Below are 72,089 nucleotides of genomic sequence, written 5' to 3'. Positions count from 1 at the left end.
AAAATAATTCATACTCTTTGATCCAAAAATAGCACTACTAAGTATATATCCCAAAGAGATTTTTAAAATAGTAAAGGATATGATTGTACAAAAATATTTATTTTTTGTGGTGACAAAAAATATACTTTTTTGTGGTGACAAAAAAAATTGTAAACTAAAGGGATGTCCCTCAATTGGGAAATGGCTGAAGAAATTTTGGTATATGATGGTGATGCAATATTATTGTGCTATATGGAATGATGAATGGGATGATTTCAGAAAGGGCAGGAAAGACATACATGAACTTATGCTGAGTGAAATAAATAGAACCAGGAAAACATTGTACCCAGCAATTGCAATATTGTAGAATGATCAAATGTGATAGATTTAGCTACTATCAGCAATACAATGATACAGAACAATACTGAGGGACTTAAAAAAAGAAAGCTATTCACCTCGAGAAAAAGAAGTGTTGGAGTAGAAATGCAGAAAAAAGCATATAATTTATCACTTGTTTATTTGGGTATATATATATATATATATATATATATATATATATATATATGTTTCATGAGGTTTTTCACTTACAAAAAATAAATAATATGGAAATATGTTTTGTGTGATCAGACATATATAACCCAGCTTTGGGAAGAGAAGGGGATATAGGAGTGAGGCAATTTTGATCACATAAATTCAGAAAACTCATTAAAATTTTTGAAAAGTCTTTTCCCAGGGAAAAAAATGGTTTGGATAGCATAATAGTATCTAGAGCCTTGTTAAATTGTTTTAGTTGTATCTGACTTCATAATCCCATTTGGGTTATTTTGGACAAAGATATTTGAGTTGGTTTACCATTTCCTTCACCAGCTTCACCAGGAAATGAGGCAACTAGAGTTAAGTAACTTGAACAGGATCACACATTTAGTAAATGTCTCAGACCAGATTTGAATTCAGGAAAAAAAGTCTTCCTGACCTCAGGCCCTGTATTTTTTTCAATTACATAACATAGTTGCCCTATCAAGAGCTCTCGGGTGTCAACTAATAAAACCTACTCCTTTTAAATACAGCCATATACTATATCTTTACTCTCCTAAATCTCCTAAACCTCACTTACTAAAAGGTCAGGGTGTCAGAACTAGTTTAGATAGATGTACTCCTTAAATTTCCAGGTTACCTCTCAGGTTTCAGGGCAATATTTCTTAAATTATATAAAGTTAAATTTCCGTTCCATTTTCTTTGCCCCGCTACTAATTGTTGATGATTAGTGCAATATGTCTATTTAATAAATGAGTATCAATTAAGTGTTGTAAAGTCATATTGATATTTTCTATGAAAATATAACAAGAACTGAAGTACAAACTTTTTCCCACATGGAAAAAAATATGGCACACTCTTCTGTATACCAGCTTAATCCCTGGGGAGAGTGACTTTAGACTAAACAGTTTCTACATTTTATTCATTCCACTTCCAGTGAAATATAGTTGAAAGTGGGATGAGTCTACATTTCTACTCATGCTAGAATTGGTCAAGTAGATAATTCTTAATGCCTTCCTTTCCTGATTTGCAAAATCTTATGAGGTAGGGATAAAACATCTATAATCTCCTTTAACAAAAGCAATAAAGAACAGACACAACAGAGACAGAAATAACAAAAGTTCAGTGACTCTCACATTAATGCTGGCTACCATTGAGGAAAATCCTAAGGTCCCTCCCTGACACAGAATAATAGTAACTAATCATCTTTTTCATTGGACAGCAAGATGAAGAGATTCTTTTCGGATTCAAAGTTATTGCTTTTTGAGTGCCCCAGAGTTTTGTTTCCACAGCCAATTAAAATATTTCTCTTCACTATGAGATTAATGGAATCATTTACACAATTTCTGGGCATCCTCCAAAGTCCAACTGAGTACTTTATCAGCCATGCATGCTGGACATGTTCATAATGCATTGGCTTGCTCACTTGCAAATAAATGAATCTTAAAGATAAACTGAGCATATTGCCAAAGTTAATATGTGTGTGTGTTTGTGTGTGTGTGTCCATATGTAAATGACAGAACTGAGAATTACACCCATAACTTTGGCTAAGAATCTATTCAGCATCTTTTGAATTATTTAGTTTGACTTTTTAAAAGAATATTGAGCAAGTTCATTGAGATTTTAATTAGATGGGTTTTTTTTGCATAGGACCACTTATTTTACTATGATTTCTGAAAGTAGCATAAAAGAGAAGAAAAATGAGTAGAATTCCTTCTTTTATCAGAATATCAGAGCTTTCTGGCTAGTGATCATATATATCATAGGGTGCTTTTTCAACAGCTATCACTTATGAGTTCACAACCAAGGAAACTGAATGAATTTAACAAGGCTTGAAAACCATAGGACTTAATGATATTGTGGAAATCTTCCAAGTCAATGAATTTCAATCAATCCCCTTACATGCCTACTCTCTACAAAGCACTTTCTCTGAACAAAAGGTTATGAAAAAAAAAATTAAAAGTGATGTCTTTGCAGATAAAGAAATTGAGTTTCAGAAAGACAAAGCCAGTTGTCCAATATCATGCAGCTAGTTAAGGATAAAGGAGAGACTCAAGATTACTGGCTTCCTCATATGTCTACTAACAAAACCTGGTGTTTCTGAGCTCTTTTTTTCTCTATGAGAAATTATTTTAGAATAAGAACTTGCATTCTATTCTTCTTTTATTCATATGATAGTTTAAATAAGGTAAATAGAAAATAAAATCTTCCTCAAATAATATTTTCATTACCTAAGGTAGGGAGATAGGGTTAGAAAAATATGTAAAATCATCACAGAACAATTGCTAAGCAAACAGAAATTTATGTTGCTAGTAGCTATGCAATCTCTTAAATTTCTCTGGGACTGATGCTATTTTTAGAAATCTCCAATGACTAATATGAGTCAGTAATAGCTGTAGGAAGTTCTCCAGGAAGATATTCATATTTTAAAATCTAAGTTACTAAGATATACTCTTAGAATATTATTACATAGAACTTCCTTGAGGAATCTGAGTAAACCACTTCATCTCTAAGCCTTACTGTCTTCTCTATAATAAGAATAAAATTTAGGGAAAATCACATTATAGTGAATGCTATTACAAAGAAATCTTCTATGAGGGAAAGTTTCCTAAGTTTCAGTGGATAGAAAACAGGAAGTTATTTGTAAATGCACTCCAAAGGAGAACCAGTCAAAATGATGGAGGAGAAAGCAATATATTATTGCTTTACCCGGACAATGGGGGACAATTGGTAGACACATAAAGAAAAATAAAGTGTCCTGATATCTAAGGAAAAACTTCTGTAAAACATTTCCCATATCATTTTTTCATAACAAGAGATAGGAGTATGCTAACACAGAGGACAAGTTCTAGTAATGATGGAATGCACATAGATATTCTGGAGTATTGAGGACTCCTCTAGCACCTGTGAATATTTACAATTCCAGTAAGAAATTCCATTAACAGAGTCTGGCATAATGCCAGAATGAGTAGGAGCAGAAAAAAAAAAAAACAACTCAATCACTTATAATTTAGATTTGAGTTGCAAAATAGTGCAAACTAAAGATCAGGCAGGTACCACTGAGTGCTAAATCAAGGAAAGAGAGATCAGAAACTTGATGCTCTGTTCTGAAAAAGGAACACAAACAGAAGCAAATATTAATCTGTGATCCTCAAGTGGTTTTTGAATACATTTCCTAAACAGGTGTATTTTTTATTTGTATTCCTAGACATTAGTATAATGCCTCACTTATAGTAATCACTTGGTAAATGTTGATTGTTTTTACCCTAAATGAGTACATACATACACAAATAAATTAATATATAAATTTCTTCAAGATAATTTAAACATCCACTGAGTGCCAGACCTCTGTTAAGTTCTGGATTTACAAAGAAAGTCAAAAGACCATCCCTGCCCTCAGCTATTTACAATCTTTTGGGAAAGAAAATGTGCAAAAAAATATGTAAAAACAAGCCTTGTAAAAAGTAAAGAGAAAAAAAGAGAAAAGAGCTTAGAAATAAATGGTGCTGGGAAAAGTTTCCTTTAGAAAATAGTATTTTAGCAGGAATTTGAAGGAAGCCAGGAAAACCAGGCATCATAGATGAAGAAACAGTTCATTCTACACATGGTTGATCACCAGAAGACACTGATTCAAATAAGAGTATTGTGTTCATGGAACAGCAAGGGGGCCTGTGTCACTGAATTGAAGGATACATGTATGGTGATGGAATAAAGCACAAGTAAATGGAAAAGGTAAAAGAAGGTTAAAGAATGAAGGGTTTTCAATGTCAAAGAGGATTTCATATTTGATCCTGTAAGGGTTAAAGGGGGTTAATTATAAAAATGTTGGACTAGATTATTCAAAATTAGGGTCACCAGGAATTTAATTAATTCCAAAGATATTTATTTACAATTTGTTTACAAAAATATATAAAAAGTGAAGTTAGAAAATCAGAGAGAGGATAGAGTAAGATATCTATCCTAAGCACTAAGTATTTTGCTCTGACCCCTGGCTCAGAAACAGGCAGGGGAGTTTAGTTCTTAACCAGAGAAGCCTCAGGCCTTGTAGCCAAGGACCTGGGGATGTAGGGAACCTCTCTTAAGAGGACAGGTCTCTCCTGAGGCTAGTCTTAGAAAAATCCAGGAAAGGAGTCAGCCTTTTTCACTCAGCATGTGTCAGTCCAAAGGGGAGAGATTCAAGGACAGTCTCACCATGTACAGGATCTCAGGTACAGTCAGCAGATACTTCACCAGCCTCCAACTCAAACTCAGAACTCCAAAGAAGTCAAAGTCCTTTCTCAAGATCTCAGATGATTTTCCTACCAATCTCCACCACAGGATGTTGTAATTCTCTTTGAAAGACATATTCTTTTGTGTCACACTCTGTGCCTTCCTCCAGTTTTCACATGGACAGATCATAGACTAAAGCTTTATTTAGTACTGCCCAGGGAGCAGTCAGTCTATTCTGATTTGTCACCTACTATTGTACATGTGGTCATAGACCTCCCCAACTCAAGTGTGAATGGGGTGTTTACACTTTTGGTGATTAAATCTAAAAATGAGCAAGGGTTACAATTTAATCTTCCCAATCAGGGGAGAGTTAATTTTTACAATCAGGGGAGAGTTAAATTTAATCTTTGCAATCCCCAAAGTGATAGGAAATAACTGTAGTTTACTGAGTATGAGTGACATGGTTGGACCCATGCTTTAGGAATTTCACTTTGCCAGCTGAATATAGGAATCACTGGAGTCAAGACATACTTCTGGTAAGCATATCAGTCCACAGACTATTATATTTATTTAAGCATGAGAGTCTATGATAAGGTAGTGGCAATATCAGAGGAGATGAGGGGGGATATTTAAGGGGTGTGACAACTATAAAAAAGGGAAGAGATATTTTGGGATGTGTAGGGATGAATTATGCTGGGCCCATGTCAGAAGATTATCTATGGTTTGGGAAGTCCAATAAACCCCAGCTAGACAAAGTCTAGACTGAGACTATACACACAGATCATTCAGTGAAATGTAAGAAAATAGGTTTAATAAAAAAAGAATAAGGTAGAAGGACATGGGATAACCTAAGCTAATTTCCTAACTAATACCCCAACAACTAATATCTACACAGAAATTTCTTCAGAGTGATTTTTTCCAAACTAATCCTCTCCTCACTGCAGAAATTCCCAGTCCCAGTTCTTGACTAAGCTAAACTAACTCACTTCCCACCCCACCTTAGCTGGTTTTAAGAAAAGGGTCTGTGTAAACCTGATAGGGCAAATGGAAGGTCCTAGATCCAAAAGGACCCAGGCCTGTTCTCACAATCAGATGCCAGATGGTCCAGGAATTGCAGTAGATAAAACAGATCAGCAAAGTACCAGAGCAGCAGAGTAGCAGAAGAACAGGGCAACCAAACAGCAAGACAGGATAGAAAATTCAGGGTAGTATAGGGTAGTATCAGTCACTAAGGAAAAGCAGCCTATCTCTCCAGTTCAAAACCAGAGAAAGACCCCTAATCCTCAGTTAACTGTCACTCCCTTACATTCCAATTCTAGAACTCTTTCCCTGTTAGTCTCATGACTGCAAACCTTCTCTAACCCTCTCTTCCTTATAACAAAAGAGTGAAATTGACTAGTCTTGGCAATAGTTTGGATATTGATAGGGTAAGGGGAAGAAATAATTACTAGTTAAACATGACATGGGTTGAAAATGTGAAGGAGTAGGAGGACTGTGGTATCATTGACAATAATAAGGAAATTAGAAAGAGAAGTTTAAGGGGAAAAGTGGTGAATTTAGTTTTGGATATGTCAATCTGAATTAAAAACATTTACTGAACATTCATTTTGAGATATCTGAAAGGCAATTGGACATACAAGATTGGAGATCAGCAGAGAGTTCAGGTTCAATAAGATAATTTGAGAATCTATCTCAGAAAGAAGATATTTAAATTAAGGCATTCTTAAATTATTAAATAACAAAAAATAAATATAAAAATCACAAGTAACAAATGAAGTAAAAAAGGAACAAAAGAAGGAGGAAGGAAGTAAGGAAGCAAGGAGGAAACAATAATTTAGTAATTCCTAATTTTTACTTATTATTGATAACTAGGGGTGAAAACATTCTATTGTTTTCATGCATCTGAGTACTTCAAGTTATTTCAGTTTTTAAAATTTTAATACTCTGAGTTCAAGCCTTGCCATAGTCACAATTCTGCTTTACAAAATTCCAATGAGAGGATTTAAATTGAAAGGAATCTTCAGAGGCCATTTAGTTAAACTTTCTAATTTACTGATATGAAAATTGAAGGTGAGAGAAAATTACTTTCCCAGTATCAAACTAATTTTTGAGTCAGAATTTGAACCAATTTTTTTCTGACGCCAATCAAGGCAATTTCATAACTATAACCTACTCTGTTTTGCAGTGCAGCACACTGTAGAAAATTCCTAAAAATCCTCATTGTTACATTTTCTGAGAACTCTCTAAATCTACAGTCCTTAAAGATCTAGTCTCCTTATCTCTTAACTCCATCTAGTATTATTATGTTGATTATTTATAGAAGAAGAAGCATAGAGCATTGATAGTATAAGTAAATTCAATCTTCAAAAAAATCCTTAAATATTCATAGAAAAATCATAATCATTTTGTAATGATCCTAGATAGATAAACCTAGATAAACACTGACAAATGTAAGAGCACAATACATGCCACTGAGTCTTCTGGGTTCCAGTTGGAAAGGAGGAATTACCAAGTAAACTCAGTTGAGTTTAGGAAAAAATACGTATCCTTTCTTTGCATAAGGAGACAGAATGAGAAAAGAACAAATTATTCCTTATATCCTCTAAGCTGGGTCTCTATAGTCAACATAGTGGTCCTTGGAATCCATCTCAATGACACCAAGGTCATCATGTCCTCTTTGAACTTCTGGATTTAAGGGCAAGATTATGCATAGAACCACACAGCATTATTTTCCCCCTGGGTAAAGAATACCTTATAAATTATTATTGAATATTTCACAGCAACCCTTGCTAATACTTCTTTACTACAGATGAAGTATGACTATTGTTACCTTTCTGTGTTGTTTCTCTACTCTCAGGTCTGTACTACATCCACCTAGGGGGAAAAAAAAAACAGTTCACAAGAGCTGAGCTGATCGTTCAATTTAGAGTAGAGACATTTACATCTTGATAATTTACAACTATTAAAAACAAAGGTGTGATCAATTATTTTGTTGGTGTCTACACATAAGAAATTAAAGAAGAAAATGTCAATAATTCAGATTAAAATGTGTCTTGTATTCAGAGAATTAATTATTAAATAATTACAAGCAGACCTCTGCCTAAAACCACCTACTCTGTACTATATAAAATAGAGATTTGAACTGATTTGCTTTCTTTCCATGGACATAGCAGTACTATGAATAAATATGTCATATATCTTTAAATTTCATAAGGTAAAAGAATATTGTCATTATTGTGGATTGGTATGGAGAACCAGGTTCTCTCTGGCTCTCCCACAATGACATGGATATACTTTGTAATTAATAATTATTTGTGATGTATATCTGATTCATTATAGGGGACAAAGGTAGGTAGTGTTTGGTTTGGAGAACAGAAGATTTATAGCTTTATGGGGGACAGAGAGGAAGGGAGAAGAGGGTGAATAGGTGCTAATAAAGAAACTATATTTCTTTGGAAAGTTGTAGTAACATAAAATAATTTACTTTATGTAATTCCTTTTAATAATACCTGAGAATATTGTGTAGAAATATATGTAAGTATATTTGTTTTCAATATAAGGAAAGCATTACTAATAGAGATTTTTTGAAAATGTAATGGGGGTGGAGTCAAGATGGCAGAGTAATTCAGAGCAGCTCTATGCCACAATGAGAGTCTCTCCAACTAAGTTTGAAGTATCACCACAAAATGAATACAGGAGTGAAAGAACCAAGAAGGAGACAGAGTAAACCAACTTTCAAGAAAAGAAAAACTCAAGAGGCAGGCAAAGAATATCTGGGGTACTGGGGTGTGAGGAGAGCAGAGCCGGGAAGCCAGGAAGAAGATATAGCAAGCCAAGAGCAAGTCACACAATCCCCACCCAACATCTGCTGTTCAAGATTTGGGAACCTATGTCCAAGCCAACATCCATACCCTGATATCCCATTTGTGTAAATAGTGGTACAAACCAAACCATACCCCTTGAAATTTCAAACCTTTGGAGATGTCTGGAGTCCTAGCACTGGGAATTCTAATCTGGGATTGGGATAAGGACTTAGTTAACACTTTAGGGTGACTAATACTATTAAGTACTAATTACTAATTACTGATAATTTTGCCTAAAGCTCAAGTCAGAGTTTTAAGACAGGATAATAAAGGGTGTGCCTGATTGGATCAAGTGCACAGTGAGACCAAAAACTTGAGCCTAAGTCTAGGTCTAGAATTTGATCAGTCCTTGACCTGATTATGATTAGAGTAAGATCAAAAACTTACATCTAATCCTGAGCAAGGTTTTGAAGCTATCAGCATCTCAAGGGTCAATTTAAACAGCAGGGGGGAGGAGGCTCTTAGAGCACTCAGTCCTCAGACAATCACATCATTCTCCCCATCCCCATGCCTACTTATAAGATCAGAAAAATGAGCAAACAACAAAAAATCACCTAATACCAAATAATTTTTTGGTGAAAGATAGCAAGGTACAGACACAAAAGAGGAAGCAAAGGAACACACCCAAGTTCCCAAAGAAAAATATGGATTGGACACAAATTCTGGAATAACTCAAAAAAAAAACTTCAAAAACTAATTAAGAGAAGCAGAGGAAAAGTCAGAAAGAGAAATGAAAATGATGAAAGAAGAAAAAGGCCAATTCAAAAAGGGGGGAAAAACTGACAGAAGGACACAGGTCTTAAAAATTAGAATTGGCCATCTAGAAACTAATGATTTCTTGAGAAATCAAGAAACAATAAAGCAGAATCAAAAGTATGAAAAAACAGAGGAAAACATGAAGTATCTTATTGAGAAAACAACTGACCTAAAAATGGATCAAAGAGAGACAATTTGAGAATTATTGGACTACCTGAAATTCATGATCAAGAAAAAACCTTAGATATCACATTATTAAAAAGTATCATAGATAACTGCCCACAGTATCTTGAAGAAGAAAATAAATTTGAAATTTAAAGAATTAAATGTCACCTATAAAAAGGAATACTCAAATGACAACTTCCAGGAATATAATAGCTAAATTCAAGAGGCATTGAGCTAAGGAGGAAATTCTTCAAACAGCCAGAAATAAACAATACAAATACCATGGAGCTATAATACATATCACACCGGACCTAGGGGCTTCCACATTAAAGGATCTAAAGGCATGGAATATGTTATTCAGGAAGGCAAACGATCTGGGTTTACAACCTAGAGTCACCTATCCAGCAAATCTGAGCATATTCTTTCAGGGGGGGAAATGGTCATTCAATGAGATAAAAGATAACCTAGCTTTCTTGAACAATAAGCCAAACCTAAACAAAAAATCTGAAGTACAAGCACAAGAAACAAAAGAAATCCAAAAAGTTAAATAAAAGAGAAAATTTAAGGGACTCATTAAGGTCAAAGTGTCTACATGTCTACATGGAAAGAGGTTTTACATAATTTTCAAAATTTACTCTAAATAGTAGAGAAGATAGAAGAAATTTGCTCAAAAAGAGGGTTGAGAAGTAAGATGATTATGATGATATGATATACATGATACTATATAATTATATGATGCATATGTTAATGTGATGATATGGGACATTATATATGTATGATATTGTATGTATGAATATAAATGATATGTAAAAATCAATCAAAGGCTGAAAGAGAGAATTGTACTGAAAGAAATGGGAAGGGAGGAATAGAAAGGAGTAAATTATGTAACACAGAGAGAAGTAAAATATCATTATAGAGGGGAGGATAAGATAGATGACAGGCAATGCTTAAACTTACTCTCATCTTAACTGGTTCATAGAGGGTAAAACAAGTATACTCAGTGGGGTATAGAATTCTATCTTACCCTACTCAGTGGGTATAGAATTCTAACTAACCCTAAAGGGAATTAGAAGGGAAGTAATACAAGGGAAGAGGTAGGTAATTGGAGTGAAGGGGAAGTTTGGAGGTGAAAAAGAAGGAAAATACTGTTGAGGAGGAGCCAAGAGAAAGGGACTAGAGCAGGACCTACAGGAGATAATATGATGGAGAACAATACCCAGTTAACAATATTAATGCTGAATGTGAATGGGATGAACTTACCCATAAAACAGAAGAAGAAACCAGAGTGGATTAAAAACCAAAATCCTAATATATGTTGTTTACAAGAAACACATCAGAGGCAGGGTGACACATGCCAATTTGAAGTAAAAGGACAGAGCAGAATTTATTATTCATCCTCTGAGGTAAAAAAAAAAAAATCAGGAGTATCAATCACGATACCAGACAAAGCTAAAATAGAAACTAATCTCATTAAAAGAAATAAGGAAGGAAATTACATTTTGCTAAAGGGTATTGTAAAGAATGAAGTAATATCCTTACTAAACACATGCACCAAATTGTATAGCATCTAGATTCTTAAAGGAAAAATTTAAAGGAAATCAAGGAAGAAATAGATAGTAAGAACATACTAGTAGGTGATCTTAAACTTCCCCTTTTAAAACTAGATAAATTGAAAGAAAAAATAAAAAAGTAAGGGAGCTGAAAGAAATGCTAGAAATATTAGACTTAATAGATATCTGGAGAAAACTTAACAGGGATAAAAATGAATATACCTTCTTCTCAGCAGTACATGATACATATACAAAGATTGATCATGTATTAGGAGATAGAAATATTGCAAACAAATGCTGAAAAGCAGAAATAATAAATGCATCTTTTTCAATCATATTGCAATGAAATTATAACTAACAATGGTCCATGGAAAGGCAAATTTAAAATTAATAAGAAACTAAATCTAATTCTTCAAAACTGGTGAGTCAAAAAAGGAATCATAGAAATAATTATGGACTTCATTAAAGAGAATGACAATGAAGAGACAACATAGCAAAATCTATGGGATAAAGCCAAAGTATTACTCAGAGGAACATTTATATCTCTGAGTGCCTATATCAAAATAAAGAGGCAGGAGATTAATTGATTGGGTTTTCAACTTTAAAAATTAGGAAAAAAAAGAACAAATTAAAAATCCCCAGTTACAAACTAAATTGAAAATCCTAAAAATAGAAGGATAAATTAAGAAAATTGATAGTAAAACAGCTATTGAAGAACTAATTGAAACTAGGAGTTGGCACTTTGGAAAAAAACCCAAAATAGATAAAGTACTAGTTAATCTAATTAAAGAAAAGAAAGGTGAGTATCAAATTAAAAGTATCATAGATGAAAAGGTTGATCTTACCTATAATGAAGAGGAAAGTAAGGTAATTAATAAGGACTATTTTGCCCAATTATATGGCAATAAATATGACAATCTAGGTGAAATAGGTGAATATTTATGAAAACATAAATTGCCTAGATTAATGAAAGAGGAAATAGAATATTTAAATAATCCCATCCCAAAAAAAGGAATTGAACAAGTCATCAAGGAACTTCCTAAAAAAAAATCCCCAGGGCCAGATGATTCACAATTGAATTCTATCAAATATTTAAAGAGCAACTATTCCAAATATTATAGAAATTATTTGACAAAATAAGCAAAGAAGGTATGTGACCAAATTCTTATTATAAAATATATATGGTATTAATTCCAAAGTCATGCTGACCAAAAACAGAGAAAGAAAATTACAAACCAATCTCCTTAAAGAATATAGATGCAAAAATCTTAAATAAAATATTAGCAAAAAAGCCTATACAAAGTAATCACAAGGATTATTCACTACAACTAGGTGGGATTTATACTAGTGTGAATATTAAAAATTCTCAAACCCTAGTTCAAAACACTTGGTTAAGTCCATTCCCCATTTTAAACAATGAAGGGACTTAGTCAGGAATGTGAGAACTCTACTCCACCCATACTTAAACATACTTTAGGGGAAGATAAAGTTGTAAACTTTACTGAACAATGAAAAGTATTTAACCCATACTTAAAGTAAAGCTAAAAAACCTTAAACTGTCTATTTTTAGATCTAATACAAAAAGGTGCTAAGTACCTATGAAGGTCAAATTAATCACTAAAAGATCAGGCAACTTGCAAACTTGCAAGGGGCAGAGGTGTGAACTTACTCAGAAGTCTTAGTCTACCCAGAGAAGTTGAGAACTAAAGAAGGTGTGAATTAAGAATGGTCAGTCCAGTGAAAATGTCTACTGTGATTGGTAGATATGAGAATTTAGGGGAGGTGACATAGGAGAAAATTTTCTTTAAAAGGAAGAGGTTTAGGCCTCTGAAGGATTTCAGTTTGCCAAAGCTGAATTGGAGCTCAGACTAGTTGGAGTAGCTGGGTCTCTCTGAACACTACAATCTTGCTTGGGAAAGGATCTTGTGGTGAGTGATTAAAGACTGACTGATCTCTCTCTTAAGGCTTAAAGCCTACGGCTTGGGTCTAGGCTGGTCTAGGCTGGCCGGGGCTGGCCTAGCCCTTTTCTCATTATTTCCTCTTACTCTCTCTCTCCCTTTCATTAATTCCTTTAATTTGTATTAATTAAAATCTCCATAAAAACCCAGATGACTTGGGTATATTTCATATTTGGGAATTTTTCCCTGGCGACCACTTTATATTTGATTTAACTCAAGACAATGTCTTGAAACCATATTTCCACGGTCACAGTTTAAGGCAATCACTCTTTTATCTGTAACAGTTTATGCCAAACACTACTTTAATTGTCACACTAGGAATTTAAGGATGATTTAATATTAGAAAAACCATCGACATAATTGATCATATCAATAATGAAACCAAAAGAAATCACATGATTATTGCAATACATGCGAAAAAAAAACCTTTCGATAAAAAACAATACCCATTCCTATTGAAAATACTAGAAAGCATAGAAAAAGAAGGGATTTTCCTCAAAATTATCAATAGTATATAAATAAAAATATCAGCAAGTATCATCTGCAATGGGGACAAGTAAGAAGCCTTCCCAATAAGATCAGGAGTGAATCAATGATGCCTATTATTACCTCTTTTATTTAATGTTGTACTAGAAAAGTTAGTAGTAGCAATTAGAGAAGAAAAAGAAATTAAAGGGATTAAAGAAGGCAATGAGGAAACCAAACTATCACTCTTTGCAGATGATATGATGATATACTTAAAGGATCCTAGAAATTGTTAGATGTAAGATAAATATAAAAAACATTAGAATTTCTGCATATTTCCAACAAAACTCAGCAGCAGGAGTTAGAAAGTATAACTCCATTTGAAATCACTCTAGACAATATAAAATATTTAGGAATCTATCTTCCAAGACAAACACAGGAATTATATGAATACAACAACAAAACACTTTTCACACAATTAAAATGAGATCTAAATAATTGAAAAAAATTTTTAACTGTTTATGAATAGGATGAGCGATCATAATAAAAATAAAAATCCTACCCAAATTCATCTACTTATTTAGTGCCATGCCTATCAAACTATCAATAAAACTTTTTTATAGAATTAGAAAAAAATATAACAAAGTCCATCTGTGTGAGAGAAAAATAACCCTATCTCCTTATATGAAGATTTGATTTTAAGTTTATCAGTAGTCTTGAGATAATCATAATTGTAATTCTAAGATAGTTAACATAAGTCCTGACTTTACCAGGTTCTGCAAATACTCTGCTATAAATATTAAGCTTTTGGATTAAGGAAATAATTGCTTTTGCGTATGTCTTAGTATCAGTCCCACCCTACAAGGCACCCTAACTTGTGATCCATTATACATCAGAATGACTTACCGTTAATTCAGAACCTCATACCACTCAACACTGCACCTCTTATCTTATGCATCATTAGTGCAGTCATATCAGTTTCCCCTTTTCCATAAAGTCATTCTTAAGTCATTGTCAAATGACTTCATGTAGCGATGAGAAGTATTTCCTGATTATTTAAAATAATCCATATATATTTTTGTCACTGACCTGGACTATTTTTGTAATGGTATTGTGGAAAGGAAACAAGACTGACAGTTTGTGGGGGAAGGGGCCAACTGGGAGTGGCAGTTGGGTCTTGTCACTAGCACTTCCTTCCTGCTGGGTGTGGCAGTTGGGTCTTGTGACTAGCACTTGCTTCATGCCATGTGGGACTTGCTGCCTGGTGTTGGAGGAAGAAGGAGCTTGTCAGCCCAGTCTGGTGTGGTGTGCCGCCTCTTCTTGGTTCAGCCCGAAGATTCAGGCCCATTCATCTCTGAAGGTCAGACCTTGTTGCTTTCTGTGTACTGATAAGATTCTGAATTAGAACAACGAGAGTAGACAGGAGTGGGACAAACTCTCCGCCAGCCTCTGGGGCCTGGCCTCAGGTCTGAAGCTGAAAAAAAAAAAACTCCAATCCCAACTAGTTATTAAACTTTATATTATTTGAATACGCAGTCAGATAAGTGGACTATCATTACTGGTCATAGAGGGAGCTGAACTTCAGTTTCAGTCATTCAAAGACAAACAGACCTCTTTGGACCCCTGCTGTTTCCTCTCAGCAGGGAGCATCTTCCTCCCTTGTATCACCAAGCAATATACCCTCTATCCCCTTAACTCCTCCATACCCTGCTACAAACCTCCCATTATCCCCCATTTTTCCTATCCAATTTCCTTTCACAATAAATATTAGAGTATAGAAGTTTCCTAATTCTGTGGGGTACAAAAGAAGATCTCTCACAGTGCTCAGGGTCCTCTGGTCCTCATGAGGGCTCTAGATTTGTGGTGGGAGTGACCTCCCATAATAAACCTATCTTTCTATATGGATTAGATATTTTGCTTATAATTTGTGGACCTGTGGTTAGAAAAAATTACAAACCATCTGAAAGAACAAAATGTCAAGAATATGAAGGGAAATAATGAAAAGCAATGTGAAGGATGGGGGCCTAGCAGTACCATATCTTAAACTGTTCTATAAAGCAGTGGTCATCAAAACAACATGGTACTGGCTAAGAAACAGAAAGGTGGATCAATGGAAAAGACTAGGGATAAATGAACTCAGCAAGCAAGTGTTTAATAAACCCAAAAATCCCAGTTTTTAGGATAAGAACTCACTATTTGACAAAAACTGTTGGGAAAATTGGAAAAAGTATGGGGGAAAAAATCAGGTCTACATTAACATCTCACACACTATGCCAACATCAATTCCAAATGGAAAAGTGATTTAAATATAAAATGAGAAAACATAAATAATTTAGAGACACATGGAATAGTAAACCTGTGAGATCAGTAGGAAAGTATGGAATTTAAGACCAAGCCAAAGATAGAGAAAATTCCAAAATATAAAAAGAATGATTTTTATTATATCAAATTAAAAATTTTTGTACAAATGAAACAAATGTAACAAAAAATAAAAGGGAAACAACAAACTGGGGAAAATATAATAAAACTCTGACAATTTTTTTTAATTTTCCAAATATACATATAATATATATTAGGAACTAAGTCAAATTTATAAATAATCAAGCCATTCCCCAATCAACAAATCGTCAAGGGACATGAATAGGCAGATTTTACATGATGAAATAAAAATTATAAAAAAAATCAATAAGCACATGATAAAATGTTCTAAATCTCTTATAATTACAGAAATGTAAATAGAAACAACTCTAAGGTACAACTTCATACCTAGGAGATTGACCAATATGGTAGCAAAGAAATATAATAAATGTTGGAGGGCATGGGGCAAAATTGGGACACTAGTATACTGCTGGTAGAATTGTGAAATGATCCAACCATTATGGAGGGCAATTTGGAGTATCTCCAAAGAGCTTTAAAAGAATGCCTGCCCTTTGATCCAGCCATGCCACTGCTGGTTTTATACCCCAAAGAGATAATAAGGAAAAAGAATTTTACAAAAATATTTATAGCTACACTCTTCATGATGGTATGAAATTGGAAAATGAGGGGATGTCCATCAGTTGTGGAATGGCTGAAAAAATTGTGGTATCTGATGGTGATAGAATACTATTGTGCTGAAAGGAATGATGATGAACTGGAGGATTTCTTTGTGATCTGGTAAGACCTCCAGGAATTGATGCAGAGTTAAAGAAGCAGAACCAGGAGAACATTGTACACAGAGACTGATTACATTGTGGCACAATAAAATATAATAGACTTTTCCACTAGTAGAAATGCAATGATCTAGGACAATCCAGAGAAACTTATGAGAAAGAACACCATCCACATTGTAGTAGTAAAAATGAATAAATACTCCTGGCAAATTTTCCACCTGCACAACATCCAGAGAAAGAACTGTGGAAACAGAAACAGAAGAAAAACTTATGATAGATCATGTAGTTCAGTGGGGATATGATTAGGGTTTTGATGATAAAATATCACTCTATTGCAAATGCAAATACCATGGAAATAGGTTTTGAAGAATGATCCGTGTATATCCTAGTAGAATTGTCTGTCAGAGCTAGGAAGGGGGAAGGAAGCAGGGTGGAAAAAATCATGAATCATGTAACCATGGAAAAGTATTCTAAAAAAATATAATGAACTACTTAAGACAATGAGCACCCTTATAGTGATAGGCTTATAACAAAAATTCTAAAGCTCACCTTTTTTGGATGATTGCTGGGCTTTATGAACTTTGATATCTTTTCCAATTCTAGGAAACTTCTGAGTAATTTTGAAAGGTTATTGTTTAGGGGTACTCAAAAAAGCAGAAGAGCTTGAAATCTAACCAGAATCTAACCTTCTTAGGAACTGAGTTATCATGTATGTATTATGCAAAATAATAACATTCAAACTACATTTTAGTTAAGAAGCATTATATAAAACCAAATTATTTTATTACTTAAATAAAGCTAAAAATCTAATCATAATCCTGTCACTGAAGTTCCCCAAAGCTACCTCTAAGTAATCCAGTGAAACAAGTAAGCAGTAAGCAGAGACTTATTGATGACAATCACCTTTGATCAATCTTAACCCAATGACCTAAGTAATAATATGATAAATTAATGATGTTTTAAAAGTTACAACTTTAGAAATATCTCAAAGGGAAACATAGATAACAGGAATAGGAGCAATGGATAGAAGTAAAAGAAAGATATATTAGGAAAAAACTTACTATTATTTAGATTGATATAAAAATAGAATGGGCTACCTTCTTGGAAGTCCCATGTCCTAACTTTCCTTACTCCATTTGGGGTCACATTATGATTTGCTTGAATGGTTTGCTATTTCCTTCTCCAGCTCATTTTACAGAGGAGGGAACCAAGGAATATACGGTTAACTGATTTGCCTAGTGTAATAGTGGGATTTGGTAAGGAAATGAACAAGAAGGAAATATATAAAAATCAGGTTTATTTTTGGAATACAGAAGAAGGAAAAGGGGTAAGGAGAATTATTAGAATTAATCTTAAACCCTAATTTCTATAAACCCATCTTAACCTAACTTATCCAAACTAAAACAATGTTTCCCCAATACCCAAATCTCACAAGTGAAGTCCAAACAAATGGGCCAGGATCTTCAGATGAAAATTGTCCAAAGCAGGTCCAGTGGAGAAGTGGGTCTTCAGTCCTCTATTTCTAGCTGCCAGCAGGCAGTTCAAAAGATTCCTCTTTTTCAGCTGGTATCACCAAAAGCCAGAAACCTATTGTCAAACCTCCAATCCAAGGTCCTTCAGGAGAGAAGTGCCAAGACTATTGAGATCTTAGAATCTTTACCCAGATCTTGACTGTTAGGCTCCCATGTAACTCTCTGTCACATAATCCTGTCAATCACTCTAATGTTTGCATTGCATAGTTCTTTTGCAAATGTCCTCTTCCTATTACACTAGTCAAAAAATAGACGTATTTAGGAAAATGAATCATCTTGACTCCAGGTTTGGCCATCAAAAGCATCATCTATGGAAGGAAGAACACAATATTGGAAAGAACATTAGCTCTAGAGTCAGAGCATGTGAGTCTGCATGATGCCACTGTTATTTATTACCTTTTATATACTGGGCAAATAACTTCCATGTTCCTCAATTTCCTTACATATAAATTGAAGGTTTGCTACTTGCTGACACCTAAGATCATCTTTATCTTTAGTGCTATAATTCTATCATCATATACTAATTTCAGAAGTATCATCTGATGGTTAATAGACCTGTTAGGACACTTTAGATGTTAGGGTTCTAAAATACATCAAAGAAAATTTTACTTATGAGAGGTATGGAATCTAATTAGGTAGATATGGAGAATACATAAAAGAGGCAATGTGGCGAAGTAGTCAGAAGCCTAGTTTTAGAGTCTAAAATTTGAATTCAAATCTCTGCTCTGAAAATCTCTAAGAGTGATTATGGTCAAGTAATTTCATTTTAAATGAGCCTCCGTTTCCTTTTGTGCAAAATAAGGATAATAATACTTGTACTCTCTACTTCAGTGTTGTGGGAAAACACATATTTTTAAAAGGACAGATAGGATATTATTGAGACAAATAACAATTCAAAGTAGCCTAGACTAAAAGTTAAGCAAAAGACACAAATAATAGATAGTAAGAAAATTTAAGGAAAAAATTAGATGAATAAAGGGAAAGTGGCTCCAGGCCTTGCACTCTATCCACTGCACCACTTAGTTGCTCTGCAGAATGGCTAAAATGCCATAATTCATGAATGTAGTGAAGTATTATTCTGCTGTAAGAAATTATGAATATGAAAAATGAAGTGATATGTGGCTCATAGATTTAAACTTGGGAGAAATTATAAAAATTTTCAAGTTTGCAATTTTCCTCTTCTAAATGAAAAAACTGAGACACTAAGATAATAAGGTCCCATATTGACTAAGTATCTGAGGTTTTATTAAAACTTCAGTTTTCCTGACTCCAAGCCTAGTTTTCTGTCTACTAATGAATTGGTACAAACTGAAGGATTTCAAATCAGGAGAATGAATAAAACAGTTGCTATAGACACACATATGCATACAGATAGTAGGACTAAATGTGCAATCAAATATAATAACAAAACCTGGTCCCCCAAAAGAGAGATAAGTACATTTCCTTCCTTCTTTACAGAGATGGAGAATAATGTCTAAGGTTCATAGCAGATAATGTCTCAGACTTTTCAGATGTGCTGATTAATTTTGCTATATATGTGTATATACATATGTATATACATAATATGAATACCTATCTCTCTATATATATATATTCATGACTACTTTTGAGGAGCAGAGAGGAGGAATATATGTATGATATAAAAACATAGAGTAAAAATGGACCTATAATTTCATTTATATGAAAATGTTCAGATGAGAAAATTTCATCTAACAATACTATTCATCTTCTCATGCTGAATATTTTAGTTCTAGAGAATTCTCTAAAACCCTGAGATATTAAGTGATTTCTCCATGATCTCACAGATAGTATATATCAAAGGTGAGAGCTGAAACCAGGTCTTCCTGAATCTAAGACGAGCTTTCTGTTATTACATCATATTGTCATTCCAACTAGAGAATTAGAAGGGTTTATAATTTCATTGATATGGGCACCCCTTCCAATAATACAATTTATTATCCATCTTTCTTTGTCAATTCTGTATGAATTTTATCTATGCCATTTCTACCTTTAAATTTACCAGAAAGCATTTATTTAAAATGCCAGAAGCCTTTCTCTTTTCTCTTGCCATTTCAGGAATGGAGCATGCAGTCTGTCTAATGGTTATGCCATACTTATGCTACATGTTAAACTACATTCTTTTCTGATTAGATATTTCTTTGTTAATATCTTTTATCACAGTTCTCTATTGTAATTTTTTCTTTGCATTACAATGCAAAAAGCTCTTTCCTACAATGAATATTTTCATTAGTCCAACTATTCATCAAACATTATTTTTACCCCTCCTGAGGTTTAAATCCAAAAAATCATTTCCACCAGAAACACATAGCCTCTAACAGGGAAGGTCAAAACCAAGAAAGAAAATACTAAGGAATCATTGTTTAGGCAATGGAAACCACAATGAAATAAGGCTTTCACTCAGGAGAATCTATGCCCACCAACCAAAAAGGGGAAATAGCTTTGATTTAAATGACCTCTGGCATTTTCTCTGTTTTATTATCTAGCCTGAATAACTTTGTATATCTGTCTATCCTAGATCAAAGCAACAGATTTCCAAACACATAATATTCAAGAAAGTCTTTATCAGCCAAAAAGCTCTGTCTCTCCTGGATGTTTCTACTACCTATGATTTTAATCCATCTCTATAAACTTTATATTGGAATATAAATTAGGCTTTCAAATGCTACTATTTGCTTTCTAGCATCATTGCCAGAGGCCTTCTTTAATTCTAATGTGTCTAGAGACAGAGAGGCTGAATTCACAAATGCCATCTGGTCTGGTATAATATTGAGCTCTCCTTTAATGAAAACACTTTCCATTTATTATGTGTGTTTTTTTTAATTGTTATAATCAAACATATTAAGGTGCATGGTAAAGAGGAATCATTTTATAAACAATATTTTTTCTGTAGCACAAAGAGTAATATATATATTCCAAGTCTAAAAGTTTACATTATTTTTCCTCATAAGAGAATTGAAGCTAGTGAAAGTTAAACTGAGGCAATTTAATTTAATGATAAACAATTATAGTTGATGAGAAGATGCCTTAATGGGGGGAACTCTGATGATCTATTTTGGGGCAAAATGAAAAATGTTAATGTAATATAAGAAAAAATTCTCTTCTCTCACTTTTTTACCATTTAGTTGATTTGACTTGACTGGTCCTAAGCAAGCCATCTGTAAAATAGAGCATTACGCAAACAGAAATCATTTCTTTAAAACCAAGTAGTGTGTTTCAAAACAGCACACCTAAAGAAAGAGCTGTAATTGGCACAGCTAAGTGGATTAGCATATTAAGACCCAGCCCTTGTAAAGATTAAAATTTAGAGGAGACAGGGAGACTGAGGCAGGTAGAGGCAGGTAGAAATTAGTTTCTCTCTGCAAGGAGTATTATATTTTTTTAGAGGTTTATTGAAGATTAAGGATTAAAGAAAATACAGGATAAGAAACATGTGTCCAGGCCATAGAGTGGCCTAGACACAACCTCACCTACATTATGAAAAAAGCCAGGCCTGCCCCAAAATGGAAGTCCAAGAGCGAGAAAAGAGCCCCTCAAAAGCCTTGGAATCAGCTTAAATACCTTCTCGATCTTGGCCCAGTGAGATTACAAGGCATTTTGGGGAAGTGGAGCAAGGAATTGTGGGGATTGTAGTCCTGTATTCGAGTCTATTGTTTACATTTCCCCGTGTGATCATTTTGGAAAAATTAATTTTTCCCCAAAAGGATCATAAAAACATAATCAACTTAAAAGATTACAATAATGTGAGGATAAGAGAGAATAAAAAGAATAAAACCAATAATTGCTGAACGCTTTGACAAAAAGCCGTTAGGGGGCAATCCCCTTTGGCATGAAAGTATACATACAAATAAATGTTCAATCAACCACACCCAAAGTTCAATTTGATCTTGTGCAGCTTGTGGTCTGGATGCTTCTTCATCGTGGCTTCTCCAACAGTTCAGTTCTGGATTCAGAGAGGTAGCATCTTCTTTACCTAAAATTCTTCTCAAAAGGAATTTAAACTTTGCAATTTACAATAATATTTTTTTACACCCTAGAGGTTCTGGGTTCAAATCTATCCTCAGATACTTTCTAACTGTGTAACCCTGGGCAAATCTCAACTCCTGTTTCTTAGCCCTTACCACCCTTCTGCCTTGGAACCAATACCCAGCATTAATTCTAAGATGGAATGTAGATTAAAACATTAAAAAAATAAATAATCATAGCACATCATTCATATTGTCTTATTTGCTTTCCTAATCATATAGCCAAAGTGATATTATAAGGAAAAGTATACTGTTCTTGCAGCAGGAAATGCTAATTGAGTGTCATTTGTTAACTAACCTCATTCACTGAAAATTGCTTTTATTTCCTGGGTATAATAGTTGCCCAATTGATTGCCGCAAGGTTGTTGCAAGGTCCAAATGGGAGAAAAAATATACAAGTGCTTGATTACAATTAAGTATTACACAAAAGTCAAGTTAAATATGTTCGGATTCCACTTACACCAGAACCATCATTCTCTCACCCCTTCAAATTCTAGTTTATCTAGAATTGAGAATATATGACTGAAAAATAGGGAGATGTAATTATAATGTACATACAAATTTCACTTACCTCAAAATTATATTAAAGTTTGGTCCTTTCTAAAATCACTTGGGCCTTATATCCCATAGGTAGTAAGTGGCAAGGGCAGAATTTGAATTCAGTGTTTTTTCTTGCAATATTATCTATAAAATATTGCTTTCAAAAGCATTCTCTCTTCTATCATTCTTGACTGAATGTCCCTTATTCAATCATAAGTTTACTGGAGAAAGAGGATATATATATATTTTTTTTTAATTTTGTATTTACAACCTAACAAGATAAATCAAAAACATTTATTAAATGACCACGGTATGCAAGAAAATGGGTTTTCATAAAACAGGTTTTTAACAAATACCTATCTTATTCAATTTAGTTATGATTCCCAATATTATTTTTCATGTCTATAAAGAAAACTCCTCATAGTATTATAGAATAAGGAATTCCTCTACATGTTTTGAAAATATATTGATCTCTAATTGGAAGTAAACCAGGGGCATGAGTTAAACACATCAAGAAACACAAACTTGACAAACTGCTTCTGACTTGCAAAGAAGTATTCATGTCAATAATATCTTTTTTAACATTCTTTAATTTTTTATCCCTATACTCTTCTACCATTATTTGCATCTAAGGAATAAAAACTAAGTAAGTGGTGAGTATCTTCTGGTCTCCCTCTTGAGTGAAATAAAACCTACTTCATGGTTTCTTCTAATAATGAACATCATCACTCCTATTACTGAGTGACACTAGCACAGCTTTCCAATTTTTTTTATGTAGCTAGGTGCTAATAGTCTTTCAGGATTCTGAATTACTAACTTTTTTGTAGTCCACTTGTTTCTTTGTTTCCCATCTCATGACTGAGAGAGAGAGAGAGAGAGAGAGAGAGAGAGATAACGCTCTTTAACCAGCATTCTCAGATGTAGCCTTTGTTCTTTAAGCACACCCAGGTACAGCTTCACATTATAACCACAATCTGAGAAGTAATACTTTGGGAGAAAAGGTTAACATGATATCAGAGGACTTGAGAGAGAGATACAATATCCTTTTTTGTTTTTCTGATCACTAACTCCCAGAGACTGCAAGTGAAATACTTTTCTATTTCCATCATTGATTCTACCCACTCAATCATACTGATCGTGTGTCTTAAACAACCCATGAAACATTTTGAATGTAGTTGCCCACTGACTCAAACTGTTTTACTCATGTTTATACAATTGTCATCAAAGCTTCAACAATACTGAGTCTCTGTGAATAAAATCAGGAAATTTTGAAATAACCTCTCCAAGCTGAATGAAAGCTATGGAAAACTTGCCCAAAAATATTCAAAGGAGAATTTTAAATTACCAGAATGAGCAAAAAGCAAATATAGATAATAAAAAAGAGATTGGCAAGTAATCCAGTGTCTCATTTACTAGGTATATTTCAATGGTAAAATGAACCACTCTTCTGATCATTGCGTCCTGGCCTCTAAAAATTATCATGCATGTGATGAAGTGAAACATAAAAGTGGGTCAAAATAAAATGCTAATATGGTTCTGTTTCTTTAGAAAAAGGATTTGACTTTTGAATTTCATAAGAAAAACTTGGAACAAAATGACTTCATATTTATTGGGAAAAGACAGGACAAACTAGGGCATAATAATGTAATAAAACATTATTGTGCACATATATACAAATATATATTTAAACACTACTTTTTCATCACACAAAAAACTGAAAGTTGATGCCCACAAATTGGATAATAGCTGTATACATTGTGAATGATGAATATAATGGATTGTTATTTTTCCAAAAGAAATGATGAATATGAAGAATTCAGAGAAACTTAAAAATATTTGTATTACTCTATAAGAACAAAGTAATCAAAATCAAGAAAAAGTACATGATTATCATAATCATTTAGGGAAAACACTTTCAATGAAAGATATCCAAAGCATTCTAGGTACCTTAGGAAGTGGAAGGGCCTTTGTGCCTTTTTAGTTTATCAGAGGTGGGACACCCATAACATTTTTGCCCCTTATTCCTGTCCTCTGGCCGATTTATGAGGCCCTGGTGCTGATCTGGTCTGAGGATCTTGTACTCAGGCATTCCTGGCAGCAAATTTGGAAGTTCTCTCTGCTATTACATTGGAAGAAAACTCAGTGTAGATCCAGTGTCTCTGGTGCCTATCAGACTTGTCTACCAGGTTGGCAGCCATCACTACACTTTGAAACCTACAAGAACAAAAATTACTGAGATTCAGAGGACCCCATAGGAATGTAGATATTAACTTATTCTTCCTAAAAGATTCCTTCCCCAGTTTTTTACCCAATGAACCAGACTGGAGAGTGAATCCATAAGAGGCTTCTGGGACCTACTGTACTTAATAGCCTTCCATTCACTGATAATTGAATCTGCCTCAGAAATTCTGAGGTCACTTGTCCAGTACTAGTTTTAGTGGCCAAGTCCTATAGCAGATCTCCTTCATTTCACTCTGTAATACTATAAGTGAATATATTACTTGAGATAATAAACATAATGTGAGAAACTCATAACGGGAACTCATTTCTGGTGAAGAATGTAATACATACAAAGTCAGAAACTGGGAGAATATGTGATTGCCCATTCAGTCCCCCTTTCATGACCTCTCTCATTAATATCCCTTACCTATGGAGTTGACATGATTACTATTCCCCCCTAACTTCAAAATGAATAATGCAAGAGCAAAATACCTGTACTCTGTTTCCCCAAAACATCACCAAATCATCAAACCCTCAAACCCAACCCCAAAAGAATATCATGGGTTAACTTCTACTTAGGTACATAATTGCAAGTAAAACCACAGATGCAGGCCAAGCCCAGAACTTTCCCAACTCATAGAAACTTATTCTCATAAAGCCAGCATACAATTCAATCATAAAGGCCCATATAAAACGTGTAGGTACACCAAGCTTCATTATGCCTCAGTAACTTGATTCTTTCTCTTGAGAAACTCCCTAGTAAACCCTGAAAAATAATATGTCTAATATTAAATCTGAATTGTGTTCCCAGAACCTCTCAACCTCAATGATATGATTGTTGAATTGTCTTTTAAGAACTTTTCATTGATCATTTCTTTTTATTAAAAGTAATAAGTAAATTCCCTTGATTGTTTGTAAGCTCAATGTCTCACAGGATAATGAGAAAATTAAGCTACCTTTGACAAATTCATTTATCTTGTGTAAAAACCTTTATTCTTTCAAGAATCTGTAATAATAATTCAAGAACATAGAATGTTAATTAAGTGATTTTTTAAAAGTTAATGTATCACATTTCCAATTAATATTATTTAGACATGTGTTAGGTAATGTATCTGTGTGCCAAGAAAATAGGTGTGAAAATAAACACCACAATTTTTATTTTTTCCAGACTACATCAATACAATTGTTCAATACTGATTTTTTGATATTTTGAAACCCATATTCCTTCTCTTCCTCCTACTCCATGCCCTCATCAAGAAGAAAGGTAATATGATATAGATTGTACACTTAGCTTACCATATAATACAAATTTCTATGTTTGTCATGTTGTGAAAGAAGACATATTCCTTACAGTAAAGAAAAAAATCATGGAAAAATTAAAGAACAATGTGTTTCATGATGCATTCAAACCCCAAATTTTCCTATTTTTTAAACATTATTTTATTTGGTCATTTCCAAACATTATTCATTGGAAACAAAAATCATTTTCTTTTCCTCCCTCCACCTCCCACCACCTCTCCCATAGCCACGTGATTTCACTAGGTATCTCATGTGTTCTTGATTCGAACCCATTTCCCTGTTGTTGGTATTTGCTCTAGAGTGTTCATTTAGAATCTCTCCTCAGTCATATAACCTCAACCCCTGTAGTCAAGCACTTGCTTTTCTTCAGTGTTTTTACTCTCACAGTTTACCCTCTGCTTGTGGATAGTGTTTTTTAGATCCCTGCAGATTGTTCAGGGACATTGCATTGGCACTAATGAAGAAGTCCATTACCTTCGATTGTACTACAATGTATCAGTCTCTGTGTACAATGATTTGCTGGTTCTACTCCTTTCACTCTGCATCACTTCCTGGAGGTTGTTCAGGTCTCGATGGAATTCCTCTACTTGTTATTCCACTTAGCACAATAGTATTCCATCACCAACATATACCACAATTTGTTCAGTCATTCCCCCAATTGATGGGCATCCCCTCGTTTTAAAATTTTTGGCCACCACAAAGAGTGCAGCTATGAATATTCTTGTACAAGTCTTTTTCCTTATTATCTCTTGGGGGTACAAACCCAGCAGTGCTATAGCTGGATCAAAGGGCAGACAGTCTTTTATCATCTTTTGGGCATAGTTCCAAATTACCCTCCAGAATGTTTGGATCAATTCACAACTCCACCAGCAATGCATGAATGTCCCAATTTTGCCACATCCCCTCCAACATTCATTACTTTCCATAGCAGTCATGTTAGCCAATCTGCTAGGTGTGAGGTGATACCTCAGAGTTGTTTTGATTTGGATCTCTCTGATTATAAGAGATGTAGAGCACTTTTTCATGTGCTTAATAATAGTTTTGATTTCATTGGCTGAGAACTGCCTGTTCATGTCCATTGGCCATTTATCAATTGGAGAATGGCTTGATTTTTTGTATAATTGATTTAGCTCTTTGTAAATTTGAGTAATTAAACCTTTGTCAGAGGTTTTTATGAAGATTGTTTCCCAATTTGTTGCTTCCCTTCTGATTTTAGTTATATTGGTTTTGTTTGTACAAAAGCTTTTTAATTTGATGTAGTCAAAATTATTTATTTTACATTTTGTGACTCTTTTTATGTCTTGCTTGGTTTTAAAGTCTTTCCCTTCCCAAAAGTCTGACATGTATATTATTCTGTGTTCTCCTAATTTTCTTATGGTTTCCTTCTTTATGTTCAAGACATTCACCCATTTTGAATTTATCTTGGTGTAGGGTGTGAGGTGTTGATCTAAACCTAATCTTTCCCACACTGTCCTCCAATTTTTCCAGCAGTTTTTATGAAATACTGGATTTTTGTCCCAAAAGCTGGGATCTTTGGGTTTGTCATATACTGTCTTGTTGAGGTCACTTATCCCAAGTCTATACCACTGATCCTCCTTTCTTTCTCTTAGCCAGTACCAGATTGTTTTGGTGACAGCTGCTTTATAATATAGTCTGAGACCTGGGACTACAAGACCCCCTTCATTTGTATTTTTTTTAATTATTTCCCTGGATATCCTTGATCTTTTGTTGTTCCAAATGAACTTTGTTATGGTTTTTTCTAAATCAGAAAAAAAAATTTTGGAAGTTCCATGGGTATGGCACTAAATAGAGAGATGAGTTTGGGTACGATGGTCATTTTTATTATATTGGCCCATCCTACCCATGAGCAGTTAATGTTCTTCCAATTGTTCAAGTCTACTTTTAGTTGTGTGGAAAGTGTTTTGTAGTTGTGTTCATATAGTTCCTGTGTTTGTCTCAGGAGATAGATTCCTAAGTATTTTATTTTGTCTAAGGTGATTTTGAATAGGATTTCTCTTTCTAGTTCTTGCTGCTGAACTGTGTTGGAATTATGTAGAAATGCTGATGACTTATGTGGGTTTATTTTGTATCCTGCAACTTAGCTAAAGTTGTTGATGATTTCGATCAGTTTTTTGGTTGAATCTCTAGGATTCTTCATGTAGACCATCATGTCATCTGCAAAGAGTGATAATATGGTCTCTTCCTTGCCTATTTTAATGCCGTCAATTTCTTTTTCTTCTCTAATTGCTATTGCTAGTGTTTCTAGTACAATGTCAAAGAATACAGGTGATAATGGGCATTCTTGTTTCACTCCTGATCTTAATGGGAATGGATTTAGTTTATCCCCATTGCATATGATATTAGTTGATGGTTTTAGAAATATACTGTTTATTATTTTTAGGAACGACCCTTCTATTCCTATGCTTTCCAGTGTTTTTAATAGGAATGGGTGTTGCATTTTATCAAAGGCTTTTTCTGCATCTTTTGAAATAATCATGTGATTTTTGTTGGTTTGCTTGTTGATGTGGTCAATTATGTGGATGGTTTTCCTAATATTGAACCAGCCCTGCAAACCTGGTAAAAATCTTACTTGATCATGTTGAATGATTCTTCTGATCACTTGTTGGAGTCTTTTTTCTAGTATCCTATTTAATATTCTTGCATCTATATTCATTAGGGAGATTGGTCTATAATTTTCTTTCTCTGTTTTTGGCCTGCCTGGCTTTGGAATTAGTACCATGTTTGTATCATGAAAGGAGTTTGGTAGAACTCCCTCTTTGCTTATCATGTCAAATAGTTTGTATAGTATTGGAGTTAGCTGTTCTTTGAATGTTTGATAGAATTCCTGGTGAATCCGTCAGGCCCTGGGGCTTTTTTCTTAGGAAGTTCTTTAATAGCCTGTTGGACTTCTTTTTCTGATATTGGATTATTTAAGAAATCTATTTCTTCTTCTGTTAGTCTAGGCAATTTATATTTTTGTAAATATTCATCCATATCACCTAGGTTTGTATATTTATTGCCATATATTTGTGTAAAGTAGTTTTTAATGATTGCCTTAATTTCCTTTTCCTTGGAGGTGAGATCCCCATTTTCATCCTTGATGCTTTTCATTTGCCTCTCTTCTTAACTTTTTTTAATGAGATTGACCAATACTTCGTCTATTTTGTCTGTTTTTTTCAAAGTACCATCTTCTAGTTTTGATTATTAGCTCAATAGTTCTGTCACATTTGATTTTCTTAATTTCTCCCTTAATTTTTAGGATCTCTAGTTTGGTTTTCTTCTGGGGTTTTTTAATTTGTTTGTTCTCAAGTTTTTTGATTTGCATTTCAATTCCTTGATCTCTGTCCTCCCTAATTTGTTATTATATACACTCAGGGATATGAATTTTCCTGTAATTAGTTCTTTGGCTGCATCCCATAAGATTTGAAAGGATGTCTCACCTTTGTCATTTTCCTCAAAGAAAGTATTAATTGTTTTCATGATTTCTTTAGAGTATGATATAATTTCCAATTAATTTTTTTATTTGGCTCTCCATGTACCCTTACAGATCAATATTTTTATTGCCTTGTGATCTGAAAAGGCTGCATTTATTATTTCTGCTTCTCTGCATTTGAGTGCCATGTTTCTGTGACCTAGTGTATGATCTATTTTTGTGAATGTGACATGTGGTGCTGAAAAAAAGGTGTATTCTTTTTTGTCCCTATTTATTTTTCTCCATATGTCTATTAACTCTATTTTTTCTAAGATTTCATTTACCTCTTTTATCTCTTTCTTGTTTGTATTTTGGTTTGATTTATCTAAATTTGATAGTGGTTGGTTCAAATCTCCCACTAATATGGTTTTACTGTCTATTTCTTCCATTAATTCTCCTAGTTTCTCTATTAAAAAGTTGGATGCTATACCATTTGGTGAATACATGTTGATTAGTGACATTTCCTCATTGTCTATACTCCCTTTTAACAGAATATATTTACCTTCCCTATCCCTTTTGAACAGGTCTATTTTTGCTTTGGCTTTGTCAGATATCATGAATGCAAGTCCTTCCTTCTTTCTATCAGTTGAGGCCCAAAAGGTCTTACTCCACCCTTAATTTTACCATTGTGAGTGTCAACTCGCCTCATATGTTTCTTGAAGACAACATATGGTAGGGTTTGGGGTTCTAATCCTATCTGCTATTTGTCTACATATTATGGGTGAGTTCATCCCATTCACATTCAAAGTTATGATTGTCACTTGTGGATTCCCTGGCATTTCGATATCTTCCCCTAGTTCTGACCTTTCTTCCTTAGCTATATCCTTTTGAACCAGTGATTTACTTTAGGTCAACCCCCCTAGTCCCCTCCCTTGATATGCTTCCCTTTCTAGCCCCTCCCTTTTCATACTCCCTTCCCCTCCCTCCTCTCCTTCCCTCCCTTTTTATACTCCCTCCCTCTACCTCTCCTTGATTTTCCTTTCTTTCTTGCCCTGTTGAATAAGATAGAATTCAGGATCCTACTGGATCTAGATGTTGTTCCCTCTCAGATTTTATTTCACTGAGAGTAAAGTTTAAGTAATTCCACTTCACACTCTCTTCCTCTCCTTCTCATATGAGAGTTCTTCCCCTCCCCTTCCCATGTGTACCTTTATATGGGAACGATTATTCTATTAAGTCCCCCACCCATTTCTTGAAGTAAATCTTAGTATTATCGACGGTTCCCCCCTCCCTTTTCCTTTCTTTGCCCCCACTTTCCCCAAATATTCTTAATGCACCAATCTTTCCCTACGCATGTTTTTTCTAACTACTCTTATGATGCATGCAATTTTTGAGAGTTACACAAAACATTTCCCCCACATATTAATATATATATAATTTGATGTAATTGTAGTCCTTATAGAAGAGAGTTTGATTTAAAGAAAAAGATAAGATTTATCTCCTTTTCCCTTTCTTTCATATTTACCTTTTCATGTTTCTCTTGCTTTCTGTGCTTGGATATCAAATTTTCCACTAAGTTCTGGTCTTTTCTTAGCAAATGCTTGGAAATCTTCTATTTTATTGAATGCCTGTACTTTCCCCTGGAAGTATATAGTCAGTTTTGCTGGGTAGTTGATTCTTGGTTGGAGACCCAGCTCTCTTGCCTTTCTAAATATTGTGTTCCATGCTTTGTGGTCTCTTAGTGTGTTAGCCGCTAAGTCATGTGTGATCCTTATGGGAGCCCCCCTATATCTGAAGCTCCTCTTCTTGTCTTCTTGTAGGATTTTCTCCTTTTCTTGAAAGCTCCTGAATTTGGCAATTACATTCCTGGGGGTTGTCTTTTGGGGATTTAGTATAGAGGGTGTTCTATGAACCCTTTCTATTTCTATTTTGCCCCCTTGCTCCAGAATGTGTGGGCAATTTTCTTCTATAATCTCCTGTAGAATAGCATCGAGGTTTTTGTTTATCTCTGGTTTTTCAGGGAGACCGATAATTCGGAGGTTGTCTCTTCTTCCTTTGTTTTCCAAGTCTGTGACCTTTTCAGTGAGATATTTTATGTTTTCTTCTAATTCATTATTTGTTTTTTGCTTTGCTTTGTTGATTCTTCCTGTTTTATGATCTCACTTTCTTAGAGTTGCTTAATTCTGGTCATTAGGCACTGGTTTTGCTTTTCAGCTTTGTCTGCCCTTCTATTGGATGGTTCCAGCTCTTTTTCCAATTGAGCAGTCTCATCTGTCAGACTGCTGATCTCTTTATCCCATTTTTTTCCCAAAAGTTTTCCACCTTTTGGGTAAGGTCCAGTTTGAGATCTTCCAGAACTTGTGGATAGTTTCCATTTTGGGAGGCATATTCTGATTTTGTTTGGATTTCCTCCTCATTCTCTTCTTTTCCTTGGGTACTTCCACCATAAAAGTTTTCAATAGTCACCTTTTTCCCTTTCTTCCTGGAGGCTTGATTTTGGGACATGTGAGCCATCCCTTTGTTGGTTTTATTCCCCTTTCCTTTTTGGTCTGGGTAATATGGGAGGGTTTTCTGTGAATTTAGGTTGCCTCAGACTAGTTCTTCCCAGCCTCCAAGGTTTCTTAGAGCACAGCCCCCTGTTCTCAGCGCAACCACACAGGTGATCAGCTCTGCCCAGATAATCAGTGTGTGGTCTGCCCCTGGTGTTTAGCTCCACCTAGATGCTCAGTGCAACTGACCCGAATACAGCTCCCTGGGCCCCCTGTGCTCAGCGCAGGATTCTTCCATGAAACCGCCCTGAGACATTTTTTCCTGGCAGTCCCCAGATCCCAAGGACCCTGGAGTGCCCCCCCCCAGACAGAGATGCTCCCCACTCACTTGCTGTCCCAGTGAGCACTCCGGTAGCTCACTCTGGTTTGGTGGGGGAGATGGGGGGGAGGGGCAGCTCAGTTCATGTTTCTGTGCAAGCTTTTCCTTTTTCTTATTATAGTGTGGAAATATTCAAACCCCACATACCTTCGCCTCTTTTGGGTACTGGGGAGTACTGGGGAGTCCTTCTGTTCCTCCAAAGGTGATTTTATGCTCCTTTGATGTAGTTAATTTTGTTCAGTGCTGGGGAGAGGAAGCATGTGGCGTCTTGATTGCAGCCATTATTACCCAGAAGTCTGTCTTAAAATTCTTATTATCATTGAGGAAACTAGAAGAAGTATACTTAGAGCATACAGTGACAAACTCTAAAGGATGATATTTCAAAAATATATTCAAAAAACTAGGGGTAAAAAGGGGATAATACTAAGAGAAATAGGATAGAGATAAAATGTGATAAATGTATATTTCATAAAGAAGTACTTAGGAGAAAGGATGAAGAAGACCAATACCATGGAAGGATGGAAGACGTTGATACCAGGTAAAACTTAAATATTATGTGCCTCAAAATTGACTCAGAGAGGGACAATCAATCAGATCCATTCTGTCTGAGAATTGTATTGTGCCCAATAGAGAAGCAGAAGGGTAATAAATGGGCTGCTAGGGAGGGGAGCAATACAAGGGAGAGATTGGGAGGTTCTTTAAAAAGTATAGTAGTAAGAGGGGAATAAGGAAGAAGGAATTTAGTGGGAAGGGGAATACCATTAGGGAGGTGAAAGAGGGGAAACTGATTGAAAGTGAAATTTTTTGTGGGAGGGCAAGATGGATTAGAGAAAAGGCAGAATCAAAGGAGGAAGTCAAAATGGAGGGGGATATACAGATAGTAATCATAACTGTGAATGTGAATGTGTTGAACTCATCCAGGAAAAGGAAAAAGATAGAAGAATGGATTAAAAATCAGAATCCTACCACATTTTGTCTATAAGAAGCACACTAGGGGCAGGTAGACATATACACAGTAAAGGTAAGAGGGTAGAGCAGAATTTATGGGCTACAACTGAAACAAAGAAGGCTGAAGTAGCAATTATGAACTCAGACAAAGCTAAAGCAAAAATATATCTCATTAAAAAAGATAATGAAGACTTCTGGGGTTACATGGCTGCAGTGTAGAAGCAGGACTCTTCCTTTCCTCACCATCTACCAATATAGACTACTTCAAAAGGCCAAAAAAAACAAATTTACATGAATGAAGGGACTCCACAGTAGGGCACAGCTTTAAGATACTTGGGATTTGGGCATTTCCATGTTATAAGGGGGTGAAATTGCTCTCATCAAAACATGAGCTGATCAACCCTCCCCCACCCCACCTACAGAGCCAGAGTCAGTGCCAGGTCACTAGACTCAGGGGCAACTCTAGTTCCTTGGTAGCAGACCAAGACCACCAAAGTTTTATGCCTGAGAGAAGCTAGATGTGAGACCCCAGCAGGCTGAAGAGTGTGGACCTTGGGAATGGATATAGCTCAAAAAGGAGTAGCACACAGTATTAACTGCAGAGATTCCAGAGGTGGCCTCAGGCAAAAACCATGCTACTTAGCCCCATACACAGAGAACCTTCCCTCTTCACTCAGAGTCCTGACTGGAAAGGGAAGGAAAACCAGCATAGTGATAGCAAGAAATGCCCAGAAAATATAAATTCCAATCACCAAGAAGAACAAGAGGAAGGCATTGACCGTAGATTATTTTTATGGAGAAAAAAATTCCAGACTAAAGAGAAAACAGCAGAGGATGACAAACAAGAAAACACATCCAAATGCTCCCCCCCCCAATGGAAATTGATCACAATCTCTTGAAGAATTTAAATCTTAAATTTTGAGAAAGTTGGAAGTGTTTTGACCAGAAAAGTGGGAAATAGTTCAAAAAGAAAACAATAGTTTAACAGATGGGAACTCCCAATTGGAGAAAAAAGCCAAGAAATTAAATTAAATAATAGATAAATTGAAGACCAAAATCAAACAGCTAAAAGTTATGAAAAGCAAGATAAACCAAACTGAAAATCAAAATCAAAATATTATAGCAGAAAACCAAAAGACAATAGTGGAAAACCAGTCTTTAAAGACTAGAATTGGGCAATTGGAAGCCAATGATCTCTGAAAACAGCAAGAATTAATAATGCAAAGATGAAAGACTGACAAAATAGGTGGAAATATGAAATATCTCACTGAAAAGATGACTGACCACAAAAACTATGTCTAGAAGAGACTATATGAGAATCATTGGTCAAAGTGAAAAAAAAACCAGAAATAAACAGAAATCTTGACATCATACTTCAAGAAATTATCCAAAAAGAACTTAACTGATGTTCTTGAATGAGAAGGCAAAATAGATAATGAAAGAGTTCACATATCACTCTAAACTAAGTCCCCAAAGGACAACTCCAAGGAATGTAATTGCCAGATTCAAGAGCTTCCAAGCTAAAGAGAAAATGTTACAAGAAGCCAGAAAAAAAAATTCAAATATCAAGGGGCACCAATCAGGATTACACAAGATCTACATCTTCCACACTAAAGGACCACAAGGCTTCAAATATGATATTCAGAAAGGCAAAAAAGTTGGGTCTTCAACCAAGGATAACCTACACATCAAAACTGACTATATACATTCAGGGGAAAGTATTGGCATTCAACAAAATAAAAGATATACCAAGAAACTTTTTTTACTGAATTAGAAAAAAACATAACAAAGTTCATTTGGAAGAATAAAAGATCAAGAATATTAAGGAAAATAAAGTAAAAAATATGAAGGAAGGTGGTCTAGCAATACCAGATCTTAAACTGTACTATAAAGCAGTGGTCATCAAAACAATATGGTACTGCCTAAGAGACAGGAAGGAGGATAAGTGGAATAAACTTGGGGTAATTGACCTAAGCAAGACAGTCTAGGATAAATTCAAAGATCCCAGCTTTTGGGATGAAAAATCCACTATTTGACAAAAAACTGGTGGGAAAATTGTAAAACAGTATAGGGGATATTAGGTTTAGATCAACATCTCATATCCTACACCAAGATAAACTCAGAATGGGTGAATGATTTAATATAAAGAAGGAAACTATAAGTAAATTAGGTGAACACAGAATAATACACTTCTCATATATTTGGGAAAGGAAATGTTTTAAGACCAAGCAAGAGATTCAAAAAAATTATGAAATGGAAAATAAATAATTTTTGTTACACTAAATTAAAAGGGTTTTGTACAAACAAAACCAATGCAACCAAAATTAGAGGGGAAATAACAAATTAGGAAACAATCTTCATAACAAAAATCTCTAACAAACATCTAATTACTCAAATTTATAAAGAGCTAAATCAATTATACAAAAATCAAGCCATCCTCCAAATGAAAAGGGGCAAAGGTCATTAATAGGCAGTTTTCAGATAAAGAAATCAAAACTACTAAGCACACTAAAAGATATTCTAAATCTCTTATAATCAGAAAAATGCAACTCAAAACAACTGTGAGGTACCACCTCACACTCAGCAGATTGGCTAACATGACAGAAAATGAAAGTAATAAATGTTGAAGGGGATGTGGCAAAATTGGGACATTAGTACTTTGCTGGTGCAGTTGTGAATTGGTGCAACCATTTTGGAAGGCAACTTGGAACTACACCGAAAGGGTGCTAAATGACTGCCTGCCCTTTGATCCAGTCAAAACCATTACTAATTAGGTAGGTTTTATAGGTAAGCAATACAGAGGGATTAACATATAAATATTTGGTTTCATTTAATAGAGGAGAGGTTAAAGAAGGGAAGGAGAGGTAGAAGGAAATCTTAAACCCTAAAACCCTTAATGTAAACTCCTAACTAATGACCCTATCTCCCTACACTAAAATCCTAAAGGCCAATCCAAAAGAGATATTATAAAAATAGAGTCTTTGATAGGCAGTTTTTGATATCTAGGTAGAGGTCTGCTGAAGTCCAGAGAATGGCAGTAGTTTTCTTCAATCTTCCCTTTAGCCCACCTAAGGGTATTTATTGGGAATCTTCTGCTTACTCTTGATTGAAGGTCTGCTTTTCCAAAGTCCAATGGAGAACAGGGGAGAGATAAGATTTTCCACAATGAGGTTTCCCTGTCAGCTCCAACTCCAGCTGGAACAAACTCTCTCTAAAATAGCTTTGGAATCTTTCCCTGCCAGTACTGAAGATTCTGTCTTGAGGACTTGACAATCATGCTTATGCACTAAACATTACTTCTATTGCAACATTTTGTACCCCAAAGAGATCTTGAGGGAAAAGAAATGGAAAAATATTCATAGCCAAGTTCCTTGTGTTGGAAAAAATGAAAAATAAGCAGATGCCCTCTGATTGGGGAATGGCTGAACAAATGGTTGTATATACTGGTCATGGAATAATATTGTGCTCAAAGGAATAATGAACTGGAGGACGTCTGTGTAAACTGGAAACACCTCCAGGAATTGATGCAGAGTGAAAGGAGCAGATTCAGCAGAACATTGTACACAGAGACTGATACAGTGTGGTATAATCTCTTGTAATGGACTTCTCTACTAGTAGCAAAGCAAAGATCCAGAACAATGCAGAGGGAGTTATGAGAAAGAATGCTATCCACATTCAAAGGAAGAACAGTGGGAGTAGAAAAAGAAACTGTTTGATCATATGGGTCAGTGGGGGGGTATGATTGGGGATATTGACACTAAATGATCACTCTAATGCAAATATCAATTGTATGGAGATAGGTCTTGATCAATGACACATGTAAAACACTGTGGAATTGTGCATCAGCTATATAAGGGGGTTTGGGGAAGGGAAGGGAAAGAACATGAATCTTGTAACCAAGGAAAAATATTCTAAATTAACTAATTAGATAAAATTTTCCAAAAAATAAGAGATAATGAAGGTAATTACATCTTGATAAAAGGCAGCATAAATAATGAAAAATATCAATACTTAACATATATGCAACAAATGGTACAGAGAAACTAAAAGAGTTAAAGGGAGAAATAGATAGTAATACCATATTAGTCAGGGAATGCAACCTTCCCCTATCAGAACCAGAATAATCAAACCAAAAAATAAATGAGAAAGGAGTAAAGGGAGTAAAAGAAGTGTTAGAAAACTTACAGTTAATAAATATCTGGGAACTTCCGGGTAAACATGGCTGCAATCTAGACGTGACTCACTTCCTCTCCCTGGCACCGAACAAAATAGACTACCTCAAAAGAGCATAAAAATCACTTTGGAAGAACGGAGGGACTCTCCAGTACCCCACAGAAACGAAGGTACATGGGGTTTGAACATTTCCACACCATAAGGAGGAGGAAAAGCTCGCACAAAAACGTGAACTGAACCACCCCTCCCCGCACACCACCAAACCAGAGTAAGCTATCAGAGTGCTCACTGGGACAGCAAGTGAGTGAGGAGTGTCTCTGTCTGGGGGTGGGGGGACACCAGGTCCTTGGGATCTAAAGACTTCAAGGAAACTACCTCTCAGGGCGGTTTCATTGGAGAATACTGTGCTGAGCACAGGGGGCTGCAGAACTGAAATCTGGGGCTGTTGCGCTGAGCAACACCATGGACCTGAACACCTGGGCGGAGCTGAACACCTGGGCGGGCAATGCTGATTGCCTGGGCGATTGGGCTGAACACAGGGGCCTGTGCTCTAAGAAACATCAGAGGCTGGGAAGAACTAGTCTGAGGCAACTTAAATTCACATAAAACCCTCCCATATCAACCAGACCCCAGACCAAAAGGGAAGAAAGTGGAATAAAACCACCAAAGGGATGGCTCACACGGCCCAAAATCAAGCCTCCAAGAAGAAAGGGGGAAAAGTAACTATTGAAAACTTTTATGGTGGGGGTACCCAAGGAAAAGAAGAGAATGAGGATGAAATCCAAACAAAATCAGAACATGCCTCCCAAAATGGAAACTATCCACAAGTTCTGGAAGATCTCAAACTGGAGCTTACCCAAAAGGTGGAAAACTTTCGGAAAAAAAATGGGATAAAGAGATCAGCAATCTGATAGACAATACTTCACAATTGGAGAAACAGCTGAAAGCATCTAATAGAAGGGCAGACAAAGCTGAAAAGCAAAACCAGTCACTAACGACCAGAATTAAACAAATGGAAGACAGTGAGATTACAAACAGCAAGAATCAATAAAGCAAAGACAAAAAATTAATGAATTAGAAGAAAACATAAAATATCTCACTTAAAAGGTCAAAGATGTGGAAAACTGAGGAAGAGGAGACAACCTCCGAATTATTGGTCTCCCTGAAAAACCAGAGATAAACAAAAACCTCGATGCTATTCTACAGGAGATTATAGAAAAATAATTGCCCACATGTTCTGGAGCAAGGGGCCAAAATAGAAATAGAAAGGGTTCATAGAACACCCTCTATACTAAATCCCCAAAAGACAACCCCCAGGAATGTAATTGCCAAATTCAAGAGCTTTCAAGAAAAGGAGAAAATCCTACAAGAAGACAAGAAGAGGAGCTTCAGATATAGGGGGGCTCCCATAAGGATCACACAGGACTTAGCAGCTAAAACACTAAGAGACCACAAAGCATGGAACACAATATTTAAAAAGGCAAGAGAGCTGGGTCTCTAACCAAGAATCAACTACCCAGCAAAACTGACTATATACTTCCAGGGGAAAGAATGGGCATTCAACAAAATAGATTTCCAAGCATTTGCTAAGAAAAGACCAGAACTTAGTGGAAAATTTGATATCCAAGCACAGAAAGCAAGAGAAACATGAAAAGGTAAATATGAAAGAAAGGGAAAAGGAGATAAAACTTATCTTTTTCTTTAAATCAAACTCTCTTCTATAAGGACTACATTCATATCAAATTATATATATATATTAATATATGGGGAAAATGTATAGTTTAACTCTCAAAAATTGTATGCATCATAAGAGTAGTTAGAAGAATCATGCATAGGGAATGATTGGGACATCAAGAAGATTTCGTGAAAGGGGGAGCAAAGAAAGAAAAAAGGAAGGGGGGAATCATTGATAATACTAAGATTTGTTCAAGAAATGGGGGGGACTAAATAGAATAATATTTCCCATACAAAGATACACATGGGAAGGGGAGGGGAAGAACTCTCATATGAGAAGGAGAGGAAGAGAGTGTGAAGTGGAATTACTTAAACCTTACTCTCAGTGAAATCAAATCTGAGAGGGAACAACATCTAGATCCAGGGGGATCGTGAATTCTAACTTATTCAACAGGGTAAGAAAGAAAGGAAAATCAAGAAGGGTGAGCAGGGAGGGAGTATAAAAAGGAGGGGAAAAGAGAGGGGAGAGGAAGGGAGCATAAAAAGGGAGGGACTAGAAAGGGAAACATATCAAGGGAGGGGACTAGGGAGACTGACCTAAATTAAATCACTGGTTCAAAAGTATATAGCTAAAGAAGAAAGGTCAGAACTAGGGGAAGATATCAAAATGCCAGGGAATCCACAAGTGATAATGATAACTTTGAATATGAATAGTGATATTCAGTGAATGTGAAATAGTGAATGTGAAACTCACCCATAAAACATAGACAAATAGCAGATTGGATTAGAACCCAAAACCCTACCATTTGTTGTCTTCAAGAAACACATATGAAGTGGGTTGATACTCACAAGGTTAGAATTAAAGGATGGAGTAAGACCTTTGAAGCCTCAACTGATGTAAAGAATGCAGGAGTTGTAATCATGATATCTGACAAAGCCAAAGCAAAAATAGACCTGATCAAAAGGGATAGGGAAGGTAAATATATTTTGTTAAAAGGGAGTATAGACAATGAGAAAATATCACTAGTCAACATTTATGCACCAAATGGTATAGAATCCAAATTTTTCATGGATAAAACTAGGAGAATTGAAGGAGGAAACAGACAGTAAAACCATATTTTTGGGAGACTTAAACCAACCACTATCAAATTAAGATAAATCAAACTAAACAATAAATAAGAGGGAGGTAAAAGAGGTGAATTAACCTTAGAAAAATTAGAGTTAATAGACATATGGAGAAAAATAAATAGGGACAAAAAGGAATACACCTTCTTCTCAGCACAACATGGCGAATTCACAAAAATAGATCATACACTAGGTCACAGAAACATGGAGCTCAAATGCCAAAAAACAGAAATAATAAATGCAACATTTTCAGATCATAAACCAGTAAAAATATTGATCAGAAAGAGTACATGGAGAGCCAAATCAAAAATTAATTGGAAATTAAATAATATGCTACTCCAAAATCAGTTAGTTAGAGAAGAAATGATAGAAACAATTAATAATTTCATTAAGGAAAATGACAATGGTGAAACATCCTTTCAAACCTTATGGGATGCAGCCAAAGCACTAATTAGAGGAAAATTCATATCCATGAGTGCATATATTAACAAATTAGGGATGGCAGAGATCAATGAATTGGAAATGCAAATCAAAAAACTTGAGAATTAACATATTAAAAAAAAACCAGAAGAAAACCAAACTAGAGATCCTAAAATTTAAGGGAGAAATTAAGAAAATCGAAAGTGATAGAACTATTGAGCTAATAAACAAGACTAGAAGCTGGTATTTTGAAAAAACAGACAAAATAGACAAAGTACTGGTCAATCTAATTAAAAATGGAAAGAAGAAAAGCAAATGAACAGCATCAAGGATGAAAAGGGGGACCTCACCTCCAACGAAGAGGAAATTAAGGCAGTCATTAAAAACTACTTTGCTCAACTATATGGCAATAAATATACCAACCTAGGTGATATGGATGAATATTTAGAAAAATATAAATTGCCTAGACTAACAGAAGAAGAAATACATTTCTTAAACAATCCCATATCAGAAAAAGAAATCCAAAAAGCCATCAAATAACTTCTAAGATAAAATCCCCAGGGCCTGATGGATTCACCAGTGAATTCTATCAAACATTCAAAGAACAACTAACCCCAACACTAGACAAATTATTTGACATAATAAGCAAAGAGGGAGTTCTACCAAATTCCTTTTATGACACAAATATAGTACTAATTCCAAAGCCAGGCAAGCCAAAAACAGAGAAAGAAAATTATAGACCAATATCCCTAATGAATACAGATGCAAAAATATTAAATAGGATACTAGATAAAAGACTCCAGCAAGTGATCAAAAGAGTCATTCACCATGATCAAGTAGGATTTATACCAGGTTTGCAGGGCTGGTTCAATATTAGGAAAACCATCCACATAATTGACCACATCAACAAGCAAACCAACAAAAATCACATGATTATTTCAATAGACGCAGAAAAAGCCTTTGATAAAATACAACACCCATTCCTATTAAAAACACTGGAAAGCATAGAAATAGAAGGGCTGTTCCTAAAAATAATAAACAATATATATATATAAAACCATCAACTAATATCATCTGCAATGGGAATAAACTAGATGCATTCCCATTAAGATCAGGAGTGAAACAAGAATACCCATTATCACCTCTATTCTTTGACATTGTACTAGAAACACTAGCAGTAGTAGAGAAGAAAAAGAAATTGAAGGCATTAAAAATGGCAAGGAGGAGACCAAGTTATCACTCTTTTCAGATGACATAATGGTCTACTTAAAGAATCCAAGAGATTTAACCAAAAAGCTACTTGAAATAATCAACAACTTTAGCAAATTTGCAGGATACAAAATAAACCCACATAAGTCATCAGTATTTCTATATATCTCCAACACAGCTCAGCAGCAAGAACTAGAAAGAGAAATCCCATTCAAAATTACCTTAGACAAAATAAAATACTTAGGAATCTATCTCCTGAGACAAACACAGGAACTATATGAACACAACTACAAAACACTTTCCACACAACTAAAAGTAGACTTGAACAGTTGGAAGAATATTAACTGCTAATGGGTAGGATGAGCCAATATAATAAAAATGACATCCTACCCAAACTCATCTATTTATTTAGTGCCATTCCCATGGAACTTCCAAAAAAAATTTTTACTGATTTAGAAAAAACCATAACAAAGTTCATTTGGAAGAACAAAAGATCAAGGATATCCAGGGAAATAATGAAAAAATACATAGGAAGGGGGCCTTGCAGTCCCAGATCTCAGACTATATTATAAAGCAGCAGTCATCAAAACAATTTGGTACTGCCTAAGAGACAGAATGGAGGATCAGTGGAATAGACTTGGCATAAGTGACCTCAGCAAGACAGTATATGACAAACCCAAAGATCCCAGCTTTTGGAACAAAAACCCACTATTTCATAAAAACTGCTGGGAAAATTAGAGGACAGTGTGGGAAAGATAAGGTTTAGATTAACACCTCCCACCCTACACCAAGATAAATTCAAAATGGGTGAATGACTTGAACATAAAGAAGGAAACTATAAGAAAATTAGATGAACACAGAATGGTATACATATCAGAACTTTGGGAAGGGAGAGGCTTTAATACCAACCAAGTCTTAGAAAGAGTCACAAAATGCAAAATAAATAATCTGGAATTCATCAAATTAAATTTTTTTTGTACAAACAAAACCAATGTAACTAAAATCAGAAGGGCAGCAACAAATTGGGAAACAATCTTCATAAAAACCTCTGACAATGGTTTAATTAATCAAATTTACAAAGATCTAAATCAATTGTAAAAAAAAAATCAAGCCATTCTCCAATTGATAAATGGTCAAGGGACATGAATAGGCAGTTCTCAGCCAAAGAAATCAAAACTATTAATAAGCACAAGAAAATGGGTTCTACATCTCCTATAATCAGAGAGATGTAAATCAAAACAACCCTGAGGTATCACCTCACACTTATCAGATTGGCTTATATGACAGCAAAGGAAAGTAATGAATGCTGGACGGGATGTGGCAAAGTAGAGACATTAATTCATTGCTGGTGGAGTTGTGAATTGATCCAAACATTCTGGAGGGCAATTTGGAACTATGCCCAAAAGGTGATAAAAGACTGTCTGCCCTTTGATCCAGCTATAGCACTGCTGGGTTTGTACCCAAAAAGACAATAAGTAAAAAGACTTGTACAAGTATATTCGGAGCTGCACTCTTTGTGGTGACCAAAAATTGGAAAATGAGGGGATGCCTTTCAATTGGGGAATGGCTGAACAAATTGTTTTGTATGTTGGTGATGGAATTCTATTGTGCTAAAAGGAATAATAAAGTGGAGTAATTCCAGGGAGACTGGACTGACCTCCAGGAAGTAATGCAGAGTGAAAGGAGCAGAACCAGCAAATCATTATACACAGAGACTGATACACTGCGGTACAATCAAAGGTAATGGACTTCTCCATTAGTGTCAATGCAATGTCCCTGAACAATCTGCAGGGATTTAAGAAACACTATCCTCAAGCAGAGGATAAACTATGAGAGTAAAAATACCGAGGAAAAGCAACTGCTTGACTCCAGGGGGGAAGGGGATACAACTGAGGAGAGACACTAAATGAACACTCTAATGCAAATACCAACAATATCGAAATGGATTCGAACCAAAAACACATGTGATACCCAGTGGAATCACGCATCAGCTCTGGGAGAGGTGGTGGGAAGCGGGGGAGGGGGGGCAAAAAGAAAATGATCTTTGTTTCCAATGAATAATGTTTGGAAATGACCAAATAAAATAATGTTTAAAGTTTTAAAAATATAGATATCTGGACAAAAATAAATAAGGATAAAATGGAATATACCTTTATTCAGGAGAACATGGGCATATATACAAAATTTGACCATGTACTAGGGCATAAAAACATTGCAAACAAAAGTAGGAAAGCATAAATAAATGCAATTTTTCAGACCATAGTGTAATAAAAATCATTAATAAGGACTTGTGGAAAGGCAGATTTAAAATTAATTTGAAACAAAATAATCTAATTCTTCAAAACTTGTAGGTCAATGAACAAATCATAGAAACAATTACTGATTTCATTGAAGAAAGGCAATGAAGAAACAACATATCAAAATCTATAGGTTGCAACCAAAGCAGTACTGAGGTGAAAGTGCATTTCCCTGAGTGCATATATCAACAAAATAAATATGGAAGAGGTCAATGAATTGGGCATGCAACTTAAAAAACTAGGAAGAGAAAAAAATGAAAAATCCACAGATATAAACTAAATTGGAAATCCTAAAAATTAAAGAAGAATTTAATAAAATTGAAAGTAAAAAAATAACTATTAAACTAATAAAAATGACTAGGAACTATACTTTGAAAACAAATAAAATAGATGAAGACCTATTTTCTATAATAATAAAAGAAAGAAGAAAATGAAATTAACAAGATCAAAGATGAAAAGGGTTACCTTAACTCTAAGGAAGAGGAAATTATGGTAATTACTAAGAATTATTTTGTCCAATTATGTGGCAATAAATATGACATTCTAGGACTTCCAGGGAAGCATGGGATCAGTCTAAACATGGTTTATGTACTCTTCTCAGAACACACCAACAAGGACTATGCTCAAAAGACCTTAAGAATAATTTTCAGAGGATAGGAGGAGCTGTAAAGTGGGGCACAGCATTGAAGGTACATGGGATTGGGGATTTAACAGTCTATAACTCGGTGAAAGAGCTTCCACCCAAGTGTGAGCCGATCCACCCTCCCCCACCTCCAACTACAGAGCCAGAGCCAGGGCCAGCACACACCAAAAAGAACAAGCAAGGGGCACCTCTGGAGTGAGGAGAGGGCACATCTGCATCCTTGGGAGCTCATTAGGACATCAGGGGACCCACCCCTGAAGGCAGCTAGGCAGAAAACCCCAACACATGAGAAAGCTCAGACCTCAGGTGCCCAGAGACAGCTTACCTGCTGGAGCCAGGATGTGAGTGAGGAGTGCCTCAGGAATTATCAGGGGACACTGAATTGACTAGGACCTCAGGGGACCCACCTCCAAAAGCGGCTAGACTGGAAAACCAGGTGGGCAAGAGAGTGCAGACCCTGCGCACCCATGGGTAGGAGGCACCAAGAAATGCTGCAAAGGACTGAGGAGAAACAAGAGCCTGGCTCTGCTCATTAACTCCATACACAAAGAACCTGCCCAGCTGACTTTGATTTCTGACTAAAGAGGGAACTGAAAGCATCCAGAAGAAATGGCTAATTGTGCACAGGAGACTCAAAATCCCTCCAAAACATCGAAAAAGAAAGGCATGAACCTCGAGAATTTTTATGGAGGAAAAACCCAGGCTACAGATGAAACTCAAACAATGGCAAAATGGGAAAAAAAAAGAAAATTGATCAAAAGCCCTGGAAAAGTCTCAAACGGAGCTTATAATCAAAAAGATAGAAGCCCTCTGGAAAGAGAAGTGGGAAATGGTTCAAAAAATCATAGCTGAATGCCAAAGGATTAAAGCAGAAAATCAAAAGATTATAGCAGAAAATCAGGCCTTAAGGACCAGAATTGAGCAACTGGAAACCAATGAACTTGCACAACAGGAAGAATTAATAAAGCAAAGTCAAAAGATTGATTCAATAGAAGAAAGCATAAAATATCTCACTGACAAGATGACAGATAAGGAAAACTGAGGAAGGAGAGACAATTTAGGATTCATTGGTCTTCCTGAAAAGCCAGAAATAAACAGGAACCTTGACACTATACTACAAGAGATCATCCAAGAAAACTGCCTTGAAATTCTTGAATAACAGGCAAAAATTGACATTGAAAGAGTTCATAGAACACCATCTACACTAAAGTCCCAAAAAACAACTCCTAGAAATGTAATTGCCAAATTCCAGAGCTTTCAGGGTAAGGAGAGAATCCTGGAAGATGCCAAAAAGAAACAATTCAGATACAAAGGAGCACCAATCAGAATTACACAAGATCTGGCAACTTCTACAATAAAGGAACGCAAGGCCTAGAACACGATATTCAGAAAGGCAAGAGAACTGTGTCTTCAACCAAGAATCACCTATCCATCAAAACTGACTATATACTTCCAGGGGAAAGTATAGGCATTCAACAAAATAGAAGATTTTCAAGTATTTTTAAGGAAAATACTTGAACTAAGTGGAAAGTTTGACATCCAAATAAGAAGATCAAGAGAAACATGAAAAGTTAAATATGAAAGAGAGGGAAAAGAAAAAAATGTATTTTTTTCTTTTTTTTATTCAAACTCTCTTCTTTAAAGGCTACAATCAGATCAAATTATATATATTAATATATGAGGAAAATATTATTTGTAACTCTCAAAAATGTTTTCATTATTTTAGTAAATAGAAAAATCATTCATAGGAAAAGATCGGGGCATTAAAGTCTATAAGATGAGATGGAGGAAAAAAGGGTGAGGTGGAATCAATGATGTTACTAAGAGATAGTTGAAGAAATAAAAAAATGGAATAATCTTTGTCACACAAAATTACACATGGGAATGGGAGGGGAAGAATAGTATTATAAGAGGGAGAGGAAGAGAGTGCTAATAGGTGATACCCAAATATTACTCTCAGTGAAATCAGTTCTGAGAGGGAAGAGCATCTAGACCCATTGGGATCTTGAAGTTTATCTTATCTGACAGGGTAAGGAAGAAGGGGAAACTAAGGGGGATAGGGTGGAGGGAGCTCAAAAAAAAGGGGAGGGAGGGAGAGGGAGGAGGGTATTTAATAGACCCTAAATAGCAAGAAGGGAACAAAAAGGGAGGGGCCAGAATGGGAAACATATCAAGGGAAGGGAATAGGTGGTTTGACTAAAAGTAAACCACTGACTTAAAAGGATATAGCACAAGAAGAAAAGTCAGAACTAGGAGAAGATACCAAAATGCTAGGGAATTCAAAAGTGACAATCATAACTTTGAACATGAATGGGATGAACTCACCCATGAAACATAGACAAATAGGAGAGTGGATTAGAATCCAGAATACTACCACATGTTATCTACAAGAAACACACATGAGGTGAGTAGATACTCACGAGGTCAGAATTAAAGGGTTGTAAAAAATAGACTTGAAATCTGGACTTCAATCCCCAGAAGTCCTTGCCCCACTTCCCCAGAATGCTTTGAATTCTCATGTGGACCAAGATCGAGAAGGTATTTAACCTGATTGCAAAGGTTTTTGAGTCTCTTTTGGACTTCAGTTTTGGGGCAGACATGGCTCTTTCCATAATGTAGGTGAGGTCTTGTCTAGGCCTCTCTGGCCTAGGCATGTTTTCCTTATCCTGTATTTTCTTTAATGCTTAATCTTCAATAAACCTCTAAAAGTATAATACTCCTTGCAAAGAGAAACTAATTTCTACCTGCCTCAGTCTCCCCTAAATTTTAACTGTTAAAGGGTGGAGTAAGACCTATTGGGCCCCAACTGACAGAAAGAAGGCAGGAGTTGCAATCATGATATCTGACAAAGCCAAAGTAAAAATAGACCTGATTAAAAGGGATATGGAAGGTAAATACATCCTGATAAAAGGTAGAATAGAATAGATGTAAACACCAAAATGGTATAGCACCCAAATTTCTAGTGGAGAAACTAGTAGAATTGAAGGAAATAGATAGCAAAATTATACCAGTGGGAGACCTGAAACTACCACTATCAAATTTAGATGAAACATATCAAAAAATAAATAAGAAAAGGGTAAAAGAAGTGAATGAAATCTTGGAAAAACTAGATTTAGTAGCTTTATGAAGAAAAATAAATAGGGGCAAAAAGGAATACACCTTTTCAGCAGCATATGGCACATTCACAAAGATTGACCCTGTACTAGGTCATAAAAAGATGGTATACAGCTGCAGAAAAGCAGAAATAATGAATGAAAGCTTTTCAGATCATAAGGCAAAATAACAATCAATAAAGGTAGATGGAGAGATAAATCAAAAACTAATTGGAAGTTAAATAATATGAATCTCCAAAATCAACTAGTCAGAAAACAAATCCTGGGAAAAGTTAATAATTTCACTGAAGAAAATAACAATGATGAGAAATATTTTTAAACTCTATGGGATGCAGCCAAAGCAGTAGGCAGGGGAAAATTTATATGCATGAGTTCATAAATTAACAAATAGGGAGGTTAGAGATCAATGAATTGGACATGCAAATCAAAAATTTGAGAATGAACAAATTAAAAATCCCCAGGAGAAAAGCAAATTAGAGATCCTAAAAATTAATGGACAAATTAATAAAAGTCAAAGTGATAGAACTATTGAACTAATAAATAAGACTAGAAGCTGGTATTTTGACAAAATACGAGGCAATCTAATAAAAAAGAATAAAGAAGAAAATCAAATTAACAGTATTAGGAATGGAAAGGGAGAACTCACCTCCAATGAAGAGGAAATTAAGGCAATCATTAAAAGCTATTTTGCCCAACTATATGGCAATAAATATGCCAATCTAGGTGATATGGATGAATACTTCTAAAAATATTAATTGCCTAGATTAAGAGAAGAAGAAATAGAATTCTTAAACAATCCCATGTCAGAAAAAGAAATTGAACAGGCCATCAAAGAACTCCCAAAGAAAAAAATCCCCAGGTCCAGATGGATTCACAAAATGAATTCTATCAAACATTCAAAGAATAACTAATCCCAATATTATACAAACTATTTGACAGAATAAAGCAAGAAGGAGTTCTACCAAATTCATTATAAGACACAAATATGGTACTGATCCCAAAGCCAGGTAGGTCAAAAACAGAGAAAGAAAACTATAGACCAATCTCCCTAATGAATATAGATGCAAAAATCTTAAATAAGATACTAGCAAAAAGACTCCAGCAAGACATCACAATGGTTATTCACTATGACCAGGTAGGATTCATACCAGGAATGCAAGGATGGTTCAACATTAGGAAAACTATCCACATAATTGACCATATTAACAAGCAAACTGACAAAAATGACATGATTATCTCAATAGATACAGAAAAAGCCTTTGATAAAATACAACACCCATTCCTATTGCAAACAATAGAAAGTATAGGAATAGAAGGGCCTTTCCTAAAAATAATAAACAGTATATATCTAAAACCATCAGCAAACATCATCTGCAATGGGGATAAACTAGAAAGCTTCCCAATAAGATCAGGAGTAAAACAAGGATGCCCATTATCACCCCTATTATTTAACATTGTCTAGAAATGCTAGCAGTAGCAATTAGAGAAGGAAAAGAAATTGAAGGTATTAAAATTGGCAATGAGGAGACCAAGCTATCACTCTTTCCAGATGATATGATGTTCTACTTAAAGAATCCTAGAGAATCAACCAAAAATCTAGTCAAAATAACCAACAACCTTAGCAAAGTTTCAGGATACAAAATAAACCCGCATAAGTCATCAGCATTCATATATATCTCCAATCCATCTCAGCATGAAGAATTAGAAAGGGAAATTCCATTTAAAATCACTCTAGACAATATAAAATACTTAGGAATCTATCTGCCGAGACAAACACAGGAAGTATATGAACACAACTAAAGAACACTCTCCACACAATTAAAACTATATCTAAACAATTGGAAAAACATTGATTGCTCATGGGTTGGACTAGCTAACATAAGAAAAATGAAAATCCTACCCAAATTAATTTATTTATTTAGTGCCATACCCATTGAACTACCAAAAACATCTTTACAGAATTAGAAAAAAATAACAAAATTCATTTGGAAGAAAAAAAAAGATCAAGGATATCCAGGGAAATCATGAAAAAAAATGCAAAGGAAGGAGGACTTGCAGTCGCAGATCTCAACTATACTATAAAGCAGTGGTTATCAAAACAATTTGGAACTGGCTAAGAGACAGAAAGGAGGATTAGTTGAATAGACTTGGGGTAAATGACTTAGCAGGACAGTGTATAAAAAACCCAAAAATCACAGTTTTGGGGACCAAAACCCACTTTTTGATAAAAACTGCTGTGAAAATTGGAAGACAGTATGAGAGAGATTAGGTTTGGATCAATATCTCATACCCTACACCACGATAAACTCAGAATGGGTGTATGACCTGAATATAAAGAAGGAAACTATAAGCAAATTAGGCAAAACAGAATCTTATACTTGTCAGATGTTTGGGAAAGGAAAGACTTTAAAACCAAGCAACAGCTAGAAAAAAAACACAAAATGTAAAATCAATAATTTTGATTACATCAAATTAAAAAGGTTTTGTATAAACAAAACTAATGCATCCAAAATTAGAAGGGAAGCAACAAATTGGGAAAGAATCTTCATTACAAAAACATCAGACAAAGGTCTAATTACTCAAATTTATAAAGAGCTAAATCAATTGTACAAAAAATCAAGCCATTCTCTAATTGAAATATGGGCAAGGTACATGAATAGGCTATTTTCAGTTAAAGAAATCAAAAGTATTAATAAGCACATGAAAAAGTGCTCTAAATATCTTATAATCAGAGAAATGCAAATCAAAACAACTCTGAGGTATCACCTCACACCTAGGAGATAGGCTAATATGACTGCTATGGAAAGTAATGAATGTTGGAAGAGATGTGGCAAAGTTGGGACATTAATGCATTGCTGGTGGAGTTGTGAATTGATCCAACCATTATGGAGGGCAATTTGAAACTATGCCCAAAGGGTGATAAAAGACTGGCTGCTCTTTGATCCATCCATAGCACTGCTGGGTTTGTACCCCAAAGAGATAATAAAAGATATGTACAAGACAATAAAAGACATGTACAAAAAGACATGTACAAGAATATTCATAGCTGTACACTTTGTGGTGGCAAAACATTGGAAAATGAGGGGATGCCCTTCAATTGGGGAATGGATGAATGAATTGTGGTATATGTTGGTGATGGAATACTATTGTGCTCAAAGGAATAATGAAGTGGAGGGATTCCATGGGGACTTGAACAATCTCCAGGAATTGATGCAAAGTGAGAGGAGCAGAACCAGGAAAACATTGTACACAGAAAATGAAAAACTGTGGTACAATCAAAAGTAATGGACTTCTCCCTTAGTGGCAATGCAATGGCCCTGAACAAGTCGGAGGAACCTATGAGAAGAACCACTATCCACAACCAGAGGAAACACTGTGCGAGTAAAAACACCAAAGAAAAACAACTACTTGAATACATGGATTGAAGGTATATTGTTTTGGATGTAGATTCTAAATGAACATCCTAGTGTTAACAACAACATGGAAATGGGTTCTGATCAAGGACACATGTAAACATGGGTAAACATGGTGGCAGTGTAGATGTAGGACTCTTCCTTTCCTCACCACCTATAAATATAAAATACCTCAAAAGGCCAAAAGACCCAAATTCAGAAGAATGAATGGACGCTACAGTAGAGTACAGAATTGGATGTACATGGGATTTGGGCATTTCCACACTATAAAGGTGTGAAACCACCAAAACACAAGCTGATCAACCCTCCCCTACCCCATCTATAGAGCCAGAGTCAGAGCCAGTGTGCTAAAATCAGTGAGTAAGGGGGTGGGGGTTACCTCTAGGTCCTTGAAAGATGACTAAGATTAACAAAGAATTAACCCTGAGAGCAGCTAGATCTGAGACCTAGCAGGCTGAAGAGTTCAGACCTTGGACGGCATCATGGATATAGCTCAGAGAAGAGTAGTAAAGAGTAAAAGCTGCAGAAAAGTCAAGAGGTAACCTTATGCAAAAACCACACTCCTTAGCTCCATACACAGACAACCTGTCCTCCTCACTAAGACTTCTACCTGTAAAGGGAAGGAAAAACCATCCTAGTGATGGCATACAACATCCAGGAAAAACAACTTCCCAACACCAAGAAAAACAAGAAGAAGGCACTGAAAAATCCAGATTACAGAGGAAATAGCAGATGAGGACATACAAATAAATGCATCCAAACCTTTAAAAAATGGAAATTGGCCACAAGCTCTTGAAGAATTTAAATCAGAGCTTATAAACAAGATGGAAGGATTTTGGCAAGAAAAGTGAGAAATAGTTCAAAAAGAAAATAACAATTTGAAAGACAGGAACTCCCCATTAGAGACCAAAATTAAACACCTGGAAGTCACGAAAAGCAGGATAGACCAAACCAAAATGGAAAATCAAAAGATAATAGCAGAAAATCAATCTTTAAAGACCATAACTGGGCAACTGGAAGCCAATTATCTCATAAAATAGCAAGAATTAATGAAGCAAAGTCAAAAGACTGACAAAATAGAAGCAAACATAGAATATCTCAATGACAAGATGCTAGACTATGAATACCAGTCTCTATGAGACAATTTGAGAATAATTGGTCTACCTGAAAACCCAGAAATAAACAGAAATCTTGACATTGCACTATAAGAAAATATCCAAGAAAACTACCCTGATTTTCTTGAACAAGAGGGCAAAATAGAAATTGAAAGAGTTCATAGAACACCCTCTACACTAAATCCTCAAAAGACAACCCCTCAAGAATGTATTAGTCAAATTCAAAAGCTTCCAAGCTAAGGAGAAGATTTTAAAAGAAGCCAAAATGAGAGAATACAGATATCAAGGAGTACCAATCAGGATTACACAAGATCTGGCAGTTTCCACACTAAAGGAGGAGATGTGAACTTTCTTCTCTTAAATCTAGATAAATCAAACCAAAATAATAAATAAGAAAGAGGTAAGAGAGTTGAATGAATCTTAGAAAAATTAGTTAATAGATATATGGAGAAAAATAAATAGGGACAAAAAGGAATATACGTTCTTTTCAGCAACACATGGTACATTCACAAAAATTGACCATGTACTAGGGCATAAAAACAAGGCAAACAATTACAAAAAAAGCATAAATAATAAATGCAACGTTTTCAGATTATAATGCAATAAAAAGGAAAATTAGTAAGGATACATGGAAAACCAGATCAAAAATTAATAGAAAATTAAATAATATGATTCTCCAAAATGGGTTAAAGAGCACATCATGAAAACAATTAATAATTTCATTGAAGAAAATGAAAATTGTGAGACATCCTTTTAAAATCTATGGGAAGTAGCCAGAGCAGTACTCAGGGGGAAATTTATATCCTTGAGTTCATATTTTAACAAATTATGGAGGGAAGAGGTCAATGAATTAGACATACAGAATTAAAAAAAAAACTGAAAGTGAACTAATGAAAAATCTCCAGACAAAAACTAAATTAGAGAGCCTAAAAATTGAAAGGGAAATCAATGAAATTGAAAGTTAAAGAACCATTGAATTAATAAATAAGCCTAAAAACTGGTATATTGAAAAAATAAATAAAATAGACAAAGTACTGGTCAATATAATTTTAAAAAGGAAAGAAGAAAACCAAATTAACAGTATCAAAGATGAAAAGGGTGACCTCACCTCTAATGAAGAGGAAATTAAGGCAATCATTAAAAACAATCATAAAAATATAGCAACAAATATGGCAATGTAGGTGACATGGATGAAAATTTATAAAAATATATCATTGCCTAGATTAACAGAAGAAATAGAATACTTAAATAACCCCATATCATAAAAAGAAATTAAACAATTAAACAAGTCATCAAAGAACTTCCTAAGAAAAAAACCCAGGCCTGATGGATTCACAAGTGAATTCTATAAAAATATTCAAATAACAACTAATCCCAATACTATACAAACTATTTGAAACAATAAGAAAAAAAGGAGTTCTACCAAGTTTCTTTTATGACCCAAATATGGTACTGTTTCCAAAGCCAAGCAGGTCAAAAACAGAAAGAAAACTATAAACCAATCTCCTAAATGAACATAGATTCAAAAATCTTAAATAGAATACTAACAATGCTAGTTTATTCATTATGATCATATGGGATTTTTACCAGGAATACAAGGATGGTTCAATATTCAGAAAACCATCCACATAATTGACCATATCAACAAACAAACCAACAAAAAACACATGATTATCTCAATAGATGTAGAAAAGCCTTTGGCAAAATACATTGTTATTTCCTATTGAAACCACTAGAAAGTACAGAAATAGAAAGGCCTTTCCTAGAAATAATAAACAGTATGTATCTAAAACCATCAGCAAACATTATCTACAATGGGCATAAATTAGAAGCATTCCCCATAAGATCAGGAGTGAAACAAGGATGCCCATTATCACCTCTTTTATTTAACATTGGACTAGAAACACTAGCAGTAGCAATTAGAGAAGAAAAAGAAATTGAAAGTATTAAAATTGGCAATGAGGAGACCAAGCTATCACTGTTTGAAGATGATATGATGGTTCTCTTAAATAATCCTAGAGAATCAACTAAGAAGCTAGTAGAAATAATCTACAACTTTAGCAAAGTTACAGGATACAAAATAACCCACAAAAGTCATCAGTATTTCTATATATTTCCAACACATCTCAACAGCAAGAATTAGAAAGAGAAATTCCTTTTAAAATCACCCTAACATTAATGCATTGCTGGCAGAGTTGTGAATTGATCCAACCATTCTGGAGGGCAATTTGGAACTTTGCCCAAAGGTCAATAAAAGACTGTCTGTCCTTTGATCAAGACATAGCACTGCTGGGTTTGTACCCCAAAGAGATAATAAGGAAAAATACTTGTACAAGAATATTCACATCTTCACTTTTTGTGTTGGCAAAAAATTGGAAAATGAGGGGATGCCCTTCAACTGGGGAATGGCTGAACAAATTGTTGTATGTATTGGTGATGGAATATTATTGTGCTGAATGGAACAATGAACTGGAGGAATACCATGTTAACCTGAATGACCTGCAGGAATTGATGCAGAGTGAGAGGAGCAGAACCAGGAAAACATTGTACACAGAAACTGATACACTGTGTTACAATTGAATGTAATAGACTTCTCCTTTAGTGGCAATGCAGTGATCTTGAACAACTCAGAGGGATTTACAAGAAAGATCACAATCTACATTCAGAGGAAAAACTGAGGGAGTAGAAACATGGAAGAAAAACACCTGCTTAATTACATGGGTGGAGGGGGATATGATTGAGGACGTCAGCTCTAAATGTTCACCTTAGTATAGGCAAGAACAACATGGAAATAGATTCTTATCAAGGACCCATGTAAAACCCTATGGAATTGTGCATTGGGTATGGGAAATGATGGGGGAGGTGAGGGAAAGAATATGATTCTTGTAACCAAGGAATAATGTTCTAAATTGACTAATTAAATTGTCAAAAATAAATAAAATAAAATCACCCTTCACAATAGAAATTACTTAGGAATCAATCTGCCAAGACAAACACAGAAATTATATGAACAAAACTATAAAACACTTTCCACACAATTAAAACTCGATCTAAAGATTTCGATAAACATTAATTGCTCATGGGTAGGATGAGCTAACATAATAAAAATGGCAATCCTACTCCAACTCATTTACTTATTTAGTGCTATTCACACTGAACTACCAAGAAACTTTTTACTGACTTAGAAAAAAAAAAACATTCCAAAGTTCATTTGGAAGAAAAAAAGGGAAAAGGGAAATAGTGAAAAAATTATGGTACTGGCTAAGAGACAGAAAGGAGGATCTGTGGAAATCAAAAGTAATAAAAACTATTAATAAGCACAAGAAAAAAGTGTTCTAAATCTCTTATAATCATAGAGATACAAATCAAAACAACTCTGATGTACCACCTCACACCTAGAAGATTGACTAACATGAAATTTTTAAAATGTAATGAATGTTTGAGGTAATGTGGCAAAATTGGGATATTAATGCATTGCTGGTGGAGTTGTGAATTGATCCAGCCATTCTGGAGGGTAATTTAGAACTATGCCCAAAGAACACTAAATGTTTGTCAGCCTTTTGATCCAGCCATAACACTGCTGGGTTTATACCCCAAAGAGATAATAAGGAAAAAGACTTGTACAAGAATATTCATAGCTGTTCTCTTTGGTGGCAAAAAAATTGGAAAATGACAGAATGCCCTCTGATTTAGGAATGGTTGAATAAATTGTGGTATATGTTGGCGATGGAATACTATTTACTAAAAGGAATCATGAACTGGAGAAATTCCATGTGAACTGAAATGACCTCCAGGAATTGATGCAGCGTGAAAGGAACAGAACCAGGAGAACATTGCACACAGAGACTAATATACTGTGCTATAATCGAATGTAATAGACTTCTCTACTAGTAGCAAAGCAAATCCAGAACAATTCAGAAGTATTTATAAAAAAGAACACTATCCATATACAAAGGAAGAACTGTGGGAACAGAAACACAAAAGAAAAAAAATTGCTTGATCACATAGGTCAATGGGGATATGATTGGGGATATAGACTTTAAATGATCACCTTAATGCAAACATCAACAGCATGGAAATAGGTTTTGACCAAAAACACATGTAAAACCCAGTGGAATTGTGCGTCAACTCTGGGAGTGAGTAAAGGGAGGGTTGGTAAAGAATATGGTCCTCGTAACCACGGAAACAATTATGCTGCTGAGGTATTCCTGAGCCTGAGTATGAGTCCTCTCTTCTATTTGTTCTTTCCTGATCTGCAATAAAAGAGAAGTTTAGGGTGGATATTCAGGTTTAGAGTGAACCTTATTATATTATATTGAGAGGTCTCGGAGCCTTGTCTCATCACCTTGGAGCTGAATGATGACAAGGAATAATTCTACAAGAACCATTTCAGTGATCTTAGAAAAGATAGTCACCTGCAAAATAAATAAATAAATGAAAGACTAGCCATTATACAAAGAGATATTTATGAGAAATTTTTGAAGAGTGCATTGCCAAATTCAAATGAAAGATGATTAATTAAATTCAAGCAAACTCCAATAAGTTCTGATGAGGCAAGAGTGTTATCCTCTGACTTATGGTTCAAGAGGGTGGAATGATGAGGGAAATTGGTTAATCATTCATAAATTCCCCACTGTCAACTAGAAAAAATGCAGAACTATTAAATAGTCAAAATCACTCTTTAATCAAGGGAAAAGGGGTTAGCGCTACTAATAGGACAACAGAGCTGCTTCCCATGACTGCACAAAGTCAAGACACCCTGGTCACTGACCCCTGGGAGTGCCACCCACTCAGGATGGACTCCAAGGAACAAAAGAACTTGGGGAACCTATATACCCTTTGGGAAAACCGAGGCGCAGGGAAAGATGATTGATATCACTATGGCTATAAGGAAAATGGGAGTGTTCAAACTACACTGACAAGATACAAATCAAGCTAGGGAAATGAATCATAGCTAGAAGCTAGGGTGCAAGAGAAGGGGCTGCTTACAAAGGATACTAAAGGATGGTTCCTGCCCAGGTGTGGATCTTCCTGAAAAAGGTTCTAATACAATAGGGGATGCTACCTAAAACAAAGAGGGTCCTTAGCAGATGCTTATCTCACCCAACCAGGATTGTCATTTCCCTTCAGGGTAGATTCTTATGGGAACAGGGAACAAGGACAAGCTTTTGGGGTCTCCAATCTACAAGCTAAATCTAAACTTGGGGTTCATCAGATCTCACTAGGTAACAAGTTTGGGATTCCTAAGTTCCATGTTGACACCACTAAACAACTTTTATACAAAGTCTCTTACCAACTTTTAGGTCAATGAACCAGATCTCCTGCCCAGAAGGATTCAATGAATCAGCAGGAGAAAATTTGTTCCGCTGAGGTGAGAGGTTGGCTTAATCAGGAAGAATAAGTCTGAACCAGGATAGGCAACACCCCAGTAGCCAAAGAGCAAGGCCCCACAATCACAGCAAGAGAGAAGCTTCAACCCAAAGCAAGCCATCAGCAGACTAGGATGAGAGCATATTGTCAGGGAGTCCTCAAGTAGACATTGATTTATAGCAGTGCTCTGCCCCCATTATGGGCCATAAGTAAGGCCTCCCATTGTGTAGAGCATTGAGGTCTGACCCCTAGGGCAAGCCAAGGTTGAGGCTTCACTTCCAGGGCAATCCAGAAGCCAAGGCTCCTACTGTGTAAGCAAACAGCAAAATTCCACCCCCAAAGGCAAGAGAACTGAAGCCCTGCACAAACTACCAATGATCCCCCATCCCCAGAGTGAGCCAGCAGTGAGGCTTCCCTTCCACAGCAAACCAACAGTGAGGACCCATCCACATAGCAACACAACTTCAAGGCTACATAATCTACCAGCAAGGCCACAACTTCAGGCAGATCAACAATGATGCCCAACCACCAGAAAAGGACATCAGTGAGGCACTATTCCCAGGGAAAGTCATTAGCAAGGTCCCTCACAATGCAACAGTGAGGTCTCCCATTGCATAAACCAGCAGCTGAGACGTCCAATGAGCAAGTCAATTCCAAGAATCCCCAACTAGTGCAATCAGCAGTTAGAAACTTGGCACAGTGACTTCTCCAGTTCAGAAATAGAGCCAGACTTTAATGCACAGTGAAAAGTTATGTAATAGCCTGAAAAATATGAGCCAAATAAAAAATAGCCCATTAAAAGTTGTTAAGGTGACAGGGAATCTCAAGATTCAAATCTAGAAAACAACAGTATTAAAAAGTCTATAAGGGAAAGATTGAAGAAATAAATGTGAAGTGGAATCATGCCCAAAAAGCATATCTGGGGGAGATTTTTAAAAAGAAAAAAACTTTAAGAATCAAATAAGGGAGCCAGAAGAAAAAATAAGAAAATAAATGAGACTACGTATGGAGGAACCCAAGACAAATTTGACCCAATGAGAAAAAGCAGTCATAAAAGACAAGCTTGTGAGTTTGCTTGGGATTCCATGGCAGGGCCTTATCTCAAAATAGCAGCTCAAAAGTATTTAGTTAAAAACATCTCCTGAAAGCTTCCTTCATAATCCTTAAATTGTTCATTATTCTGATGACCAATGAATCTTCTGTAAAGTCATGACCAAATGACCCAGACTCTCTTCCCCCCCCCATTCCTATATACCCATAAGTTATTGTCAATATCCCTCAATTACTTGGGTTTGTAGAATAGCCTTAGAAATGTTTGGGATAAAGTCTTTTCATAAACAATATTTTATGTGTGTAATTAGAAATCTTGAACCCTTGCACTTCATCTCCCAATATCCTCATTGCTTCATGGTTGCCAAATATGTAAGATAAGAAAATAATATTCAAATATTCCAAATATTATATTTTATTAAGTTTATTAATAAATACTTGAAGCATAAGGAAAATAATAACCTCAGTAAAGAAAGAAAGCTTCCTGGGACTCCACACGTAACCACAAGTGCACAGAGCACCATCAGAAAAGAAAGGGTGGTGTTACACACAACTTATTTACAAAATATGAGGATGCAAGATGGACAAAGCGAAAAAGATTCTGGGAGATGAAGTCCAAGGATTTAAGATTTCTAATTACACATATGAGAAAGTTATGCTTCTTACATGATGTAATGCTTAACATTCACATTCTATAAAAATCTTGCTCTCTGTCATAATGAATGAAAAACCTATCTACAATCTTTGTGCTGTGGGTTTTACCCTCTTGGATTTATCTCTTCCAGTCATTCAGGTGCTTGCTCTTTATCATTCTATCTTTTTCTTTCTTTTACTATCTTTCACTTGAAAGGAGCTAACCACCCTGTTTAAGCTGACTCTCTCTCTCTCTCTCTCTCTCTCTCTCTCTCTCTCTCTCTCTCTCTCTCTCTCTCTCTCTCTCTCTCTCTCTCTCTCTGCAGCTGTAATAGTGGGTTTAACTCCAGACCTGACCCTCACATCCAGTCATTTATCACATTTCACCTTTCAAATAGAGCAAGAAAATCTTGAAATAAGGGTCAAAAGGCTGGTAAAGGAAGCAAAAATAATGGGAAAAGATACATAAAATTTCATTAAAAAAACAACTCCTGGAAAAGTAGAATTGGCCAAATTGAAAAGGAGATGAAGCAGATCATTGAAGAAAATAGTTTCCGAAAAATTAAAATTGGTCAAATGGAAGCTAATGCTATCAGGAGATATAAAGAGACCATTAGACAAAATCAAAATAATGAAAAAATTGAAGAAAATATGAAATGTCACTTTGGAAAAATGACTGATATAGAAAACAAATTGAGGAGATATACTTTAAGAATTATTGGCCTACATACAAGCTATAATCAGTAAATGCACATGATATTTAAAGAAATTAACAAAGGAAATTGTGTTTATATCCTAATGTCAAGGTATAAAATATAAATGGAAAGAATCAACCAGCCACCTCCTGAATGACACTCTCACATAGAAAATTCCATTGAGAAACCAAATTCAACAGCTCCCTGGATAAAGAGAAAATACCACAAACAGGCAAAAAGAAACAGTTGAAATATCATAGAGTCATAGTCTAGATAGCACAATATTTAGCTCCTTCTACTGTTAAGGTCCAGGATTTCACCCACCACCAAGGAAGACTGCGGACAATGCAATCAGGCAAGGAAAAAGGCCATTTATTATGGAACTGGTATGCACCAGTGGGAATCTCTGCCATCAGAGTTCCAAGTTGCTTCTGAGAGGCTGGGCTTTAAATACTTTTCAGCATCTATGGCCCCCATTCCAGCCCCTTATCTGCTACATACCATCCTTGGAACTTTGACAATTTTATGTTATTTGGGGTCTCCTTGGCCTTTATCTGGTACCCACTGCAGCTGGGGTTTTGGCATGTTTATGGTTCTTATGTTATTGGGGTCTTCTTGGCCTTTATCTGGTACCCCTTGCAGCTGGGGTTTGGCATATTTATGATTCTGACTAACTTCCAAGGCTAGCCAACTTGTTAAGGCCTTCCTGTATTTTCAAGGCTGGTCATTTTGGCCTCCCTCACTACCATAAACAATCAGAGGCTCTTGTATATAATACTCCAGAGGGCAAAAGAAATTAAAGAGGTAAATAGAATTTTAGAAAATTAGATATAATATACATATGAAGAAAATTGAATGGAACTAGAAAATACTATGCCCTTTTCTTAGTAGTATGTGGCACCTAAACAAAAGCTGTATGAATGTATAAATGCAGAAAGCGGAAATACTAAATACAACCTTTTCAGACCATAATGCAATAGAAATTGCATTCAATAAAGGGTTGAATAAAGAAAGATTAAAATTGATCAGAAACTAAATAATCTAATCTCAATTAAGGAGTGATTCAAAGAAAAAATCATAACAACAATCAGTAATTTCATTGAAGACAATGAGAACAATGAGACAACATATATATATATATATATATATATATATATATATATATATATATATACACATATATATATATATATATATATATCCCAAGAAATATTTGCAGACCAGGAAAGCTGTTACAATAAAAATAGTGACCCGACCAGAAGTTTAAGTGTTTGTAAATAAAATGAAAAGGTGAGAGAGAAGAGAGAAAAGGGATATAGGTAGATTTCTCTTAAGGAAGGATTAACTTAGAAGTTGAGAAAGTCTGATACTGCTCATCTGGGGTTTTTGTCTATCTAGCTGAGGGATCTCTTTGCAAACCACAAATGTCTTGTCTAGAAAAAAAGGCAACCATTTCTGTGCAACATTCACCTCACCTAAAACTTTCTTTGCTTGTTTTAAATTACGAAGAAGTTTATCTCTTGTGCTTTTTACATAAAAAAAATTATTTATTTGTGACCTGAGAACCACAGAGATTGATATGATTTCTATGGCTTTATATTTGATTGGGTACATATCTAAAGTTATAATTTTTTTAAACCTTTACCTTCCATCTTAGAATCAATACTGGGTATTGGTTCTAAGGCAGAAGAGTGGTAAGGGCAAGGGAGAAATGGGGGTTAATTGACTTGCCCAGGGTTACACAGTTGAGAAGTGTCTGAGGCCATATTTGAACCCAAGACCTCTCATCTCTGGATCTGACTCTAAATCCACTGAGCCACCCAGATGCCCCCTGAAGGTACAGAAGAGAAGACTTCGGGAAAGTTGGAGGGAACAAAAGCTATATGCAAGTATTATAAGGACTATCCTGAGACATAAAATGTAGGTTAATATTTTTTCTTTCCTATTTAGTTTCATAATGAAGAACCAGAAAAAAATAGGTGAAAGTTATATAAAGGAAAATTTAAATTTGATATTAAAAAACAAAATAAATCTTTCTACCAGCTGGAGCACAAGATCATTATGGGATGATTTGAAAAATAATGGATTTCTCTTTTCTAGAAGTCTTTGAAATGTTGAAAAAATAGTGGAGGCAGAAGAAGGAGATGCAAAGTGAAAGCAATAACAATAGAGAGAATAAGATATCTTAGGTGGATATCATACACAGTTACATATACAAATTTGTATTTGTATTGTGTTGTTGTTTAATAAAACATTTGTCTCTACTGACAATTTTCTATATTGGTATTTCATAGTTAAATGTTAGAAAAATAAGATCATAAATAAAGAAATGCTTAATGATTATTGATCTTGACTATATTTTTCCTTAAATATAGCTGGTTATTTTCATAATTTTCACATTATCTTTCTTCTCACCTAGAATGTCATAATGACCTCATAAAGAATTTGCCTCTTTCTCCATTATCCAATTTAGTTTTCACATAACTATCAATATATTTTTTTCTAAAGCACAGATAATGCTATAATAAAGTTTTTTCCTGATTTCTAAGGATGACATGGAAGTGATATTTGGATTTTTAAAAGGAGGTTCACTCATCCTGGATAGGCTTTTAATAAACTATCATTGATATAGCTTTATCAATTTGCTTATAGGAAGAACAAATAATATATTCTAATATATGCCTCATCAGAAGATTGGTCACTAGGAATTTTTTAAATTTCACTGAAATTTGTGGAAAATTTTTTCAGAAAATCTAAATGAATGAAGTCACAAATCCTCAAAGTACTGGTGAATTCACAATTTTGCTATTTCTTTTGCTCTTGAAAAAATCCTCAAGTGACTCCCATTTAACATAAAGAACATATGGTTTTGCCCACAACTTAATAGTTTTCATAACAGCCCCAACATACTTTCCTTCATTATTCTCCTTTATACACTTTATATTTTAGTAAAGCTGTTCTACTGGCAGTTACCCAATCTTCTTTTTTTCCCTTATTTGCTCTGCTTGTTTACTCTTGAAGATTGGCCCCTTTGATTTGTAAAATATTCCCTACACATCTATACAGTTCCAGATCAACTATGACCTTTTCCATGAAACCTGCCCTCATCTGCCCAGCTAAAAATGATATTTTTCTCCTCAAAACTTTTATAGAGCCTTGTCTACATCTTTCATTTCCCTTAAATTTCTCATTGTACCATTTATCATACTTAATTGTACATATCATACTCCTAATCAATTATATTGTAAGCTACTCAAGGGCAAGGACTAGGATTTTTTAATACTCAGCCATATCTTTATAAAGTAAACTATATTACTCAAAATATTGGAGAGCTAATTTCCAATCCAAAAATCCCATGAGGCTCAGTTTTCTCATGTACAATGAAGTAAATAGATGAAATTTTTAAAAGTCCCTTATATCTTAAGCACTCTATGGTTTTCGTTAAGAAGGTCATAAATTTGACAGAAATATTTGTAAATGTGTTAATTTTAGGGTTTAGGGCACTGGACTTTGACTCTTTCTATATAACATGAATAATTACAAATAAATTTAAAATGTTTAATACCCAATAATGCTTTCATTCACTTCTATAGGGTGACTGATACACCTACCCATTACATGAAATGAATCTTTCTCTGACTCTCACCATCAATAGCTTTCAGTCAAATTGTAAAATGAGTCAAGAATCTCTATTCCTGAATTGCTCAGCTGAAAGAGATTCACTTTCTAAGCTCAGACTGGTTCCTAACCACACCTATGATCTCATGGTCATCATCATCTGCTTTTAAATGGTAGCATGCGAACAAAGTTGAGATCACCTAACTAATATAGTCAAAGTTTACTAATCATATATTCTGTTTCATCTTATTCTCTGACTTCCCCTGTACTAGATATTGTCTTCTGTCTTACTATAGTATATTTCCCTCAACATTATGTTCCCTCTTCAAAATAACAGTAAGTTATTCCTGTTTACTTGTGTTTCTAGTTTTGTTCCACCAACTAAGTTGAATTTGAGATATTTGATTTCCACTGAGTTGATTTCATTGGTCATAAATTCTAAGCCCTCAATTTTACAAATGAGAAAAATGAGGTCCATGAAATGTAAACTACCTATTCAATGTCAAGTAGTTAGTAAGTCATCAAACTAAAAGTGGAGCCTATGTCCTTTGATGTTAAATCCACCAGGCCCTTTCCTCTGCATATATATATATATATGCATATATAAAGAAGTATATACATACTTCTGTATATAACACAGCCAAATAGGTTGACACATACACGGTTCAAACTTCAATTCATCTATGTCATCGCATTCTCATGATTTTAATAACCCTTTTCCCCCTGTGAATTCTCCATAAAAGTCTACTTTACATGTTGGAATCTTTTCTTAGAATATTTCAATATATCATGAGCCATTATAGCTTTTAGGTTATCTGTCTTGGGTTCTCTTCAGGCTTACATGTCTGGTCCAGGCTTTCTTCTAGGATATTTTGTTTAATTTCTTAAAATCATAATTGGTCATACCATAGACTTGTTTCACCATTACCTTTTATTTTTTAACATTATTTTATTTGGTCATTTCCAAACATTATTCATCAGAAACAAAGATCATTTTCTTTTCTTCCCTCCCTCCTCCAGCATTTATTACTTTCCATAGCTGTCATATTAGCCAATCTGCTAGGTGTGAGGTGATACCTCAGAGTTGTTCTGATTTGAATCTCTCTGATTATAAGAGATGTAGAACACTTTTTCATGTGCTTATTAATAGTTTTGATTTCTTTGGCTGAAAACTGCCTGTTCATGTACCCTTGCCCATTTATCAATTGGAGAATGGCTTGATTTTTTGCACAATTGATTTAGCTCTTTGTAAATTTGAGTAATTAAACCTTTGTCAGAGGTTTTTATGAAGATTGTTTCCCAATTTGTTGCTTCCCTTCTGATTTTGGTTACATTAGTTTTGTTTATAGAAAAACTTTTTAATTTGATGTAGTCAAAATTATTTATTTTACATTTTGTGACTTTTTAAGTCTTGCTTGGTTTTAAAACCTTTCCCTTCCCAAAGGTCTGACATGTATACTATTCTGTGTTCACCTAATTTACTTATAGTTTCCTTCTTTATGTTCAAATCATTCACCCATTCTGAATTTATCTTGGTATAGGGTGTGAGGTGTTGATCCAAACCTAATGTCTCCCACACTGTCTTCAAATTTTCCCAGCAGTTTTTATCAAATAATGTATTTTTGTCCCCAAAGATTGGGTGTTTGGATTTGTCATAAACTGTCTTGCTAAGATCATTTACGCCAAGTCTATTCCACTGATCCTCCTCTCTGTCTCTTAGCCAGTACCAAATTGTTTTGCTAACCACTTATTTATAGTATACTTTGAGATCTAGGACTACAAGTCCTTCTTCCTTTGCATTTTTTTTTATGATTTCCCTGGATATCCTTGATCTTTTGTTCTTCCAAATGAACTTAGTTATGTTTTTTTTTTCTAATTCAGAAAAGAAGTTTTTTGGTAGTTCAATTGGTATGGCACTAAATAAGTAAATTAATTTGGGTAAGATTATCATTTTTATTATGTTAGCTCATTCCTCCCATGAGCAATCAATGTTTTCCAAATTGTTTAGGTCTAGTTTTATAGCTGTGTGGAAAGTGTTTTGTAGTTGGGTTCATATAGTTCCTCTGTTTGTCTCGGCAGATAGATTCCTAACTATTTTATATTGTGTAGAGTGATTTTAAATGGTATTTCTCTTTCTAATTCTTGCTGCTGAAATGGTTAGAGATATATAGAAATGCTGATGACTTATAAGGGTTTATTTTGTATCCTGCAGTTTTGCTAAGATTGTTGGTTATTTTGACTAGCTTTTTGGTTGATTCTCTAGGATTCCTTAGGTAAACCATCATATCATCTGCAAAGAGTGCTAGCTTGGTTTCCTCATTGCCAATTTTAATACCTTCAATTTCTTTTTCTTTTCTAATTGCTACTGCTAGTGTTTCTAGTACAATGTTAAATAATAGAGGTGATAATGGGCATCCTTGTTTTACTCCTGATCTTATTGGGAAGGCTTCTAGTTTATCCCCATTGCAGGTGATGTTTGCTGATGGTTTTAGATATATACTGTTTATTATTTTTTAGGAAAGGCCCTTCTATTCCTATACTTTCTAGTGTTTGCAAAAGGAGTGGGTGTTGTATTTTATCAAAGGCTTTTTCTGCATCTATTGAGATAATCATGTCATTTTTGTCAGTTTGTATGTTAATATGGTCAATTATGTGGATGGTTTTCCTAATATTGAACCATCCTTGCATTCCTGGTATGAATCCTGCCTGGTCATAGTGGATGACCCTTGTGATGACTTGCTGGAGTCTTTTTGCTAGTATCCTATTTAAGATTTTTGCGTCTATATTCATTAGGGAGATTGGTCTATGGTTTTATTTCTCTGTTTTTGAACTGCCTGGCTTTGGGAACAGTACCATGTTTGTGTCATAAGTGAATTTGGTAGAACTCCTTCTTGGCTTATTCTGTCAAATAGTTTGCTTAATATTGGGATAATTTGTTCTTTGAATGTTTGATAGAATTCATTTGTGAATCCATCTGGACCCGGGGATTTTTTCTTAGTGAGTTCTTTGATGGCTTGTTCAAATTATTTTTCTGATATGGGGTTGTTAAGGTAATTTATTTCTTCCTCTTTTAGTCTAGGCAATTGATATTTTTGTAAGTACTCATCCATATCACCTAGATTGCCATATTTGTTGCCATATAATTGGGCATAGTAGTTTTTTTAATGATTGCCTTAATTTCCTCTTCATTAGAGGTGAGGTCTCCTTTTTCATCTTGGATACTGTCAATTTTGTTTATTTCTTTCCTTTTTTAATTAGACTGACTAGTACTTTGTCTATTTTATTTGTTTTTTCAAAGTACCAGCTTCTAGTCTTATTTATTAAATCAATAGTTCTTTGACTATCAATTGTATTAATTTCTCCTTTGAGTTTTAGGATCTCTAATTTAGTCTTCATCTGAGGATTTTTAATTTGTTCACTTTCTAATTTTTTAATTTGCATGCCCAATTCATTGACCTATGCCCTTCTTAATTTGTTAATATATGAACTCAAGGATATAAATTTCCCCCTGAGTACTGCTTGCCTGCATCCCATAGGTTTTGAAAGGATGTCTCATCATTGTCATTTTCTTCAATGAAATTATTAATTGTTTTTTATGATTTGTTCTTTAACTAACTGGTTTTGGAGAATCGTATTGTTTAATTTCCAATTAATTTTTGATTTACCTCTCCGTGTTCCCTTACTTATTATTATTTTCATTGCATTGTGATCTAAGAGAGTTTCATTTATTATTTCTGCTCTTTTGCACTTGTTTGCAATGTTTTTCTGCCCTAATACATGGTCAATTTTTGTGAATATACCATGTGCTACAGAAAAAAAGGTATATTCCTTTTTGCCCCTATTTATTTTTCTCCACATGTCTACTAACTCTAATTTTTCTAAGATTTCATCCACTTCTCTTACCTCTTTCTTATTTATTTTTTGGTTTGATTCATCTAGTTCTGATAGAGGAAGGTTCAGGTCTCCCACTAGTATAGTTTTTCTATCTATTTTGTCCTTGAGTTCCTCTAGTTTCTCCTTTAGAAATTTGGATGCTATGCCATTTGGTGCATACATGTTGAATACAGATATTTCCTTACTGTCTATACTTCCTTTTATCAGGATGTAATTACCTTCCCTATCTCTTTTAACTAGATTTATTTTTACTTTGGCTTTGTTGGATATCATGATTGTGACTCCTGATTTCTTTTTGTCAGTTGATGCCCAATAGATTTGGCTCCACCCTCTTACTTTCACCCTATGTGTATCTACCTTCCTCATGTGTGTTTCTTGTAGACAGCATATGGTAGGGTTTTGGATTCTAATCCACTCTGCTATTCACTTGCATTTTATGGGTGAATTCATTCCATTCACATTCAGAGTTATGATTACTAGCTGTGTATTTCCCAGCATTTTGATTTCTGCTCCTGTTCCTGCCTTTTGTGACAAGGAAATCACTTTAAAAGACTGATATATATTAATTTAAGGTCGCCAAGGAATTCAGCTATGTAATTCCTAAATGAAAACTCAAGTCAGCAGTCAACCTTTTATGGAGTTTAATTACAAACAGGAGGAAGAAAGGTATAAGAGTTAGAGAAAGAGAGAGAGAGAGAGAGAGAGAGAGAGAGAGAGAGAGAGAGAGAGAGAGAGAGAGAGAGAGAGAGAGAGAAAGGGGAGAGAAGGGAATAGGGCTTAAATACCCCTTCTGTTTAGGCTGGGCCAAAAGGCCCAAGCCCTTAGATAGCTGAGGCAAAGAAAAGAGATCAGTCCCTATCACTCATGTGACCAAAATGGAGAAACAGTCTCATGGGCCTCCACCTCCAGCTTCCTTCAGAGCAAACTTCTCAAAGCACCACCTCTCATAGCAAAAACCTCTCCAACCAACCACCCTCAGTCCTCAGACTCCTCTGTCTTTAAGGAAACAATCCAAGTTCCCTCCCCTCAGTTCTCACATCTACCAATCACTGTCCATGTCTTCCCTGTGCAAATGGTGGCTCTAGCTTAACCCAGGACTGCCCAGAGGTCTGTGGCTTTGCACATGTCTGTTGAATGTCATATTCTCAAATAATTAAATCTTGATCCTTTGCTGCAGCCCTTCCTAAATCCTGTTAGGACTGAGTGGGGTGGAAATTGTATTTTCCAAGACCTGGTTCTGTCATTCCAAGTATCTCTATTGTATCAATTCTAAAATCAATCATGACTCAAAGAAATTCCTGTTCTATGCTTAAGCATAGGTCAAAGCCCTTTCCATTGTTCAGCAAAAGGTTTCTGTCCTAAAGTAATCTTAGGAAGGGAGGAGGAGGAACCTCCCATGCCAATGGGGTTCACATTCCAATAGAGTTCCCACTATCAATAGGAAATTTTTCAAGTATGAAATTTCCCAATGGTGAAATTTCCAACATTTATAAGTCTAAGAAATTTTAAGGTTTACACTTTTCTTCTTTCACTATTTCCTTCTACACCAATGTTTGCTTTTAAACAGTCCCCCTTATTCCCACCCTTATTTTACTTCCCTTTCTACTCCTCCCTTCTTTTTCCCCCCTTATTTTCCTGTAGTGTTTCTAAAATTACCCCCACCCCCTCCCTCTCTTGTATTGCTTCCCTCCCCACCAGACCCTTTGTTACCCTTCTACTCCCCTATAGGGCACAAATCTATCCTCTGCCCCCAATGGATTCGATTATTTTTCCTTCTTTGAGTCAATTTCAAAGCACAGAAAAGTTGAGTATTTCCTGTCTCAGTCCTCTATACCCTTCCAGTGTATTGATGTTCTCCCCCCTCCCACCATGAGCTTCTTCATGACATATAAATTTACCCCCATTTGTTTCTTTTCCCATTTCTTTTAATATTAATCTATTTTAAGCTCTAGTTATATATCTATATCTATATATATGCATACTCATGTGTATGTATTTTTGCATGCATATATCTATATACCTCTTTATGTCTTGTCCTTTCATCCTATACAGTTTGTCACTGTTCCCTCTAAGTGTAATTCTTTTTGCTGCCCAGGTAATAACAACAGTTTTTAAGAGTTACCAATGACCTCTTTTCTTATAGGGATACATATCATTTTAACTTATTGAGTCTCTTAAATTTTTTTTGTTTTTCTTTTTCCCCTCTTTTTTTAATTACCTTTTGATGATTCTCTTGAGTTCTGTGCTTGGACATCAAATTTTCTGTTCAGGTCTTGTCTTTTCCTTACGAATTCTTGAAATTCTTCTATCTTGATGAATGACCATACTTTCCCCTGTAAGAATATAGTCAGTTTTGCTGGGTAGTTGATTCTTGGTTGTAGACCTAGTTCTCTTGCTTTCCACAATATCATATTCCATGCCTTTCTTTTTTTCAGTGTGGATGAAGCCAGATCCTGAGTTATCCTCACTGTGGTTCCTTGGTATCTGAATGACTTCTTCTTGGCAGCTTGTAATATCATTTCTTTGGTCTGATAGTTCTTGAATTTCGCTAGAACATTCCGGGGTGTTGTCAGTTGGGGATTAAGTACAGGAAGTGATCTGTGGATTCTATCAATCTCCACTTTTCCCTCTTGTTCTAGGATATCAGGGCAGTTTTCTTTAATAATTTCCTGTAATATAATGTCCTGGCTTTTTCTTTTGTCATGGTCTTCTCGTACGCCAATGATTCTTAAATTGTCTCTCCTTGAATGATTTTCTAAATCCTCTGTTTTGTGAATGAGATGCTTCATATTTTCCTTGATTTTTTCATTCTTTTGGTTTTGCTTTATAGGGTCCTGCTGCCTTGTGAGGTCACTTGATCCTAGTTGTTGTATTCTGGTTCTTAAAGACTGGATTTCATCTTTAATTCTTGGTCATCCTTTTCCTTTTGGTCGGATTTTCTTTGGAGGTCATCTTTCATCTTCTTCACCTTGTCTTTCATCTCCTTTTTCTCATCTTTCATCTTCTTTACCTCATCTTTCATCTCCTTTGCCTCATTTTCCAGCTGATTGATTTTGGCTTTCAAGACACTATTTTCTTGTTTTAGTTCAAGTGCCTCTGTTTCCAGATGACTTATCTTAGTTTTTAAGTTCTTTCCCCAATTGTCTTCAGCCTCTCTTAATTCTGTTTTGAATTGCATTTTGATTTCTTCCAAAACCTGTATCCAATTAACTGGGATTTCTGATTTTTCCTTTGCTGATGCCTCCCCCTCTGTTTCATTTGCTCATTACTTGTGCAGAAGCTGTCTATTGTAATTTCATTCTTCTTTTTCTGTTGTTTGCTCGAGTTTACTCCTTCTTTTCTCCTCATATTTGTCTGTGCTCTTGCTCCTCTCATTTTTTTTTTTGGTTTGGGGGCTCTCAGTCTCCCCTCTTGGAGCTTTGTCAGATCTCTTGGTACAGTCTCTAGGGGAGGAATGTTAGCTTCCCTGTTCTCTGGAGACTTTTGATCAGATTAAGTTCAACTGAGTTGGGCTGTATGTGCTCTGAGGCCAAAGACTCCTGGAAGGCTGGGCTGCCCAGGCTCTCTCCAGTTCTCTCTAGCTGTTTCTCTGCAGTCCGCAAGGTTCCCCTGTGGCTTTGCCCACCTTCCTGAGCTCTGAGGAGTCCTGATGGGATTATGTTCAACTGGATTTGTCTGTATGTGCCCTGAGGCAACAGTGAAACTGGAACCAGATGGAGGGACCCAGCCACAGCCCTGGTCTCTCCCTGGCTTCCTCCCCGCTGTCCATGCTGGATGCTCTGAGCCTGGCGCCCCGCTACTCACAAGGTAGACCCTCCAAACCAGCACCTTTGCCCACTTAGAGGTTCCCACTGCAGTTCGGGGCTCAGCCTTCTGGGTTGGGGGGGGAGGGTTCCTGGGACTTTCCCTCTACCTTCCCCTTAGTCCTGAGTATTCTCAGATTCTGGCTTTTGGGGTGCGTACCTTTTTATTTGAGTCCAGAAGGAGGGTTCCCCGCCTCTGTCCTGTTGTTCAGTTTGAATTTTGGTGCCCTAGGAGTATTCAGTTTGTAATTGGTAAGGAAGGGTTTTCTGAGGTCTGAACTTTTGCTGCTTGCTAAGCCGCCATCTTGACTCCCTACTCCACCATTACCTTTTAACTCAACTACAATTCTA

The sequence above is a fragment of the Monodelphis domestica genome, chromosome 1 (assembly GCF_027887165.1).
Source record: "Monodelphis domestica isolate mMonDom1 chromosome 1, mMonDom1.pri, whole genome shotgun sequence".
NCBI classification, from domain to species: Eukaryota; Metazoa; Chordata; class Mammalia; order Didelphimorphia; family Didelphidae; genus Monodelphis; species Monodelphis domestica.
Note: the sequence above shows the minus strand (reverse complement) of the source record.